The 72,089-nt window shown below is 35.4% G+C and overlaps 8 protein-coding genes across 9 annotated transcripts in view; 3 read left to right on the top strand and 5 right to left on the bottom strand.

Annotated features, from left to right (window-relative positions):
• Positions 1 to 9,113, bottom strand: part of LOC121731152 (5'-AMP-activated protein kinase subunit gamma-2-like) — a 13,488-nt gene extending 4,375 nt beyond the window's left edge. Inside the window, exon 1 of the mRNA XM_042120510.1 lies at positions 8,759 to 9,113. The gene's annotated coding sequence lies outside the window, so the exon portion shown is untranslated. The remainder of the gene's footprint in view (positions 1 to 8,758) is intronic.
• LOC121732160 (circumsporozoite protein-like) lies at positions 3,867 to 4,268 on the bottom strand. Its single transcript, XM_042121971.1, has one exon. It carries the CDS (start codon positions 4,266 to 4,268, stop codon positions 3,867 to 3,869), a length of 402 nt encoding a protein of 133 aa, XP_041977905.1.
• Positions 9,114 to 11,648: 2,535 nt separating the features above from the next.
• On the bottom strand, positions 11,649 to 12,333 carry LOC121732145. Its single transcript, XM_042121970.1, has 2 exons — positions 12,147 to 12,333; positions 11,649 to 11,863 (listed from the first exon to the last, which is right to left on the bottom strand). Exons 1-2 carry the CDS (start codon positions 12,331 to 12,333, stop codon positions 11,649 to 11,651), a joined length of 402 nt encoding a protein of 133 aa, XP_041977904.1.
• An 8,458-nt stretch (positions 12,334 to 20,791) lies between these two features.
• Positions 20,792 to 38,870, top strand: LOC121731178 (probable nuclear hormone receptor HR38). 2 transcript variants are annotated; one of them, XM_042120536.1, is made up of 4 exons: positions 20,792 to 20,985; positions 34,338 to 34,414; positions 34,686 to 36,114; positions 36,667 to 38,870. In XM_042120536.1, exons 1-4 carry the CDS (start codon positions 20,886 to 20,888, stop codon positions 36,924 to 36,926), a joined length of 1,866 nt encoding a protein of 621 aa, XP_041976470.1. In that variant the 5' UTR covers positions 20,792 to 20,885; the 3' UTR covers positions 36,927 to 38,870. The 2 variants fall into 2 exon arrangements, with proteins under 2 accessions (XP_041976470.1, XP_041976478.1); XM_042120544.1 differs by having other exon boundaries at positions 20,902 to 21,169.
• Positions 38,871 to 41,830: 2,960 nt separating this feature from the next.
• LOC121731167 (vacuolar protein sorting-associated protein 52 homolog) lies at positions 41,831 to 46,033 on the top strand. The gene is made up of 7 exons (XM_042120525.1): positions 41,831 to 42,164; positions 42,255 to 42,400; positions 42,837 to 43,404; positions 43,761 to 43,916; positions 44,073 to 44,191; positions 44,272 to 44,395; positions 44,690 to 46,033. Exons 1-7 carry the CDS (start codon positions 41,913 to 41,915, stop codon positions 45,317 to 45,319), a joined length of 1,995 nt encoding a protein of 664 aa, XP_041976459.1. The 5' UTR covers positions 41,831 to 41,912; the 3' UTR covers positions 45,320 to 46,033.
• Positions 46,034 to 46,505: 472 nt separating this feature from the next.
• On the bottom strand, positions 46,506 to 48,384 carry LOC121732141 (E3 SUMO-protein ligase ZBED1-like). The gene is made up of 2 exons (XM_042121959.1): positions 46,568 to 48,384; positions 46,506 to 46,515 (listed from the first exon to the last, which is right to left on the bottom strand). Exons 1-2 carry the CDS (start codon positions 48,382 to 48,384, stop codon positions 46,506 to 46,508), a joined length of 1,827 nt encoding a protein of 608 aa, XP_041977893.1.
• Positions 48,385 to 50,593: 2,209 nt separating this feature from the next.
• On the bottom strand, positions 50,594 to 62,841 carry LOC121731100. The gene is made up of 12 exons (XM_042120440.1): positions 62,663 to 62,841; positions 62,395 to 62,453; positions 60,827 to 60,965; positions 59,494 to 59,595; positions 58,593 to 58,806; positions 58,330 to 58,514; positions 57,671 to 57,725; positions 54,564 to 57,593; positions 53,928 to 54,455; positions 53,526 to 53,705; positions 51,706 to 51,957; positions 50,594 to 51,480 (listed from the first exon to the last, which is right to left on the bottom strand). Exons 1-12 carry the CDS (start codon positions 62,732 to 62,734, stop codon positions 51,275 to 51,277), a joined length of 5,022 nt encoding a protein of 1,673 aa, XP_041976374.1. The 5' UTR covers positions 62,735 to 62,841; the 3' UTR covers positions 50,594 to 51,274.
• A 4,261-nt stretch (positions 62,842 to 67,102) lies between these two features.
• On the top strand, positions 67,103 to 68,953 carry LOC121729674 (kelch repeat and BTB domain-containing protein 12-like). The gene is made up of 2 exons (XM_042118264.1): positions 67,103 to 67,210; positions 67,481 to 68,953. Exon 2 carries the CDS (start codon positions 67,481 to 67,483, stop codon positions 68,801 to 68,803), a length of 1,323 nt encoding a protein of 440 aa, XP_041974198.1. The 5' UTR covers positions 67,103 to 67,210; the 3' UTR covers positions 68,804 to 68,953.
• The last annotated feature ends 3,136 nt before the right edge of the window (positions 68,954 to 72,089 follow it).

Raw genomic sequence — 72,089 nt, 5'->3', positions numbered from 1 at the left:
TTAGTAATTTATTAATACAAAATAATAATGATAAAAATAAAATATGCCCTAAATAAATAAAACTTCTCATTTAAGCCATAAGGTATTTTACTTCGTAAGATGTACCTTTTTGTTAACAACAATATATATTTTAAGTTATGTATATTACACAATTTCTATTATTATATTATTACACAATTTCTATTATTTAATAATATATCAACTTATCACATGATGTCTACCGTACTAAAAATCTGTTTAATCTTTTAACTTTAAATTATCTGTTAACTTTCGCACACTCTCCGAGCTTCTAGGAATTAAAATAAAATCGGCCAAGTGCGCGTCGGACTCGCAAACGAAGGGTTTCATACGGTTATAGAGCCAAATTAGGCCAAAAATTTTGATTTTTTTTGTATGGGAACCCACCTTATATACTTAATTTATTTTGATTTTATTACCAATTATTAAAAACAAATATGATTGAGGACTTTGTTAATATTTCAAGTGCCTACCTGCCCAAGCACCTAAATGCAAAAAAGGCCAAAAAATCACGTTTGTTGTATGGGAGCCCTCCATAAATATTAATAATATTTTGTTTTTAGTGTGGCAACATAATTACATAATCTGCGAAAATTTCAGAAGTCTAGCTATAGCGGTACTTGAGACACAGCCTGGAGACAGACAGACGGACAGACATCGAAGTCTTAGTAATAGGGTTCCGTTTTTACCCTTTGGGTACGGAATCCAAAAAAAGACATCAATATCAGTAACCTACCTACTCTATTAATTTTTTTTTTCTTTTGAAGGCGACAAGATAATGCAATTATCTTTCCCTTCTATACCTTAACCATTTGATATGAATTTAACCATGATGAACTCTATTTTCTATACGATATTAACACCCACACAGTAACCTTTATCAATTTAATAATATCTCTATAAAAGTAGCACCTCGGAGACACCTTTGAAAATTTTAAGGAACATCGAATTAACTTGATTAAACAATTATCACGGACGACATCTTTCCCGCGTTACGTCACTATGTTTGATCGGCGAATATTTCTTAATATAGCTCGTTCGTCGGGGCGTATTGGGCATGCGTGAATCCGTGACGTCATGTTTCGTCACCGATTACGACGTCACGGTTTCGCGTAGGCGGCGAACGGTGACGTAGGCGGGGGGGAGAGGGCGCGATCAATACTTCCCCCGTGTTAATAATATTCGTGGAGAACGGTAACGCTTGATTAATAGCAGCACGAGAGTAGAAACGGCCTTTTTAAAGTACGGGTCGATAGCTCACGTGTTAAATCTTGCATTATGCAACATAAAAGCACAGGTCAGCCGTTCATCAATGAGTTAATAAGTTGTGACATTCTAATATTCAAGTGTAATGAGCAGCTGACCCGTGCTGCGGCAAATTCAATATTCCCTAAGATTTTAAATCACTGTTAATTAAATGTCAAAATCAATTTGTGGATTTAATTAAATTCGACGAATCTTCGTAACTGTCGAATTACTTCAAAGCACATCAGTATAAAAGGTTTAATTACATACCGTAAAGAACCGAAGCCGATAACAGTGTTTATATTATTATTAATATAACTGTATTGGAGTGAAGAAAACCTTAGATTCTTATCAAGAAAATATCCATTTAAACTTTGTAACAGAATGATACATTGCCTCTGTCAGCTTTTGTAGACGGTTACTTGGAAAATTCAGTATTTTAAGTTGGATACCGATAATAAATTTCAACGGTGTTAAATTCACAGCAGTAGTCTCCATTATGTCTGGGCTCGTGTTTGCTTACATTAACCCAATGTTTGCGATGACCTAAGCGGCTCTCGTGGGTCGGTCAGTTTCTTCTAATCTGCATTTCGGTAACTCGAACAACGAACCCATATACATAATGTGCTACCGAATGACGTAATTATTACCTTCTCGAGGTATTTTTTTTATAACGATTAGTGATGCTTAAAAAACGTTCAAGTTTAAGAAAATCTAACGCTGAATTAGATATTGAACTTTAACTGCCGCACTGAGTGGAACATTAATTACTTAAATGTAATTAATTCAAAATTTTGACATAAGCCCCATACATTGTCTGTCAAACTCTCCATTAAATTGAAAGTTAATCGTAATTAAATGTCTCTGAGTACGGCGGCTAAAATCACAGATTTTGGCCTACTCGTTCCTGTTTGGCTTACGGTTAAATCTGGATTAAATAATATCATAAATCTCTTCTTCCTTATACTTATATATTTTGTGATTGGTATGAAAATATTAATATAGCCACAGAATATATTATAGCGTTAACTTTAACTTTCTTTAGCGCCAGTGGCCCTTAGTGGCCGTTGTAATAGGTAAAAACTAGTAAGTTCTACACAACAAGGGGACCCTGAAAATGACGAGCGTTTCTCTTGATTATTATTTAAGCGTAACAGGATAGTGTCATTACGGGTAATTGATTCGGATGCCACGCGCTCGCTGACGACGACATCCGCGCACCTGCAGCGGGAATGTTCGTACCCAAATTATAATTGTACTTACACTTCGGGATTACCAACTTAAGGCCCTGTATTCCCAGAAACGGAAGATTTTCAAGACTTAAAAGTGACAGGAGACATAAAAATATAGTAATGTAATAATAAAAAATATATGTGTTAGTTAAGGATCTAACACAGTGGAATTTATATTCTATTACACGATGTCATGAACTTCACTCGATAGAAAAAAATCCCAAAGTTACCTCTTCTTTTAACGAAATTGCCTTACTATGTCCAAATCTATCGATCTTATAACTTTAAACGAGCAATCTATACTAATATTATAAATGCGGCAGTATCTCTGTCTGTCTGTCTGTCTGTCTCGCTTTCACGCCAAAACTACCGAACCGATTGTAATGAAATTTTGTATACAGATAGTCTAAAGCCTGAGAAAGGACATAGGCTACTTTTTTACTGGAAAAAAGGATTGTAAGGTGGTGAAAATACGAAAATTTGTTCAAATTAAGTTAGTTCCAAAAATTCATACTAGATGGCGCCGTGCGTCTCTTACATCGCGCTAACGCTTGCCCAACATCTTTCTATAAGAGGTGGTATCATCATATATTACAGTTTCGTTTTTTTCAATTGTTATTTCTTTTTTACGATGTTTAATAAGTCAGTACATTATATTATATACAGTGACGTAACCTTAAACCTATCAATGATAAATAGTTTATGGATAAAGTTGTGTAATTGGGGGGCTAAATAAGCTTTAAAATTTGACATAATATATAAGTAAAGTTTAATTTAAAAAAATGAAATATTATGTGCACACTGCACAGCTGTTTTGATTTAAGGGGTACCAGGGTTTTTTTTATAAAAGCTTTTGACACCAATTTTGTTGACATCGCGCGCTATAAACTGAAGTCCACGCGGACGAAGTCGCGGGCAACAGCTAGTTCTTGTATATATATAAATATATAATTGGAATCTCGGAATTGGCTCCAACGATATTCATGAAATTTAGTATATAGGTGGTTTCGGGGGCGATAAATCGATCTAGCTAGGAATCATTTTTAGAAAATGTCATTTTATTCGTGTTTTATCGAATACCGAGCATAGCTCTGTCAAATAGCTAGTATATATATAAAACTCAAAGGTGACTGACTGACATGGTGATCTATCAACCCACAGCCCAAACCACTGGACCGATCGGGCTGAAATTTGGCATGCAGGTAGATATTATGATTTAGGCATTGATCAATTCCACCTGCAAGGGGTTAAAATAGGGGATGAAAGTTTTTATATAATAATACTTCTTAACGCGAGCGAAGCCGCGGGCAAAAGCTCGTTATTTAGAATTTTCAGATAATTTTTGTACTGAATTAAAGACAAAGAATATTTCTAGGGAGTTTCTTCTTTTGACTCGAAAAAGGCGAGAGCATTGGCGTTGGCGTTGGAGTTGCAGTTGGCGTTGGTGTTGGTGGTGGCCGAGTTGGTGTTTGCGTTGGTGCTGGAGTTGGTGTTGGTGTTGGTGGTGGCGTTGGTGTTGGTGATGGCGATGGCGTTGGCGTTGGAGTTGAAGTTGTTGGTGGTGGGTTGGCGTTGGAGTTGGTGCTTGCGTTGGTGCTGCCGTTGGTGTATGTGTTGGTGCTGGAATTGGTTGGTATTCGCATTGGTGTTTGCATTGGCGTTGGCATTGGTGTTGGCATTGGCGTTGGTGCTGGCGTTGGTGTTTGTGTTGGTGCTGGAATTGGTTGGTATTGGCATTGGTGTTGGCATTGGCGTTGGCATTGGCGTTGGCATTGGCGTTGGTGCTGGTGTTTGTTTGTATTGGCATTGATGTTAGCATTGGCGTTAGAGTTGGCGTTGGCGTTGGAGTTGGTGTTAGTGTTTGCATTGGTGTTATATAGTTGGAGTTGAAGTTAGTGTATGTATTTGTGTCTGTGTTTGTGTAAGGGACATACTCATACTATGATAGTCGGGGCATTTTAATCGGTCACATTTGACAGTTCATCAAAATTTCACAACGTAACCTTGTAGCGACGTGCATAAAAAAAAAAAATATTTTCGTTTTTGTTATACCTGGACAATTGATTAACTTTTTGCAATTACGATTTTTATTGTGTGTTTATATGTAAATACGAAATATTTAACGATTTGCTTTCACTGATAAACAATAATTCTGAACGTAAAGCGCCTGATCTCTCGCCAGTCGTGTCGGTCTTCCGTTCCACTGGGTTATGAGAGTAAAGGAATAGTGCTCTTGTGTACTGCGCACACACTTGGGCACTATAAAATTACCCCTGCGTAGCTGGCCTGGTTTCAATGAAACCGGTGTGGGAGCTATTATTATTATTATTATTCTCTCACCGGTCGTGTCGGTCAGTCATCCCACCTGATGTAAGAGAGTGATGGAATAGAATTAAGTGCACCCTATGTATTGTGCACACATTTGGGCACTTTCATCTTTCCAGCGTATTTAGAAGATCTCGATGAGATCGGTAGCCGATCGTTCGACTTGGAAAATATTAATTATTATTACACAGACATGCTCACAGTAGCCGTCACCGTTGTTACCGTTGGTTGGTTTTAGTATGGTGAAGTTGTCAGTGACGTTTTAATATACGTGCCTCAGCTCCACCAACTGTGAAGAAGCACCCAACATTGAGCGCCAGATTCGAAGATAGTCAAAAAGTGTGACGTCTCTCTCGGTAAAATCGACTACGTGACAAAAATCTAAACCCCCTCACGTAGCAAGAGTATGTATCCTATGATACTCGACTCACACTTTAGTATTTGCCGTCTGCCGACAAAGTACAAATGAACAACCGCTACCTCGCAGCTACAAAAATGTAATTCACTATTTAAAGAAAATGGTGGGCTTAAACAGTTCGTTAGTAAAGAATAAGTATGATATATTATATTATGAATTGGTACAGCTTCGACACATCCGTCCTCCATTTTCTCTTCTTATTAACTGCAACATTTACAAACAAGAAAATTACATCAAACGATAAAATGTTTTTGAATGACCACTCACAGAACTAAACTGACCAACACTGTGAAGATGACTGGCACTGCAACTGAAGCTTATCACCAAAATAACTAAGCCAGTTGGTCATTCAAAAATCTCGGCTTAGTGTAGTTAGTCCCGTCTCAGTAAAGATAAGTGGCACTCTAATGCCCACTTATCTTCGAGAAGCCTCGATAAGATAAAACCTCATTGTTAAATTATATCGTTCAAATACTACTGACTGTAAACTAATAGTGAGCTCTTTAAACTTTTACTGACACAAAACTAATCATCTAGTATTTCATTATTTTCACTATTTCCTAGCAATTACCACCTACTAGGAATCATGATTTTCTCATAGAAGCGTTTTCAAAATACGCGGACCCGATATCGAATATCGGACTGATAACACACACAAGAATGCTTATTATTTGGTTTAGTGTCCAAGTATGCAATTTTATGTAATGCTAAACGGATGTGGATTGATGACGATGAAATCTAATTTATGTTAATGACTATCCCTCGTCCTTGGTTGAGGACGGAAGAGGTAAATGGAAAAAACCGAAATTGATATCATTGCCACTTTATCACCAAATGCGCGAAATATTCATATTTCATTTACATAATAGGTACACATTAAAATTAACTAAGTATTGTACATGTATCTTGAATATTTGACTCACATAGACCATAATATTATTATGTTATATGACCACTAGTTACTCAAAGTTTTTCCATTACCATCAAAACAGTTCAGCGGTTAGTCATGAAGAGGTAACAGACAGGCAGACAGACAGCCACATTTTTCATGTTTATTTGCCTGTTATTTGTAATTAATCACTAATCAGTTTGAAGCTGCAATTGTAATATGAAAAATATGTTCTTATCGGCGACATACATTTGCTATTTACTTATTGTCACTTTATTTACACCGCTCATGTATGTAATTTATATGCTGACATAGATTTTAAAACATCAAGACCATTTACTGGTCGATTCAGCGTTTAATCAGTTTTTAGTAAAACGATTATTCCCTACTATTCCACATTTATATATTGTTCCTAGATTATAAAGATAGGTTGCAAACTGAATTTAAATAATATTATCTGTTTAGACTAAATCCATATTATTATTCTTTTGTGAAGTCTCTGCATGAACACAATAATATTTACTGCGATAATATAGCTAGGTACCTAGTACAGAGTACTATATTGTAACACCAACGTCGTAGGAACTATGGACGTACCTGCTATATACAGCTAGAAGTTATAACTTAAATAATTCTAAAATCACAGATTCTAATCACTACTAAAACGTTCTTCCATATGTGCTTCAAATGGAGGAATGCTAGTTTGTTCTAATTTTAGACTGTAAACACCAGTAGGTATGTTATATTAGAAACGAAGCGCCAAAACTGTTTATTTTCAACGTCGAGTTAGAGCCCCCGCAGATCGCAGATTTTCAATCGGCTGACTCGAATTTTTTGAACGTATTTTCGTAGTCTCCTGACTAAAATATCAGCCGATACAATATGCGGTCTGCGGGGCTTTTGATTTGTATAGCTCAGGTAAGTGGCACACGGAATTTCATATTGTAGTCTCTTTCACTCAAGAAAAGATAGCTACTGCGATATTTTTGCGTGCGAGAGCAGTAAGTCAGTAAGGGAGATCGCAGACTCGATCGCATAAAAAGTCTGTCGTCTGCGATCTCCCTAACCGAAATTCTACGTGTTCGACGACCGAACTACACCTAGGCCACTTCCTACTTAAGTTTTCTTGAAACGATATTCAAAATAGTGACTACATAATAAACATAATCGCACATATCATATTATCCTCATTTGGTTATATAATATATTATGTAAAAACGTTATTATAATATATATTTCGTTTGTTGTATACCTAAATGTAAAGTAACATTATTATCATTGAGTTTTTATTTAATAGATAATATTGTATTATCTATTAAACTAAATATAAATTATATATTTAGTTAGATAAAGAATATACTTATTCTGTTTGAAACTTAAATTTTCCTGAATATAAGTTTCAAACAGAATTTAACTTACTTAACCTTATTTCCTCTATTTCTTCTATTTCTTTGAATTCTTACGACCCATATCCTAACGCTGATGAATCTAAATAAGACAGAGGTACCTAAATTAATAGTAGGTTAAATAGAATTGAAGTCACATCGCACGTACCAGCTAATGGCTATAGTAATTAATGAGACCAATCGTCATGAACACCAAGAAACTGCCAAACCACTGGATACGTCATGATTCTTACACAATATTTTCTTTTGTGCCAAATTTTATGAAAATTATTACTTAAAGTAAATTGACAGTAGGTATGCTGACTATACAATCTATACATAGACCAATATATTCTGAATGAATTTTCCTAGAGGTAGATTAAATTTAAGACAAGCAGGCAATGTTAATATAAGTAAACAAATTAAATTTACAATAAGACAGAGAGATGTCGACATGTGACTTTTGAGGTCACGGTTTGTGCTACTCGATATAATATTTTCTATTGACAAAATGTACTATATTCTTTACTAGGCGTATTCGTCATATTTATAGGCAACATCTCTATAACGAAGGCACCTATCACCTATGTAAAATATTATTATTGTTTCATATACTTAAATAATAATATTATACATAGTGCTGAATGTTTACCAACTAGTAACATTACTTGCGGTAAATGTATCTAATTTATGCTATGAATTTCCATATTCAAAACCTTTGCTTACGGTTTAAATTTTTTGCTTTGAGTTCAAGGCTGAAATGCAGAATAGGTAGGTACATAGGTAATAATATTATTGTTACCAACTTTATTGAAGAATATTATTCAAGGTAAATCTATAATTGCTGTTACAATGTTGCAGTACGAGTACACACAATTATTTAAATGGATTATAATAATACGAGAATTGAGATGGAATGAATTATCGTGTTAATCATAATCATAAAATAATTAATATACTTATTTATACTATAATAATATATTACTTATGGTCAGAATATTTCAAGTTATAGGTACACAATGCTGCAGCTAGAGGGCGTGATCGTTTATTATTATGAGTTAGTATTATTTTACCGCATTTTATTAAATATTTCAATATTCAAATATAGCTTACGTCGATTGAAAAAATCTCGTCATGCAAGATATAAACAGATAATATGGTGCGACCGTGCGCGTTACTGGCGTTCGACATAACCTCCAAGTTAACTCAAGAGTCAAGACAATAATATCAAACTGTGTCTACTCACATTAGAGATCATTGCATCCGAACTCCTTTCGCACCGACTATTTGTGAACACTACACACACATACAATACTAATATGCATAATGCAGCCGTCCTAGCGATGATCTCGCGTGTGCCAATAGTTAACTCGGGTTCTTATTTCACTGGACGAGAGCGCGTACGTAATATAACTCGCCTTCGGGGCTCGTAACAAAAGAATCAACAGTACGACGAATACTGGCCGCCATTCCCAATTATAACAATTTACAATCTCGCTCAAACACATGGGCTGACGGCATCCTATCAAACTAGTCGCGTTCACGTTATAATTCTCGTACGGGCCGGCAATGCGGCCGCGCTCGCGCACCAATATGAGCGCGCACGCACACAAGCGTGCGCGTACGTACGAGGCGGACGCACACGGACCTGAGTAAATGACGCGACTCAGGGCTGATTCGATCACGCTCGCGACTGATAAAATATTATGTCCCTTATCAACTAAGTAGTTTAAATATTTTATACAAACAGATTCTATGAAATCATTTGGGTACATTCATGAATACGACACTTTGACAGGAGTAGTGGAAATAAAATAAATGATGTAAGTACATCATCACACTAATATCTATGTCCGTGTATGGACGGTACTCTGCTGTGACCGAGCGAGCGCTCCATAAAAATGGAGCAATAAAATTCATGTATGACACAAAAGTCACGCCCGAGCTGTAGCATGTCGTCATGGAGCTCGAACAGGAGCTAGAGTCCGCAATTACAGCAGAGATAATAAGGGAGCGTCCACAAATAACGTGAGGTGCTTAGAGGGGGGAGGGGGTCGATTCAAATATCATCTAATCAGCATCAGCAAATTTCACGTAATTTTTTTCTCAACAAAATTGTACTTAATACTATAATTTTGGTCAGTTTCATCCAGATTGTACGTATGCTCAATTTAATCGTACCTAACCGTAATCGTTATACGATTAAGATCATTCACAAATTCGTTCGAAAGAAAATCTACTGACGTAAGAAACCCACATTTTGAAAAATCTCACGTGAGATTTGTGCGTGTTGATTTCAACCGATTTTTATAACTATTGTCAAAAATCAATTTTAAAATAGGTACAACAAACCCGCCACGGCCTACGCATCATTAATGTGACTATAGTAATACTGATTACTAAATAGTAAATAGTTACTACGTAAGTGATATGGATCTTTCGCTGAAATATTATACAGTTTATTTAAGTACTAATTTTTGGCATATCAACAAAATGAATACAAGCTTCCTTAAATAACTAACATTTAGGTCCATATTTAGCATTCATGTCAATTAAAGACATGCACAACATTATTTTTAAAACACAACGCAACATTAGACAAGACTTAACAACTATAAAAGATAATGCAATTAATTATTACATGAGAGAATGAAAATTACAAGAAAAATTAGATTATGTCAGACAATACTAGGTACAATATTAAAATTAAATTACACACAAAAAATGTCCAAATTAACATGCCAGTAATTTGCAATTATTAATACAATAGATAATTAAAAAAATATACATTATTACTCAATAGTTACAGTTTACATTAATTTTTTTTTTTATGAAATAAGGGGGCAAACGAGCAAACGGGTCACCCGATGGAAAGCAACTTCCGTCGCCCATGTGTCCATGGGCTCGCAGCATCAGAAGTGCTGCAAGTGCGTTGCCGGCCTTTTAAGAGGGAATAGGGTAATAGGGGAGGGTAGGGAAGGGAAGGGATTAGGGGATTGGGCCTCCGGTAAACTCACTCACTCGGCGAAACACAGCGCAAGCGCTGTTTCACGCCGGTTTTCTGTGAGAACGTGGTATTTATCCGGTCGAGCCGGCCCATTCGTGCCGAAGCATGGCTCTCCCACGTATTATAGAAAGTTATATATTTTAGAAAAAAATAAAAGTCTGCTAATGCTAAAATAGCTACTAATAGCTATAGCTGTACGCTTAAAGGCATAAATTATTCCTCCAAGAAAATATTTGCGATTTTACTAACCACTCCATTTACATTTTCATCGTTGATTTTTCAAGTCCTGATGGTCTACACAGTTTCTACCTTTTCCTTTATTTTCTAAACAGAAATTAAAAAATACAAATAATTACCTCCTCCTTTTTGGAAGTTGGTCAAAAATACCTACTCCATCTTTTATGCGAGAAAAATATTCAGGTGCGTTTTACCAGCTGTCATCACATCTTTAGATGTTTCATATCGTTTTCGTCATACCGGCAATGAGGCAAGGCCACTACAAAAACACGCTTTAATAATATTTTTTTTTAAATAAAATTAACTTAAAATTATTGTGTTGTCTTAATTACATTATTATTATGTAAAAACTCGGCCAAGTGTGAGTTGAACTTGCGCACGAAGGGTTCCGTACCATTATATAACAAAAATTGCCAAAAAATTGTGTTAAATTCTTTTAAATTCATTGTGTATAATTTTTACTGTATATTTATTTATTTATCGTCATTCTGCAGTGCTTTTATTGGAGGCAAGCAATCTAACGAAAACAGCCCAGCTCCCAACAATTTTTCCCCCTTTGTAGAAAAAAAAAGAAATATCACAATAATTATTGGCCTTAAGTAGACAAGAGCGACTTCTGAAAGAAGTTTTCATTTTTCTTTGGGAGCTGGGGTGTTTTCGTTAGATTGCTTGCCTCCAAAAAAATAAGCACTGCAGATTCGAGTGTTGTGCAGACTTTTTATCAGATGTTCTAGAAAAAAACATACAGCACAGAAACAAAAAAATTGGAGTATATTATAATATTATATTATGATATCGATCATAATTTATTTATTTATATAGCTATAATTCCACATAGCAGTGCAGACTGTTATTCATGGTCTTTTTTCTCGATAGTTTGTTTGTTTCATTGCTACGTGGCCCCATTCTGGGTAAAAGCCTCCTCCATTTCTTTCCACCTGCCTCTGTCTTTAGCAGTTTGCATCCAGCTTTTCCCTGCTATTTGTGATGCCATCTGTCCATCTTTTCTTTGGCCTTCCTTTATTTCTTTTACCTTTTGGGCCCTGCCATTTGGTTGCAAGGTAAGTCCACCTGTTATCACTGTATCGGGAGAGCCCAAGTCCATTTCTGTTTTAAGCAAAAGAGAAGAGCATCCTTTATCTTTGATTTCATGCGAATATCTGCGTTTCTAATTCTTTGTATCTGCCTCAGTTTCAGCATGCTACGTTCCATTGCATGTTGGCATGATTTAATTTTCTTTTTTACTTTCTCTATAAACACCCATGTCTGGCTAGCATAAGCAAGACTAGGAAGAATGCATGAATCCATTATAGTCTTCTTGATATTGAGGCTATAGTCTCCCTTTAAGATTTCTTTCTGTGCCCAGTATTTTTCCATGCTATACTGATACGTCTTTCTACTTCACTTTCGTTGTTATTTTCATTAAAAGATACAAGTTTTCCCAAGTATGTGTATTCGTTTACGTATTCTATCAGGCTGTTCTCTACTTTTATTGCCTTTTTGACACTCTTTGACATGATTTTCGTTTTGGACACGTTCATCTCAAGGCCAACTTTTCTACTCTCCAAGTTCAACATTTTTAGCATTGATTCTAAGTGTTCGGCTGATTCACTTATTAGAGCTATATCATCTGCAAATCTCAAGTGTGTTAATTTGTGGTTCAGTATGCCTTTATTATTCCAATTGATTTTTTTAAAGATATCTTCAAGTACAGCTATAAACAACTTTGGGGATAGCGGGTCACCTTGTCTTACCCCCCTTTCAATTACAAACTCTTCTCCTAGCTTTTCTAGTTTTACTCTGCTGACACTTTTAGAGTATATGGTTTTGATGATATTAACATATTTTTTATTTATATTGATATTAGTTAGAGCTGATATTAGTTATCGATCATAATATCATCATAATAATACTTACACTCTTCTAACAGCTTTTATCCACTCATTTCATTTTAAATTTCCCAATTAATCCGTCCCGGAAACGAATAAAACTCATGTTAATTCACGATTCCAAGATTGGGAATTTTTGCACCCCTCGACACAACAGTACCTACCTCGTTCCACCATTTTATTAACGTTTTTAACGTGTTTTCACTTTTGAACTGATTGAATAACGTAAACCGTACAGCTGCGTGTGTTGTGGCAGATTCAGGCAACATGGGGGATGTTGCCTGAATCTGCCACAACGGCGCGCCACTAGCGTTATCCAAGAGACTTATTACAGCAGAAAAAAATCCTTAGGTTGGGTTGCACCCACTGCACCAGAGGCGTGGTTATAGTTACAGTTATGGTTATAGTTAAGGCTAGCTTAAACTATGACCACAGAATTTGACAGCTGACAGCTGGTCCGACAAGGCTTTAAATGAACGTGGGCGGGGGCGCTGCTGGTAAAGGAGAAATGATGACAGCGTTAGTTCCTTTTTTCGCCACGTTCACTTAAAGCCTTGTCGAGCTCAATGTTATCGTTAAACATGGCGTCCATTATTGACTTAATAACCAAAGATTTGACATTTTGCATTGTAGTTAAAGTTATAGTTAATGTTACAGTTATGGTTAAAGTAGGTTGGTGCAACCCACCCTTAAAATCACATCATTTTTATAGGACAAAGAAATAATAAGCAGCTAAGGAACTACGAAAAAGAAATGCTATATTCATAGGTAAAGAAACAATACCGCCCGAAACCGTGATTGACGCCGGCGAATAAAAATCCATTACGCGCTATTTTTGGCTGTCATCGATGACGTAGTTATATCGAAAGCTGTAATACGTCAAAATATCGATCGAAGGACTACGAAATACTTATCTTATTACGTCTACTGAATTTGTTTCTCAGTGAACGTAATATACGTGGTGTAACAAAACGAAGTAATAATAAGTGTGAAGTGATAATAATTCCTAAGAGGTTATATTACGTGTCCCTCATAAAGTTGATGACCAACTTGTAGGAGTTCACTGAAAAATGAGTTCTATGTTTCTATGAAATGAAGTTTTATGAATTTCTACATATAAAAATTTAAAAAACAAACAGTTACTTTTCCAGAGCTGCTAATTTCACAGTGAACATTATGTAATGGATACACATTACACACCCTAAACTATTATCACTTTGTTTTGACTTTTGTCACACCCTGTATACACAAAAAAGGTTCACAAGCTACTGAAAGTTACAAAAGCTCACACTCACTGTTAAGTATGAGAATAAAATTATTTATTTAATATTTTAAGTACAATAAAAACAAACAAAGATTTTAGTCTTAGCGGAGTTGGAGTAGCTTTCTGAAAATCAAGGTCACAACACTGAAGAAAATAATAATAATGATCATCATTTATTTCGGACCCTTTGTACATCCATAAGTGTTAGTAATTTAATTACATAGTAACAATTTTCCTTATTTTTAATTCTACCCAAAAAGACGCTTACAAAGGATGAAATTCATATTATCTTATATGAATTTCATCGTTTTTAGTATTATGTACCATCGAAGAAATCGATTCATAGGAAGTTGACTGACCTACGTCATTTGGTCGGATAGTGTCAACTTAATGAGTGGTCATCTGTCGGCTGGGTTTGACGATACACGACCAAAATACGCAGGTCCGGCTTCTGCCTATGAATCAACTTCTCTGATAGTACATTATACCAGGGGTTCCCAATCTTTTTCAGCCTGCGGCGCAGTGCGTTACTGCGCCGCAATATTTCACACAATATTTTGCCACGGTGCCCTAATCTACCTAGCTATAGTTCTTGCAATCTACGAGCACGCGTAGCCTTTATTTGTAGTTGGAAATACGAATAGACATTTTCGTTAGTGTGCGTACCTAACGGAGCAGTCAGTAGCGAGCGAGCCATGTACGCGTGTACATATATGGTCACCAACACAACTAAGGGCGCCGCGCACTCATAGATTGCAAGAACTATATTACAAAAACATACATAAATTTACCCTTTAATGCTTATAGAGGTAGTTAAGCAGGTAAATAATAATAAACAAATATTTTATCATCTACCTGCTTTACATTATAATTTTATTTTATAATATTTGTGGTTTCGGATAATGATGAAGAATCGACTCACGGCGCCTTGCCTTTCCACGGCGCACCAGGGCGCCGCGGCGCACAGTTTGGGAACCTCTGCATTATACAATATACACGTGCCAATCACGTTACTGTGATCTCAGCTACGTGTTGCGCGATCATCATAATGTGATTAGTGATGTCTTTCACTTTCTTTATTGCTTTGTATATGTAGGACATAATATGACCTGGAGCAAGTTGTGAAACGAGCCCTGTATGGTATAATCCAGTCAACACTAATATCAAAATGCTTGAGTGTCAGTATTTTTGCGTGTCTTTTACCTCTTCGCACTTAAAAAACTAAGACGACTTTCGTGAAATTTGAGATACTGCTAGTTTCGAAAAGCTCAAGCCGGGGGTCACGGGTTCGAATCCCGCCGACGGAACAAAAAGTTTTCAAAGTTCCTGGGTCATGGATGTGTATTAAATAAATATCTTAAATATATGTATAATATTGAAGTATTAAATATTATATTTCCGTTGTCTGGTACCCGTAACACAAGTCCTTCAGATACTTAGCACGGGGCCAGACTGACGTGGTGTGAAGCGTCCATAGATATTATTATTATAAAGCCTCCAAAAGCTTTGTGGTAGAGGATCGAAATGAATCTAGAATAATTTTCCATGCGGATGAAAAGTAGTTCTTATTGTAATGTTCTTAGCGACAAAAATCAAGTTTTATTTATTGAGCTGCGGTAGCGTGTGTTGAGGTTTCAAGGTTAGCCGAGGAGAGGTTGTTGGCGCGATCAGGTTTTGTCACAAAATTGTGTATTATTTTACTTTTTGCTTAATTAATGTCGGTCCTACTTCCCTTCCATACTGGTTATCCACTCACGGTGCTGATTCTCAGCTCTATTTAAAGTCGTGTCAAGTTAAATTTTCTGTATGCTCAGTTAATTTAAAGCTGCAAGAAATAAGGGATTCGTAAGGCATTTTGGTACATATTTAAGAATAAATGTAGCAACCCACAGTGTACCCGGTCACCCTTACGGGGTAATATTAGTAGTTTTAATAGTAGGAATATTTTCAAGGGCAGGACAGGACATAGGCGAGTTCTACATTCCGTTGTCCTAACTGAAAATAAGCAACGCGTCTGAAAAGCATATTGTTTGGCTCTACTTGACGGCAACTGAATGGATCATTATAATAATAAGTGTTGGCATATGCAATAATTAACCATTTGGCTCGATTGTCTCAGGCCAATTTTCACCTTAGACGGGCGATCAGGTCTTTGTCGGCGAGTCGGCGTTGCGACGGCATCGATTATGTGTAAAATTAGAATAACTGGACGTGTGCCCGCCGAGCGAGCAGCAAATAGTACTAGGGCATGCGACCAATCGTAGCAGACTCGAATATATGCACTGTGCAGTGTGCTGAATGCCGACACAGCGCGGAAGAAAGAAGCACCCTATTTATGCTAAAATTACGCATTCGAGAAGATACGCATCGAAATACTATTAAGTAGGGCAAGTATAATGTGGATATAGACAATAATGATTTTTACCTACTAGTAACACAATAAGTATTTAAGAAATACTACTTACACACTTCTTAATATTTTAAAAGACATAATGCCGAAAGGATAAAACTTCGCGAAAAAAGTCGCTATCGTTTTCTTTTTCCAATCTTCCGTTTGTTAGTTTTTATCTCATACCCACTTTAACAGTTGAGCCGCTTTAGATCAGAGGTATGTAGAAACTTCGAGTCCTGGAAAAGGACAGTCATCCCGAAAATAATGCGTTTCTAATGCAATAAAAGAATCTTGGTGCTAAGAAGTTGGAGGTATCATCTAGTCTATATATATAAAACTCAAAGGTGACTGACTGATTGACATAGTGATCTATCAACGCACAGCCCAAACCACTGGACGGATCGGGCTGAAATTTGGCACGCAGGTAGATGTTATGACGTAGGCATCCGCTAAGAAAGGATTTTGATAAATTCCAACCCCAAGGGGTTCAAATAAAGGATGAAAGTTTGTATATAATAATACTTCTTAACGCGAGCGAAGCCGCGGGCAAAAGCTCGTATTTTATAATACTCTCATCATTATGACACACCTAACAGTATAAAAGATTAATCGGATAGAAGACAGTTCCTGCAAAACATAATAAAAGAGAGTGTGCTCTATAAGTGTCGTATGTACGGCGGGCGGCGCGGGGCGTGAGGCGGGCGGCGCGGGCGCAATCAATGCGGAAACGTGCCGTCTGCCCCGAATGGGAGCTGCGGGATGCACGCGCGCCTTCGTCACCGCTGCATTTGTCTCCGGTGCCACGTAATTGCTTTGAAATTAGTTCATACCTTGCCTGTCTAGCGCTCAGTTTCTGAGTTTTGACAGGAGCCAGGCTCAAGTCAACAAGTTAACCAATCAACAACGCTAGTGAAAGATGTGTTTCACAGTAAGTTTCTTTTTAGGTAACAATTTTGAACAAAATATTTTCTGACATCACGTCTACAATATGATGCCTATCACTGGTATTGGAATTAATCCGACGACAAAAAATACGCGTTAGAAACTCGCAAAGATGGAAATCTGAAATGGTCCCCTCTTTAATTTTCCATCTTTTACCAAAAAACTTGAATATTTTATAGTACTAATACAAAATTAGTAAATTATATCATTTACAAGTATAATAATTATTGTTTAATGTGTTATAAAAAAATATACTTAAGTTACTTGTATCAGTAATAAAATACAGGGTGTAATAAAAAAAGTGATGATACTTTAGGGTGTGTATGAGTTCCTTATAGAGAGTTCACTGTGAAAGTAGCAGCGCTGAAAGACCAATTTTTTTTTCACTTTTGTATGGGCAAGCGCCCGAGCGTCACGAGTTACCTCAAACAAAAGTGAAAAAAAATTTGGTCTTTCAGCGCTGCTACTTTCACAGTGAACTCTCTATAAGGAACACATACACACCCTAAAGTATTATCACTTATTTTTGTTACACCTTGTATAATAAATTAATAGTTCGTAGCTACTTAGGAAACCTACTTAATGAATCCCTAGTTACATTAAAAATCATTTTGGAGATTTCTACAACCGCTTTTCATAACGCATGTCACAAGTTTCATAAGAATGGCGAATGTACATAAACATGAGTAATAACTCGGATAACGAATTCGTAGATTATACTGCCAAAGTTCACCCGAGACCGAAACACAGGTCAGATGCAATGATTAAATAATTACAGGCTCTGTTCATTCTGTTTACGTTCATTTGCCTACGGCGCTAAGAAATTAGAGAGAGAGATTTGTTAACGTAAATCAATATAACCACCATGATCGAGAGTTGCCACATACCGCAGTCCGCAGGTGAGTCGGCAAATCGGCGGCTAAATGAGAATTCAAACAGTATCATGAGTACTATTCCTATTACGTTGTAGCAGAAATTCAAATGGAAAAAATACGATTGCGAAAATAATATTATTATTATCTTAGTAACGTTTTACGAATCTATAAGATTCGAAGATCTTTAAACGAGCAATTCTTGTATATATATAATTGGAATCTCGGAATCGGCTCCAACGATTTTCATGAAATTTAGTATACTAGAGATAACCCAATGGTCGAAATTCGACCTTACTTGCAACGACATTAGGACTACTACCTATATTTTGTAAAAAAAATTGACTTCATCATAGTTTTTTTCAATTCTTGTCTCTGGGACTCAGCTGATCTCAGACTGGCCGATTAAGCATTGTTTAATAGTATCTAAAATTAAGTAAAAAAAAAACAATAATCCATTTTCAATTTGTCAACTTGTTGTCAGCAGACTTCAACCATAAATAAAAGAGTATAATTCGTATGTATAGGCTTGTCACTCAAAAATCTGTCATTTTTCCTAGTAGTAGTGTTGAAGTGTGTGTAACGTTTTATTTGTTAAAAATATATATGATAAAAGCATAATTTTAAAATAATATTAGCTCAATGCACTCCTTCACCATATAAACTACTAGCTGTTGCCCGCGACTTCGTCCGCGTGGACTTCAGTTTATAAAGCGCGATGTCAACAAAATTGGTGTCAAAAGCTTTTATAAAAAAACCCTGGTACCCCTTAAATCAATACAGCTGTGCAGTGTGCACACAATAAGTATTTAATTTTTTTATATTAAACTTTATATTTTATGCCAAATTTTAAAGCTTATTTAGCCCCCCAATTACACAACTTTACCCATAAACTATTTATCATTGATAGGTTTAAGGTTACGTCACTGCACAGATAAAGTACTGAGTTTTTTAATACCGTAGAATAGATATAACAATCGAAAAAAATCGAAACTTAAATGTAAGATGATACCACCTCTTATAGAAAGACTTTTGAGCAAGCGTCAGCGCGATATAGAAAACGCACGGCGCCATCTATTATGAATATTTGGAACTAACTTAATTTGAACAAATTTACGCATTTTCACCCCCTGACAAGCCTTTTTTCCAGTAAAAAAGTAGCCTATGTCCTTTCTCAGGCTTTAGACTATCTGTATACAAAATTTCATTACAATCGGTCCGGTAGTTTTGGCGTTTGGCATGAAAGCGAGACTGACAGACAGACAGAGATACTTTCGCATTTATAATATTAGTATGGATAAGTGTGCGAAATTTCATGCACCTACGTTTCCCCATTTTTCGTAAAAAGGGTTACAAAGTTTTTCTCTCACGTATTAATATACAGAAATAGGGGGTTTCGGGGGCGATAAGTCGATCTAGCTAGGAATCATTTTTAAAAAATGTCATTTTATTCGTATTTTATCGAATACCGAGCGAAGCTCGGTCAAATAGCTAGTAGCTATTTATAAATATAATATTTAATAAGATTAAAAAGTAAAAATTACTAAGCTCAGTTTTTTTTCTTTACAAGGGTCAACGCCAGGAAAGGCAGGCTAAACAAATTCGACAGGCTTAATAATTTTAAGACTACACGTCTTTTTTTAATGTCTGATAATGCCATTATCAGAATATAATAAAATCATCAAAATAAAAGAAGAGTGGGCGCTATTTTCAGGTGACGAAAAAAGTTTTTCTCATTAAGATTTGCTAATTCATCGCTTTAGCTTGTAAAATTTTATTTTAAGGATAGTTAAAAAATGTTTTATTTTCATACCTATGTCATATATTATTAAATCTGAAGTTCAAATCATCAGTTGATTTGGACTTTAGATTTAATAATATAAGATTAAAAAGCTCTATTTACGCAAACTATAGGTATATCGCAATTGCCTATTCATAATAGGAACCGTAACTTTTACTTTTCCAACGTAAACATTCCTGAAAGTTCGTAAATGCCCCAGGCCCAGGAGCCGCAGTGTACGCGGTACGCCACACCACGCCGCGCCGCTACGACTGAACTTTGGCGCTTTCCGTTCATAAGATTTAAGCAAACCACACTAAAAAGTGATATGAGGTTAAAGCTCTGGACTTATGATTTTATTTTAGGTGGAAGTTGTTTAATTTTTAAACATATAAAAGTAAATTATAAAAGAGTAAGAACTTAAGTTCTACGAGTAGGCAAAAGCTCTACTTTAAGCTTTAAAGCTTATAGTTGAGCTTATGCTACTCGTTTAATAAAAATATTAACTATAAGCACTGGTATAAATTATCATAATTTCCTAATGAATAAAATAAGTTTTAACCTCTACAAATATGCAAAAGCTCACTTTGTTTCAAATTGATAAATGCATGTAATATGGCATATTACGAAGAATTGGTAAGGGTAAGCAAAAGCAAAGTAAATCATGAAATAGTGTAGCAAGTGCTCTGCGGGCGCGGGCTTACGAAAGCTCAGTGCCGTACTAGCGGTGCCGTTAGCGCAGGCTCGGGCGGGCGGTCGGGGCGGTCGGGGCGGGCGGGGCGGGCCGTGGGAGGTACCGTTAGTGACGTCGCGGGCGTGACGTCGCGGGCGTGACGTCAGGGCCCGCGATATAGCCACCGGGCTCGGCGGCGGCGGCCTCAGTATCGCACCGCCTGTCCGCCAGTGCGTACTTCCGCGCGCCCCTCCGCGAACGTCTGCCGGACCGCTGTGAGTGAGTGCGCGTGCAGTGAGTGCGATGTGCTCGGCCGCATGAGGATCCTGCTGAGCGAATTGGGACTATCTGGCGCGTGTCTCGGTCTGACCCTGGAGCCGCGCGCCACCTCTCTGGACCCCGAAAAGCAAGCGCCAGGTCAGCGCCCGTCCGCCGATAGACGACCCTCTTCTGTGTTTATTTTCGCTTTCGTTGTGTAGAACCTTTGGGCATTGTAGACTCTGTGTGGGACTGTCGTGACGATGGCCATCGGCTAGAATGCGAGGTGCGTTGCTGACGCCCTCCAGCCAACTTTGCGGCCTTACACAATTCCTAAGCACACGTATGTACTCCCTTTTTTATTTTATTTTATTTTAAGTTTGATTAGTTTTTCTGACTTATTTGTGTTTTTTGTAAAACTTGTGTTCCGTTTTGTGATCCATTTTGTATTTAAAATAAGTTACCGATAAGTAAACTTGTAAAACTTCGCAAACTTTTCGCGAAACGTCAACAAACAGGCAAATATTTTTTTTGAGTTGAGAGTGAGACGTGTTCTAGTGAAAATATAATGAAAATTTACTTTATAAACAATTTTCAACATCTAATGCCAAAAAGATTCAATAAAATTTATAGTGCAAATATTAAAATATGTTACGAAATATTCTAGTGCTAATTATTTCGATTTTAATCAATTTTTTGTATGAAGTTATCTTCAAAGATTTAGTTATAATAATTTATAAGCAGTTTAAACACAGAAAAATAGTTTTATATTTTCTTAATTATACTCAACATTATTTCAAATAATCTTAATTTTGTTACTATGACTCCCAGTAACACGTAGTAACGTCAAACACATATTCTGATTAAACAGTTTTAAACATTTACGGGCTAAGTGTTTACTTTAAAAACTATGTATAAAAACCAAGTCAAGATTAACAGGTATACAAAGTCGTACAAGATATTATAATAACTTTCGGCAATTTTATATAATAATGTTTTATGTATAAGTTTGGTGTTGTTTACCGGCAATAAGAGGATATTTCGCAATGCACACACACACTTTACAATTTAAGTACAATCAATGCGCGCAGATATTCCCACAGTGCCAAAATCAAATTTTATATGTTTTATTTTAATTGCGTAAGTATTAACATAAATATTAACTACATCTTAGACCTCATTTCAGTCAAAAAATTAAATTCTTACAACTTGTTAATCAATAGCAATATTATTCCACCTCCGAACATAAAAGCAACTTGGAGTTTTCGCGCGGTTTTCCTTAAAATATTGCCAACGTTTACAAAATTTTGGGCGATTAACAATAAATTGTTTATCGTAATATTTGCTACATAGTACGCCGAGATTTATGTTTTTCGCAAGAACACTCGGGGATCGTTAGCGAAGTGGCTTCACGAAATTAATATTGTTTTTGTAGTGCCCGCGGCGGGTTAGGTAACACTAGTAGGTGCGATGGGACGCGCGATCGCCTCCGGAGCCGATGGCCTCAGCGAAACGGCCATCCACTTGCCCAATAGTTGAGCAACCGCTGCACTTGCCGAGATGTGCCCGACGGCCCGCCAGCGCCATATCGTAACACATCCTAATAAAACGTACATCAAAACACACTTTTACATTCACTATTCGTCTCGACGGCCGAGTGTTAAACACTTATGAACATTAAAATCCGCTTTCACTTTTGTTATCGCCTAATGCTCGATAAAATATATCGACAAACGTCGGATTCGCCGTGTGCGGTGCTATTGAGATGAGCCCTTGTATGGAAGTGATTATACATAAACTTCTGTATTCAAATTACATTGCAATATCTGCCGTTAAGGATTATTGGCAGACAATAACCTAAAAAAGGATAGATCTATGCTTTTTTATTGAAAATTAATACTAATATCGTATCTATAAAATATGAATATATTTGTTTTATTTTAAGACGATAATAACAAACAAAAAAAGCTTTCGAGTTTAAAAATATATAAGTATTTTCCATTTCTTTTGTTGCGCAATTTATTATGTATGATATTAATTGAAAAAGTAATAAATTATAATATTTTCTCATGATATGTAAACAAAATACATTAACAATATAAATTATAAAAGTGTAATATATAAAACTCTGGAAATTATATAAATCTCTATATAAAACTCTCATAAGAAAGCCTGTTTCGTTCCCGGCGGTGCGGGCAGTAGCGAAGGCTCATGTTGTTCAATGCGGCCTATTTTATTGACACGTTTGATAAGGCACGCTATCATCCACCAGCTGGAGTGACGTCAGAGCGGAATGAGATTTCACCCCCGCTGACGTCACACGCGACGACGACAAACTATTTTAGGCCTGAAAACCTCGCTAGCGTCGAATACGACCTTACACGGATTTCGCGATTATTTTTATTCGTAATCGGAAAAGTCTTTAACGAGTAGAGCTTTTATGTTTCTGTAAAATACAGGTTATTTCAAAAAAGACGCCAAGGCAGTGCTTCTAGACACAAACCGAACGACCTTGAGTGGTTTGCTATGCATAAAATTATTTCCGTGTGGTGCAGCTTATACCGCTCCCACTTGTTTTTTTTCTTACGGCCCGAGCTGTTGTTTTTGTGATATCTGCGCCGATGCAGGTTTTACAAAGTGAAGCCCTATTTTAATAATGTGGTGTTTTAATAAAAATTGTAATGTAAGATACGTTTTAAAGATTTTTTCTGTACTTTATAATTTCCTATAAAAACAAAAAGTACGCAATACTTGTTTTTAGGTTTTTTTTATAAATTTATACAAAAAAAATGCTACTAAACTGTCAAGGATTTTTTTAAATGAAATAATTTGCACATGCAATGTTACTATAGGTCTACCAGAATCTGATGGCAAATTTTGACGGCAGATTTTCAAAAAATATCCTTGATTATTGGATAAATTTTTATATTTGCATTTTTCACACAGAATAAGCCGCTAAAAGGAAAAAAAAAGGTAAAAATGTTTTATTCCTATTATCCTGGCATTGCTAGAGTCAATTTAATTTCTCACTTTTTGCCATCAGATTCTGGTAGACCTATAAAAACAACATTAATAGATACCCATTTTTAAAATAAAATAAATGAATATTCTTAAAATAAATGAATTATTGATTGGTGTAAAACTTCCTGTCATAATAACGTTGTTTTTTAAGAATTTGTAAAATCGAATGTCGATTAATTTGCATCGGTATTAGTGGCACTGGTAGCAGAATTGAAAGCTGATATAAAAGTCGCTAAATATTAATTAGTATTAACCACAAAACTTGTTATTTATATCTGTAAAATAACAAATTTTAAAATTACATATTGTATAATATAGAACATTTTCTAACTTTTTTATTAGAATATAATATAAATGAAGTAAAGTAGTTCTATGTATCCTTAAAAAACTTTCATCACATCTGAAAATTCTGAATGTTTGATTTCGGTATTGTGCCTATTATGTAACCGGTCCTCAGCTGTTGAACCGACGCGGCGGATCGAGGCCGGAAATCGTAAATATACCCTCAACATCGAAACTTTGACGATCATTCTAGATCAATTGAGTCATTAGTTCTGCACTAAAATCATAATTGCCACAAATGTGCATAAAAATCTAATTAACCAATATAACCTACCGCAAACGCTAGCAAAAGCTGTAGCCCGAAATGTAGTCGCTAACGACGATAAGGAGGTATTTATTATTATAATAATTACTTATTATAATAAGGGAACTAATCTTTTAAGCAGTTATTTAAACATTCGATATGTTTTTCGGAATATTTTCTTACTGACAAATAGCGATTTGATACTGCCCACATGTAACCGCGCATTTATTAATTTTTAACGCTCATTTAATTATTTAATATTTTACTGTTCCATAATGTTTTCAATGATCCATATTTTCATTTTTTGTTTACTTTACTGCTTAGTTTTAACTGCTAAACTAGTTATTAAACGTGCCATTTATAATTTTTAACTTACCAAAACTACTATTTACAACTGCCCCTTTAAATCAGTGCCTTATAATAATAATATACATTTCCACTATCTGAAACGGAATTACGTCACGTTCTAAATATAAAAGCGGGTGGTGGCGCGGCGATAGGGGTGTCGGCGGCGCGGCGAGCGCGGCGGATCCGCAGTGCCCGTGACGTCACACCCGCGTGACGTCACGCATCGACCCGCGCCCCGCTTCAAGGTCGCGCCAGCTCGATACTGAAGTTCATGAAAAGTAATTCACCAGGCACCAGCCGCAGTGGTCTCGCCGACTTGCTCGCTAAAAAGTGAAAACTTACTTGTTTAGATGTAGAAGAACTTAAACATTAGACTTTAATGCAAGGACTTTAATGTATATTATTTATTATATTACAAATAACTGTAATGTAAATTAATTATTATATTACAAACACAGCTCGATACTGAAGTTCATGAAAAGTAATTCACCAGGCACCAGCCGCACTGGTCTTGCCGGCTTGCTCGCTAAAAAGTGAAAACTTACTTGCTTAGATGTAGAAGAACGTAAACATTAGACTTTAATGCAAAGACTTTAATGTAGTTACCTATTATTAAGAAATCACCTGACCCTAACTTAACTACATACTTAAACGTAGATCTCAAAATCTGTAAGGTCTAGAAAACTGATTTTTTTACACAAGTAACTTCAGCTCATGAAGATTAAACGCTCAAGAGGAAAACACGATTACTGAAATGAAAATCGGCCAAGTGCGAGTGATTGGACTGGCACACGAAGGGTTCCGTGCCACAATAGAGCAAAAGTAGGCTGAAAATTGTGTTTTTTGTATGGAAGCCCGCCTTAATTATTGAATTTATTAAAATCAGTTGTATTTGTAATATAAATTAATTATTATATTACAAATACACTGATGCTCAGTGAATATTTCAAGTGCCTATGTGTTGCTGTTATTGATATCGAGCAAAAAAAATAGCAAAAAAAATCACGTTTGTTGTATGGGAGCCCCTCTTAAATATTTAATTTATTTTATTTCAGTATTTGTTGTTAAAGCGGCAACAGATATACACAATATGTGAAAATTTCAGAAGTTTAGTTATAACTAGACTTCTGAAATTCGGTTCTTGAGTTACAGCCTGGAGACGCACAGACGGATAGACATCGAAGTCTATCCGTCTGTGCGTCTAGTAATAGGGTCCCGTTTTTATCCTTTGGGTACGGAACCCTAAAAATGCTCCATACTTTCTTTTTTACAAAAAACCTTGTTTTAGACACATTTTTCCTTGGATCTTCGAAGTTTGCTGTCTTTTCTTTAATATTTTTTAATATCTAAAAAGACATTATCCCAAATTTGCTCAAAATACTTTTTTCATAATCATGATAGTTCGACTTTTATTCATAACTAGCTATTTGACCGAGCTTTGCTCAGTATTCAATAAAACACGAATAAAATGATTCCTAGCTAGATCGATTTATATATACACTATATACTAAATTTCATGAAAATCGTTGGAGCCGATTCCGAGATTCCAATTATATATATACATATACTAGCGACCCGCCCCGGCTTCGCACGGGTTAAAAATATATAGGTTGTTCAGGGAAGTAGCTAACGGAGTTTTAACACAGCTGAAGCTACATGACTGATTTGATCGTCAGCTCTCCGTCGATACTACTGATAGACCTACATTACTACTCAATAGTCAATACTCTGCATAGATGTAAACTCCTCTGCCGCGAACGCAACCCCAACCCCGCCTTGGTAGCAGCGCCCACTTCGAAACGGGCGTAAATCGCAATATCTTGCTATATATTTAATCAATCGAAGACCAAATATTGTCTACATAAACTGTACTTAGAGATGAAATAATTTATTTTGATAAGGATTATTAGCATGAGTATATATGTAGTAAATAAATGCGTTTAAATGTAGTCCAGAAAAAATTAAGATTTTTAAATAAAAAAATGGTTGTTGTGCCTCACTTGACATAGATAGGTATGGTGTGTCGCGGACATTTTTGTAGATATTTATAGGATCTACATTTACTTAGAACATTGTATGTTTCTATCGTTTATAGTTTAGGCAGCGTACGCAAAATAAGTAAATTTTCTGGTTGTTTCCGAAAAACTGAAATATCTTACGGAACCCTATATTTTCCAAAATAAAAAGTAGCCTATATTACTCGTAAATAATGTAGCTTTCGAATGGTGAAAGAATTTTTAAAATCGGTCCAGTAGTTTTTGAGCCTATTCATTACAATTAAACAAACAAACAAAGTTTACCTCTTTATAATATTAGTATAGATACAAGAATTGCTCGTTTAAAGATATAAGATAAGATACGATAAAACTAACTTGGCGATGATTCCGCGTCGTCCTTTTTCCCCTGGCATGTGAAAGACGTGAGTGTGAAGAGAGAAGGACGATGTTTGATTTTTTGGGTCAGTAGCCCTCTTAAGTAAGTTACAGTTGTTGTTGTAAAAGTAATTATAGCTGCAGAAAAAATAAATAAAAATAGATGGACAGGCTTATTAGTCTGTCTCATCTATTTTTGTTACTTAATATTAACTAGTATAACCTTTCCCTCCCCTCCCATCGCTCCAACTTCTTTTCCTACTCCTTTACTGTTCATGCAGTCAGATTGTGGAATTCCCTCCCCCACGCCATCCGTGATAGTCCTACAATCACTGTCTTTAAAAGACGCTTAAAGGAGCACTACCTCAATACCGAATCCAACTATAATTATTAAATATACATATAGTATGTATTTATTTTAGTAAATATTTATAGTTTATAGTATAGTATGTATTCTAATATTATAGTTTGTTATTATTATTAGTAAGTATAGTATTAGTTATTTTGTTTTTTTGTTGAACATAATATGTATAATAATAATTTAGTATTACTTACATAGTTATAATTTATATTATTCGTTTCTGTTTTTGCACGCCCTATCTGTTGTTTGTGTTCAAATTTCTCTTCTTAGGGCTGCTGGAAGAAATTTCTTTAGAGATAAGCAGTACCTTTTGTGTCGTTTTTCTTCATCTGTATAATTTGTTAAATGTTTTTGTGTGCAATAAACTATTAAATAAAATAAAAAATAGTAGTAATAACAAATTAAATTAATGCGCCCATCGCCACATAATTACAAATGTGTGAAATAGTCACAAAATACTATGTTGTCTGTAGTAAATTTTTAGAAGCATGTTTCGATGATTCTCTAAAAGATTGTGATAGTAATGATGAACACGCAAAAATTTTAATTACAATATTTTTTTCTCATTACATGCAAAAAATAAACGCCAAAATGTTTTGATTAAAATTTAATAATGGTAAATGGTAAATGTAATATAATGTAGAAGTATTTATTCATAATTATTAAAATAATTAATGTTATCTATTTTTAAATTAAACATTTAAAAATAGATAAACTAGTTTTAATTTATAAAATATAGCGCTACAATATTACAATACTTCAAAATATGTACTTCTAATATATATATTTTAAACATATTTAACTACTAGCTGTTGCCCGCAACTTCGTCCGCGTGAATGTATGTTATTATAATCGAGATTTAGAAAATTGAACACCCCTCTACGACTATTTTATTTGGATCTATATTACACACGAAATTTTAATTTACATCAAAGACCCAGGAAACTTGAACAATGGATACTTATCGTTTTGAAAAATCCATTATTTGTAGTAAAAATTAAATGATAAAAAAATAGAAAACATATCCATAACACATATACCATCGCGAAGTTTTCTCGTAGAGTCTGCGTTTGTTGAAGAAAATGTAATTATTTGCGATATCACATTAGAAACTTCAAAAATAACAGTAATTCTTCTATTTAATTAATGTTATTATACATATAAACCTTCCTCTTTAATCTATAATAATCTATTAAACAAAACCGCATCAAAATCCGTTGCGCAGTTTTAAATATTAAAGGGAACAAAGGGACGTAGGGACAGAAAAAGCGACTTTGTTTTATACTATGTAGTCATGATAACTACATACTATGCGATGGATTAAGATAGTCACTATAAAACATCGGTTGCCAATACTTGAATCTCAAAAAGAGAAGAATCAAGTAATTTTAAAGTGTATCAGCAGTAAAATTATAAATTTAGCTTCCTGATAATTGGAATATGAATGTACCTACAGATAGTTTTAGCTTAAATTGATAGCTCATTCAAACTTGTCTCAGTGAGCTAATAAAACAAAACCAAACTTGGACACGACAGGTTTCTTTCTTTAATCATAGAATCCGGTGTATATACCTATTATATTGGGCAAATTGAAAAAAGATTTCCTTAAACTTCTGTGCTATTATAATTATGTCCCACGCGATATTACTCGAATTATTTAATGGAGTAATAAATTACTACTTAATAATGACTTTGGACTATTGACTCATGCAACTAATTGGCAGTAGCGTTAAAATTTTAATGTAATTAAATACTTAATCTACCTATCTATAAACTGATTATAAACACTTTGATTATTTTCCTATGACAATAATTTTAGTGATCTAAGTAAGTATATCGAAATACCAAAATAATTATTTAATCTGACATAGCATGTTTCGAATTTCTAAAGCCTTTGATTTATATTATTTTGATCTAACAGTATTTAGCCCACTTGCTAGCTGCTGCTATGTCATTTAAACTATAACAATAAAATTTTGGTATTAAATACGTAAAAATTCCATCTAGGTTAGCGTTAATATCCGTTAGGATTAAGATAAAAATATGTAGGACTTTTCGTCGCTTACAACTTTCATTTTATAATAATTCTTTCAAGCCTATAACAATGCGGACGTATTATTGGAGGCTCGATCGGAGGAGGAGGGATATTTTGTTACGTCAACTAAGGTTGAGCCATCGCAGCTGGCGGCTGAATGTTTGTAACTGAAATCTAAAAGTAACTTTAGTTTTACTTAATAATTATTCAACTTAATTGGTCTCTTTTTAACTTTAACAAACGGCAACTGCAAACTTACAAAGAATTCAAACTTTATTTGGTAAAAGAAGGACCTTCGCGAGTTTTCCACTAAGCAAATTTCCAAAGTATAATATAAGGTTATGAAGTTCGAGGTTAAGATTAGAATACTTTTCAAACTATCATAATCATATAAAAAAATAATTCAGTTTTTTTTATTATACTTAATTCCGTCTATTTAGAAAAACTCATAGGAACTGTGTAATATTTTGACACGATTTGAAGTCTACCTTGAACATACTTGTCTTTTATCAAAGTTCACCACTAATGCGGTAGTACCGTCGCATATTATACAATGCAAAGGAACTAAACCTGTAGCAAATATACACTAAAACAGCCCTATTGACTGCTGATAATGTACGGTCTACGTGGAACAATTACGCGGAAAACGTAGAACGTGTAAACATTTACAACCGGCTGAAACTCCGTGATGTCAGCAGTCTGGAGAGATTACCGCGGCGCGCTGACGTCCGTCGTTGACGTCACACACCCCTGCCTCGCCCCGCGCCCCCTGTCGCAACCGCCGCGCCCGCCGACGCACAGCTGATTCTAGATACACTAGTTGTGACACTAGTGTGTACGTATAAATTTGAGGATTTCTGCTGTGATCCCTGACGTAAATTGCGGCTCGTATAAGTTTGTCGCGTACATGAGTAGGTGAATAAATAATTACAGGTGAATTTTTTAAGCGGTCTAGCACAAAGAGACGAGAAACTTTAGGAATTAAAAGTCCTTATTTTCTTTGCCTACTCGAAAATCGAATTATTCTAACTAATAATAACTAAATAGTCTGGGTTTACTATAAAGTCATATACTATGTACGGGTTTACTATGTCGTTGTAAATGTTAACGAACGGGTTTTATATTATAATAATTCAAGTTATTTAAACGAAAACTTATGTAAATATTGTATAGATCGTAGTACAAATATAAGTTTTTGTCGTTTTAAGTGAAATATGCATGGAGTTCCAAAAACTCAATCAAAAAAATAAAATATAAACATAATTTTATTCGCTTGTCTATTCACGTACTAATTGCAAGCAATAAGTCACATAAATGTTAAAACATAATACCTATTATAGCGTACTAAAATTTATCCTATGTTAAAAAAACTAACTCAGATAAAATAATATTATGTAGTTGTTCACGGGTTTAAAATAGTTAAGGAAGAATATACTTATACAATAAAATTTTCCTCATAATAAGAAGAAAATAAGCTTCAATATAATAATATTTTTATTATAGTCGCGACGCCACCTGTTGACACAACCGAGAAACAGCTTAAGGCCTCAAAGTGAAAGCTTTTGGAAGGCTCCCCGCGAGTCGCGAGTTGAGTAGTAAGCTCGTCCACTGCACTAACGCTAGATGTCGCAACAAAACACAAATGTATTCAAAAATACCTCCAATTAGCCTTTTTCCTGGGGAAATTAAAAAAACCGCTAGGAGCAACACCGGTGTGGGGTACAAAGCCACTCAAGCAATATCGTCTTCCTTTTTTTATGAAATAAGGGGGAAAACGAGCAAACGGGTCACCTGATGGAAAGCAACTTCTGTCGCCCATGGACACTCGCAGCATCAGAAGAGCTGCAAGTGCGTTGCCGGCCTTTTAAGAGGGAATAGGGTAATAGGGGAGGGTAGGGAAGGGAAGGGAATAGGGGAGAGTAGGGAAGGGGATTGGGCCTCCGGTAAACTCACTCACTCAAGTGCTGTTTCACTCCGGTTTTCTGTGAGAACGTGGTATTTCTCCGATCGAGCCGGCTCATTCGTGCCGAAGCATGGCCCTCCCATGTGTAAAACTTCCTTCCTCACTTCCTCTTTGAAGTGCTTTCTTTCCACAATTCGGAAGCTGTTCGTCATCGTCAGATAAAGTGGCATATACAGTGTGTAACAAAAATAAGTGATACTTTAGGATGTGTACGTGTTCCTTATAGAGAGTTCACTGTGAAAGTAGCAGCTCTGAAAGACGATTATTTTTCACTTTTGTATGGGCAAGGGCCCGAGCGTCACGAGTTTCCCCATACAAAAGTGAAAAAAAAATTTGGTCTTTCAGCGCTGCTACTTTTACAGTGAACTCTCTAAAAGGAACGCGTACACACCCTGAACTATTATCACTTATTTTTGTTACACCCGTATATCTGAACTATCAATAGGATCGGTAGTAATATAATTATACATTATAGCAGCAAAATGAACAAGGATTAGCTAGGGATGGACAATTTGCCCAATTTGTAGTAGGAAAACTGTAGGATGTTGAACTTGGTAGGGTTGGGTTGAATAATTTCATGCGTTGCTGTTTATCAGCTAAACATTTACCACCATCAATTCCAATAAAAAATTACAACAATACAATTAAACATATAATATAGAAGAAAATTTGTAAACCAACTAACCTCTTAACTAGGACATTTTTACTACCTGACACGGTTAAGCCACGACATGCAAGCCATCGTTTCAAGTCCCGGACAGGATGATCTTGCACTTATGCAAATTTTAATATCGCTCCAGGTACATCATGAATCTTCCGTTAATTCCGTAATAATTATGTACGTTTAACGTTGTTGTCAATAGCGAATTCAAAACATAATATTATTATGTACCCCCCAACGGTGCTGCCCCCAGCGGATTTTTTTTAATCTTGCCAGGAAAAGGCTAATTACAGGAAAATATCGTCACAAAATATTTCCTTAAAAGCCTTAAAAAAGACACTATTACGTACATAATGCAAATGTATTATTTCCTTTTCGACAAACACAGAATTTATCCTAATTACTGGTGTTTAAAGTTTTTATTGATCTAAATTCTGAACTTGTGGTACATTAGCTAAATTCAATATTCATAATACAGTCAATCATAACTTTACAATATCATGGATATTATTATATTTTTGTACCCAAAGGCCTTTTTAAAATTAAGCTATAATCAAGCAGTCACTATAATGATTATGCTGCTAAAATAATTACTTTTAAAAACTTTGAAAGCTTATTGCATTTATTATGTCTACTAGAGTTAAGCCAGTGCAGCTGATGGCTGAACGTTTGTAACTGAAATCTGAAAATAACTTCAGCGCCACTTGAAATTATTCAATTTAATCGTGTTACAGAACGGCAAATACCATTCCATTATTCTAGGTGCAATATGTTACTGATAATGCATAATATAAAAAACCTAAAATATACGATGTTAAAAGAAACATACTAATAATATAATATTACATAGCACGTATTTCGTAGCACGTCTACGGGCTGCGTAGAGGCCGCTACGATTTTTATTTTCCGTCGATTTGCATTTTTCTGTTTCGATGATAAAACCTTTTTAATTTCAATTACGTTAAAGTTTAAACTAAAGTTTCAAGCAAACTATGAAGCAGTAAATTTACAGTACGGATAATATTTTCTAAACATCGTCTCAAAAGCTCCATGTATAATTTCGCAGATTTCTATTATGTCATCCTCATTAGTTAAAAACGGCAATGTGGTCATAGATGATATGTTATTAATTACTATTTTAAAGTCTCAACATATTATTAATGTGTGTAATTAAATAAGGCTTTCATAATTATATTAAGCAACATACAAGGTGAGCAAATGAGTAAAATAACATATTTATATTTTGTCAATTTTACCAAACAATACTTACAATTTGTAAAACTTGTAACTACAAAGAATAATAATTATAATCATATTGGTAGTTACAAACTTTGTTATTCGGTTTGCGTATGCTTACAAGTAACATTATTCTCTAGTAAGTACAATATTATAAAAGAGGTGGTATAAAAATAAATTTATATTTTCGCTAGGAAATTCCGCGTAATAAAAAGCTTTTTGTTTTGTCGATAACTTAATAAGACAGAAATTAATGGTTCCTAACATAATAGAAACTGCAAATGCCAGTGATTCTATAACGTCCCAAGAGACCTATCATCTTTTCGCCCTAAAACTTTGCACGCTTTCGCCGCGATCGAATATAACTTTTACATACTAACAACAAGAGCGAAAATGCCTCGTATCGCGCTATGGCGTTTTTAATAACCATAGCCGAGGTGTGTATATAGGATTCAATTTTCGGGGCGGAGCGAATCGAGCACCGTGACAGAATGTATTCAAACCGGCAATATTTGGCTGGCAAAACTGCCGTATAAATTAGGAGACCTTTATCTTTTAACGTCATTGCTAGTGTAGGAAGGGTAGAGGTTGGTCATCGGGCGAAGATATCGATTCCGTTACGTGTACCCGCGGTTCAGGAATCAAAGTATGTTCGTTGAGGGTAAATATAAATAATGCAGGGCTCGGGTAGCGTGATAGTTCAAAGTCCAGTGCCGTCGATACGCCGGACGAGCCGCCTTCAACAGACCCTCCTCATTTGCCGTCCGTTAGCTTGTCGTTACAGTCTGCAGTTGTAATAAAAATAATGAAACGTATTTGAAACAAAATAATCACAATGAATTGCCTCATTCGATAGGTAGCGAGTTAATTTGTAAGCTACGTAAGAAATATATGAGCTTTTTATTTAATATACTTTTCATCTTTACAGGGCCGAGCGCCGTCGAACCGCGCTCCCCAAGCGCTTTCACTTCAAACTCCTCCAGCATGCTACTGCTGCAAACACATGTAAGTTGTGACTGCTGATCAAATATTAATCTGAGTTACATTTTAAATTAAAAACGACCGATCCGTGACTACGCTTTTGAATTTTTAAACTTAATAACACACGATTAGTACACCTGCAACATTAACGGGCGGCGTCATCATAAATAAGTCATCGAAGCACGGTGGATTCTAAGCGCGCCATTGGTGCGCCGGCCGCCTCGACCGCCCCGCTCGAGTTCCGCCTACCGTCTTCGTGACGCCTTTTTTATATTGAATTTATTTTCTCTTTCAGAGCAACTACGGTTCGTCCTTTACTGATCTATTGTGTCCACAATATCAAGAAGATTCCTCGGAGATCTTAGAAGAAAATCTAGACCCATTTCCGGATGTGGAATTCCATGCACCGGCCCCCCCAGAAGTGAAATCTCAACGCGCCACTCCCGTCAGCGATACACCGTCGCCTACGTTGGGGCCCGCGCTCCCGAGCTTCGAAGAGACGTACTCCGTGCGCTACCCGAAACAAGAGATGGCCGAATTTGGAATTAAAATGGACGAAGACTGCTACAACGTCAGCGCATACTCCCATCAGGGACATGCCTCCACGCAGCTCCTGTATCAATATCATCAACCCTCAATACCTTACGTACCTACGCCGTACTACGCGCCCCCCCAGCCGTGTAGCCCTACCTTCGACACGGGCGGGGTACCTAACGCTCAAGACTCCTACTCGTTACCACCGTTTCCAAATTCAGTAGACTTGCATGTGTCGACAGACCAGGGGGCCCGACAGAGAAGAGCCTCCCTGCCCGTGCAGAGATCGGAATCTAGTAGTTCAAACGATAGCCCTAAGCTTCACGGAAGTAGAATTCATTGCATGCAAGCTTCGGCCCCGAGCTCCGCGTCGAGCTCGCCCGGCGGCGCCCCGCAGGACGTGGTCTCCCGAGCGGCGCCGCCGTCGCCCAGTCAGCTGTGTGCGGTCTGCGGGGACACGGCTGCGTGCCAACACTACGGCGTGAGAACCTGCGAAGGCTGCAAGGGGTTCTTCAAAAGGACTGTCCAAAAAGGATCCAAATACGTGTGCCTCGCCGAAAAATCGTGTCCCGTCGACAAGAGAAGAAGAAACAGATGTCAATTTTGCCGTTTTCAAAAGTGTCTCGCCGTGGGTATGGTGAAGGAGGTGGTCCGGACCGACTCGCTGAAAGGAAGACGAGGAAGGTTGCCGTCGAAGCCCAAGTGTCCACAGGATTCGCCGCCGAGCCCGCCGATCTCCCTGATCACCGCGCTCGTTCGGGCTCACGTCGATACGTCCCCAGATTTTTCAAATCTCGACTACTCGCAGTACAGGGAGCCCAACCCGATGGAACCTCCGATGTCGGACTTGGAAGTCATTCAGCAATTTTACTCCCTGCTGTCGACGTCCATCGATATGATAAAGATATTCGCCGAGAAAGTGCCGGGCTTCGGCGAGCTGTGTCCCGAGGACCGCGAGCAGCTGTTCGCCTCGGCGCGCCTCGAGCTGTTCGTCCTCCGGCTGGCGTACCGCACGCGCCCGGAGGATACCAAGCTCACGTTCTGCAACGGCCTCGTTCTGGACAAGAGACAGTGTCAGCGATCCTTCGGGGACTGGCTGCACGCCGTCCTCGACTTCAGCAACACCCTGCACTCCATGGACATCGACATATCGACGTTCGCCTGCCTCTGCGCGCTGACTCTCATAACAGGTTTGTGACAAATCGTTCTACTAATTGAATACAATAATTCAGATAATATTTTATGATTCGGTGAATAGATTGGACTCTAGTAATCTTAATAATCTCAGTTACGCAATAAGGAAAAGTTGAAATCCTCGTCAAACTATTTTAGAATAGAATATCAATTAGGTATCAGCCAACGTCTACATTTTAAATATTTCAAACCTGGCTTTGACGAACACTAAAGTAAAGAACTGCATATTAAATGACAATGATGATAGATACGTCTTAGTTATCGATACTATTATATAATACTATAAATGTGAAAGTGTGTCTGTCTGTCTGTCTGTTACCTCTTCACACCCAAACCGCTGAACCGATTTTGCTGAAATTTAATATGGAGATACTTGGAGACCCAGGAAAGGATATAGTACAATCTGTTCCAGAAAAATATACGGTTTCTGCGTGATAAACTAACTTTAACGCAACAGAGTTGCGGTGTCATCTAGTATTACACGATTCACGTCAGTCTTGGTACTTCGAAATTTTGGACGCACCGCTAACAAATCTCAACATTTTCAGAACGTCACGGACTGAAGGAGCCCCACCGAGTGGAGCAGCTCCAGATGAAGATAATCGGGTGCCTCCGCGCGCACATGCCGGGCGGTGGCGCGGGCGCGGGGGCGGGCGCGCCGCACTTCAGCCGCGTGCTGGGCGCGCTGCCGGAGCTGCGCTCGCTGTCGGTGCAGGGCCTGCAGCGCATCTTCTACCTGAAGCTCGAGGATCTGGTGCCGGCGCCGCCGCTCATCGAGAACATGTTCCGCGCCAGCCTGCCCTTCTAACCGCCCGCCCGCGCCCCGCACTTGCACCCCGTGGACCACTCCCGCCTTCGAACCGCATTCGTCTACTTAGAGCCGACTCTGTTATTTTTGTAAGCGTATAATTAGAGAATATTTTAGAGACTAGACCGCGGAACGATCTCCCCGGCGTCGGTTCGTGGAGCTTCGTTTTTAAAACAAAACTAGTACCCATAAGTGAATATTATAATTTAAGGCGTAGTCTCTAGAATTTTACTGTAAGCTTAATTTATTGTAATGTAAATTTTTGTGTGATTATTTTACTATAACGGATGACGTGACGATCGTCTACTATAGTATTTCGCATTTGAGTTACCGCTCGTGATTAAAGGCATCTCGTCGTACAAATATTCCTATATTATGTTACGTAACTTTACTCGTGTATTTTTTAAGAAAAATCTAGTCACATGACTTACAATTGTAAAAATTTGGCTCGTAAACACCGAATTTTATTATTAATGACTTAGGCATTTCGTATCGTTTGTAAGCATCGGTAAGGAGCCGCCCGTAAGGAGCGACGTACGAGCGACGTACGAGCGAGTGTCGAATACTCGCTACGGTCGCCGGACTACGCGCTGACGTAAAAGCGACCGGTGAAATTATTATACAATATTATATTGTTGAAGTTACCTTTTAGGTTTAAATTATTTTATATCGATATTGATGCTAGATCGTTAAAGTGAATTGTTAATATAAATTATATGATATTATATAAAACATGAGATAAGAAGTTCAGCATCTCCCGTAGTCGTCGACGACCTTATCTAACGTGTCTTAAAAAGTACCTTCCTAGTGTGTAGACGTTTTTACGAAAATTTACTATTTTTATACATTTAGACGAATACATATCAAATTACCATTTTCCAAATTTTGCAAATAAATGTTAAAAAATTATTATTTATATTTTAGATGTAAGATTTTATTTGTACGATTACATTTATTTACTCTTTACGACGTAGGTAGTCCTCGTTCGTAGACTTCTATGAACGCCTACAAATCGGCACACCTACGAAAAAAATAACGAGCACTTTAATGTTAGGCGTTGTATCTCCTTGTAGATAATCCTCGTCTGTTACATTTATTTATTCGATGCTGAATTTCTTAGTCTGTATGAGCTACGTATTAATTAATTTTATAGATTTGTATGTGAAGTTACTACAAAATAATTCTTCACCTTAAACTTTGTGCCGCATATTTTTATCACACCGAAATTGCCAAATCAGGTGCCTACCTACTTAGCTTCTCGGCTGCCCGCGCACCGCCTACTCGGAGCACTATGTGAATAATATTAGACGTAGTGCCGACATACCCTTACCTTAAAATAATATTGCCTACTGTTGTTCAAACGTTCTTTATTCCTATTTGATGCATTCCAATACTCACGAAAATTATACTAGTCACGTCTTTTACATGACAATCATCCCATTTGGGTATACCCAAAGACTCGAATATTATGCGGTGAATACCAAACTTTCCTCTTGTATAACACACTTTACTGAAAAAGTTACAAAAATATTGAAAATTACTTAATAACAACTAGTATGACAAATAAAAAGAAAACAAAAAGATGTTAATGTAAGCACTGTAACTTTTGTTAAGAGGTCCTTCTTTACTTTATGTCTATGGCACGCTACACACTGCACAGGTATTTACCGCATAGTAATCGAAAAAATTCATCTTGTGTGGAAATGTGTAACTGAAACTCGTCCATTATATCCATAAGTAGGTAAGCTCTGAATGTGATAGGTACGTTGTTCTGTAACGTAGAGATAGAGAGATTCGTTTAACGTTTATTCCTTGCGAATTTGACTTACGCTGCATTTCTTTTGTCCAGACATAGATTGATGTGCTTTTGTTATACTATGTTATTATATTTTCTTTGTAAATATTTTCTCACAATAATAAGAACGCTATTTAGCGTTAATTAATTCTACGTCTTTTCATTTGACCTATAATATAGACTACCTTGTATGACATGAGTGCAAAGAACATTTTAAGTTAGCAAATTATATTATTATTTCTTATCAAATGATGCTATGTACAAAGATTTATAACAATACAAAAATACTAAAACATCCACGATAAAGATCCCCAACCCTACAAAAAATTCCCGCCACCCCCCGCGCTACGAGCTACGAAGGTGGATGGCGTAGCGCGGCGTAGAGGCGCTACGGCTACGACGCTGCCACAACAACAAGACCTACCTACTCGTATCACCCGTAATTAAGTACTTATAGTATAAAATATACTACTACTAGCTGTCCCGGCAAACGTTGTTTTGTTCTATAAAGCATTTCGATTTTGACCCATATTATTAATTTATTGACGTGACTAAATAAGCATGCCACCATGGCAACGTCCATCGCTATCCTACGTCACACAAACAATTATGGTCGTCGCTAACGACTAATCTCGAACTGTGATAATTTACTATTATTTATTCAACAAATGCACTTATCAATATAAAAAGTAGATGTGGTCCGATTCTCAACCCTAGCCGATATGCTCGCTAAGATTAACGAAAATCAGTCGAGCCGTTTCAGAGGAGTTCAACCACGCACCCTGTGACACGAGTTATTTTTTTTATGAAATAAGGGGGGCAAACGAGCAAACGGGTCACCTGATGGAAAGCAAATTCCGTCGCCCATGGACACTCGCAGCATCAGAAGAGCTGCAAGTGCGTTGCCGGCCTTTTTAAAAAGGGAACAGGGTAATAGGGGAGGGTAAGAATGGGAAGGGAAGGGAATAGGGGAGAATAGGGAAGGGAATAGGGTAGGTGATTGGGCCTCCGGTAAACTCACTCACTCGGCGAAACACAGCGCAAGCGCTGTTTCTCGCCGGTTTTCTGTGAGAACGTGGTATTTCTCCGGTCGAGCCGGCCCATTCGTGCCGAAGCATGGCTCTCCCACGTATGCGAAACATGGCTGCTCCTCATGGTCCAAATCATGAGATAGTTACATAGATAGATAGATAGATTTTGGTATGAAGATACTTAGAGCTCCGGGGAAGGACATAGAATACTTTTTATCCTGCAAAAACCTACGGTTCCTGCGCGGTAAATTATCTAGTAATTTTATTGTAAAGGTCTGGTAATTTTATAAAAATTAAGAAGAGTTCCCAGTGTACCTACTCAATTACCGTCACGTAGTTTCGCTGCCGTACAGTGGGGCTTACCAAATTGATTTCATGGCTGCGAGGTATCGCTACAGTATTGCCTAGTGCGGTCTCCACAGTAGTCTAGTACACACGAAGGGACTAAGCTATAGTAATATAGGAGTGTACTAAAACGGAACTACGGAACCATTACTTTCTTTGTTCGCTTCGCTGCCATTTTGTTGCGCCTATGCGTCTTGAATAATCCAGCTGCATTTGTAAATCAACTGCATCTTGTTTTTGTTTATTCTTATGATTGTGAACCTTCACGTTGAAAAGTATAAAAGCAGCTAAGTGTAAGTCAGACTAGCTCACAAAAGGTTTCATTAAAAATACGTTCAGCTGCTGCAGTGATGCACCGGAACTTCATTATATCCCATAAACAAAATTTTAATAAAATAAATATTTTATTTTGTGGTTGCTATAAAGGTTACAGAAACTTAAACCTTTCTTAACAATTCATTAAATTAGATATAAAGGGAGCGTACAACTGTTCAAGGTCTATAAGGCCCTGTATTCACTTTGATTAGCGCGAGTGCAGGACGCGATTCGTGATAAGGAGAAAATAAAGGACTTACACTAATCAGTCGCTGTCCACACTTACTTAATCACCTGCACTTATCACTAATCAAAGTGAATACAGGCCCTCTGTTAGAGTCTAAACACATTTTTTTCAGTTTTATATTTTTTATATTATAATTATTATAATACAGTAAAATACTACTGTATTATAATTATTTTGAATTTAGGTCAGAATCTTTGAATTTATAAATGTTATATACCTACATCCCAAAAGAGGGTGACAGACACGCGAGTAAGTACGCGGACTTATGGCTCAACGACCTTACGCGCCTATGTGTCACCTATTGCCGCGTAAGTTCGCCGTCTTGGAATTTTGCTCGTAGCTCGTACGTCTGGCAGCACTGCGAGTCGTGAGCCGCGAGCCGTCAGGCAATGTTGCCAACACGACTGATACAAAATTTGCTAAAATACTGTTAAAATTTACTGTAATTAATGCTAAAAATTATGCTAACATTTTTCAGTCAAATAAAACGGTTTTTAATTTTAAATCTTTAATAATCAACAAAATCTCCATTTATTTTATGTTGTCAAACAAAATATTAATTTATTGGTTTTCATCGAAAGCTGATGCTACTGATGTACCTACATGTAGACGTAGAAAATTCATTGTCCAAACTATAAAAAATCTCCTTGGTACCACGAAGTTAATATACCTAGCGAGCTGTCAAACGAAACCGAAATTGGTTTTCATCTGTGTGAAAAATATGTACGTACGTATACACTTAAACTTTTCGATTTAGTTTCTTCTTATTCGTTTTTAAAACGTAATATGATAATATTATTCCTAAATAACACAAAGCTTCTTCCGACGAAGACATGGTAACCCAGTGTACTGTGTCACCGACGCAAGCCGAGTAAGTTCGCGGACTTAAAACCCGCGTACTTAAAGTTTGTACGTCTATCACCGACGCGAGCTGAGTAAGTTCGCGAACTTAAAACCCGCGCACTTTAAGTTCGTACGTCTGTCAGGCACTAAAAACTTCTATTTGCTACATTTTTAAATTAATAGAATATTGTTGCCCGCAATAATATTATATTATATTATACTCGACACTTATGGCCATGGTTAAATAGCCGAAGTGCCATAATAAGAAAAAAAATGTCAAACGTGCCCAATGATTGTATATTTTGATAAATGTCAAAACGAGAATTAAATAAAAATTGTGTTTTCCGAGATAAGACATATATAGCCATAAATTGTTTGGTAAAATAATAAATATATGACTAAGATTAATCATGACTGACACTCCCGATATGTCGGAGATCCTTGACAAAAATCTTGAAGACATTGAAATTCAAGAGGTCTTGAAAAATGGTACTGATCTTAGGGAATACGCATTACAAGTAGACAAAAATATTAAAGAAGCTGAAAAAAAGTCTGTAGCCGATTACCTAAAAGAAAGTGAAAACATTGGAATACTCCACAACAAAATAGAAGATTGTGATTCTATCTTAGCAAAAATGGAAAGTATGTTACTGGTTTTTGAGGTCAGTTTTATTGTAGAGTTTTATCTTTTTATCTTTGCAATATTAAAACTTAAAACTGCTTTTATTGACCAATATACCTTGTACTTTCAGAATGACTTGGGAAGTATAAGCAATGAGATAATCAGCTTACAAAAACGATCTGTCAATATGTCTGTTCAGTTGACCAACAGACAAGCTCTTAAAGGACCTTTATCTTCGTTTATTGAAGACATGGCCGTGTCTGAAACTCTAATATTGTAAGTAGATTAGAAAAGTAAATGTATATACAAGTAATACCCCGACCGAATTTGGAGATATGCGGTTTTTCATTTCCATGATACACACACCAAAATAACTTTGGTTTAGGTTACTTTATTCATAACAATGTAAATTGTTTTACTTTTCAACATTTTTCTTCTGAATGATTGTTTTCTGTAGACCCTGGACCCTATTAATGCTTTAATTCCCAAGCGGTCGAATTTGACTATGAAAACAATAGATTTCCAGGAACCCAAGATCGTGGGATTAAACATATATTATATGTATTTATATGGAAATTTCAACCCCAACTTACGCAAATTCAACTAACGCGCAATCGCTCGGTCCCACCTATCGCGTAAATCCGGGGTATTACTGTATTTGGTGCTTAAAGGTATAATACTGAATAACTAACTTTAAATTATTTAATTACAGTGGCATAAATAATGTTCCTGTTATTGATAAAGAGTTTATGGTACAATTGGCCATACTTAACCAAAAACTAAACTTTGTTAAGGAACAAGATTTCAAAGAAACTAAAGCTTGTCATGACGTAAAAGATGTTTTAGAGAAACTCAAAATTAAGGCTGTTTCGAAGATACGGACATATCTCTTGGAACAAATATACAAATTTAGAAAACCAATGGCAAACTATCAAATCCCACAAAACGCAATGCTTAAATACAAATTCTTCTTTGAATTTATATTGGCCAATGAAAGAAATGTGGCACAGGAAATTTGCAATGAGTACATCGATACACTGAGTAAGGTGTACTACTCTTATTTTAAGTCATATGCATCCAGATTGGACAAGTTAAAATATGAGGAAGTACCAAGCAAGGATGACTTAATGGGCATAGAGGATGGCTCAAAGGGAGGTTTCTTTCAGAAGTCTAATCTGCGTAATAAAAGCACTATTTTTACAATTGGCAACAGGGGAGATGTTCTGGCACAGCAGTTGGAGGCACCAATTATTGTACCACATGTTCAGCAAAAAACTAGGGTATGTTTGTTTATCATAATCTAGTATCCAAGCAATAATTACTGAAACAAACAAAATATATGATTAGAAATATGATATGAGTGACCGGAATTATTATTTGTTGCAAAATATATTTTTAAATGTTTTACTGATTAAATTGTCATTTTTAAATGTTTTACCTAAAACAAAGATTTATTATGTATGTATATTGTATGTATATTCATTCATTATAGTAAAAATAAAACTATGTACATGTGTACACCATGTATAGTTTTATTTTAGTGTATTTAAGTGACATGTGTGTATATTATATGTGTACACAATTTGGTTATTTTTAATAGTAATTTGTGTAAATGTTTTTATTTTTTCTTTTACAGTACTCCTATGAAGCCCTATTCAGAAGCTTGCAATATGCACTAGTTGACAACAGCTGTAGAGAATACTTATTTACAACAGAATTCTTCCATGTCAAGGGTAGCCATGCTCAAGAACTTTTTGATAGGATACTGGGCAAAACACTGTCATTGCTTGTGGTATGTATCTCATGAAATTATAACATATTGTATTTTATAATAAAACCTAATACATTTTTTCTGGCATTCACAAATTGTTGTAATTCTTGTAAAAATTTAATTTAAATATCAATATTTTAATCCCTTTTCTAGTTTGAACAATATACTTTTTTTCAGAAAAATGTGGAAAACTATGTCTTGGAATGCTATGATTGTCTGGCATTATTTTTGTGTATTCAGCTTATAAATAGATACAGATGGATGTGCCACAAGAGAGCTGTAGCTGCCTTAGATAGGTAAATGAAATTTTGTTTTAATATTAAAATAATAATTGCTGAAAAATATATAAATAATGATATTTTTTATCTTGTTTTAGTTACTGGGAGTCGTTGCTCTCTGCTTTAGGTCCTAGACTTGAATATGTGCTGAAGTTGAATATCCAGAGCGTAAGGGACTGTGATCCAGCTAAGCTGTCTAACAAAGAGTTGGGGCCACACTATGTAAGTTGATTAAATTATAAATGAATCCATACTAATATTAGAAATGCGAAAATGTGTGTCTGTCTGTCTGTTACCTCTTCACGCAAAAACCGCTGAACCCAATGGGATGAAATTTGATGTGCGATACATTAAATCTCGTAAAAGGACACAGGATACATTTATTCCGGGAAAATTTACGGTTCTCTTGCGATAGATGCAATTTGGCGCAACGGAGTTGCTTGTGTCATCTAGCAAGTTATATCTTATTCATTTATAATTTCTTAAATTATAAACTTCATACAAACTTGATTTTAGATCACACGTCGTTATGCAGAATTCTCAGCGGCTATGCTCAGTCTTAGTGAACAGTTTCCATCAGAAGAATTGAGTAAACTTCTGTCTATTCTTCAAGACGAAGTTCATTGTTTCCTTTTAAAAATGGCCGCAGAGTTTCCACAAAGAATTCAGCAGCTTATATTTTTAATAAATAATTACGACATGGTCCTAAGCATATTGATGGAAAGAACCAGAGACAACACAAAGGAGGCCGAAAGCTTTAGAGATCAGTTGCAGGCGAGGAGCTCCGAGTATGTGGAGGAAATACTGAGCCCCCATTTTGGAGGACTCATGCAATTTGTCAAGGAAGGAGAACAGCTACTGGAGAGCGACAAGAAAGCGGAGCTAGCTAATCTAGAAAAAAAATCACTGACTCTAGTGGCTTCGTTCTCTTCGAGGTGGAAACAAAGTCTGGAAGAAATCCATAGAGAAGTTTTAGTGTCCTTCCCGAACCTCGTAACGGGATCAGGACTGCTGCAAATGGCTCTCACAAACTTTGTTCAGTATTATCATAAATTCGTCAAACTGTTGACTCCAAATGCGAGAACGCAACTAGTGAATATTCACGTAATAATGGTTGAGATAAAAAAATATAAAACTAATTATTAGACCATAATAAGAAATATTGTTCATTGAGCGTTTAAATAAAATTTATTGCTCATTGATTCTGATATCTGGTACTAAACCAAAATGTGATTAAAATGGAGTTCATATAATAATGTTTACTGATGATGGGTGTTATAAGACCGAAATTATCTTCGAAGACCGTTAAAATAGATGATTTTGTTTTTTATAATTTAGAATGGTACTTTTGGAGATAATAGTGTGTATGTCCAATATTAAAAGCTACAAACTCACTCTCGGAGATAATTAATCTTTGTTTAACTTTAATGAAGATTGTAAATCTATACTTCCATAGTAATACATAAAACATACTATCTGTTACCTCTTCACGCTCAAACCGCTGAACCGATTTTGCTGAATTTTGGCATGGAGATATTTTTAGTAGTCTAGTATTATTTGAATGAAAGTTATGTATAATGTAATCGTTAAATCTCTAAGTGCAGCGGTACAGCTACTTTTGGTATTGTGTTCTCAATTTTCAACTTATGTTTAGTTTGTACATATTTTTGTTAGGTTGTAAATTTAAACTTAAGTATTTTTTTTAATATCAGTCAAAAATTACCGTATCTTATAGTATAGCCAATTTAAGGGTTTTATTTTAATTTTTAGTCTACACCTTGTAAATATATTGTGATCTGAGCTCAATTTTTGGGTAACGTGATTACAAAGAAACATTCCATTAAGTTATTGAGTATTTTAAATGAAATCGTATTACATATGTAAATGAAGTGCCTGTTACTTCATTTCGTTTGAATTTACCACATAATAAATTTTGTGTAATATTATCTGTGAATCTATGGAGTTAAGTGACATTGACATTTGACAGGACTACAGCACATGTATTAGGGATGGACATTTAAAATATACATCGATGTTTTTTTCGATGTAATGCATCGACCGGTCACATCGATGGTAATACGATGTATTGAGAAATACATCGATGTTTCTTAAACATCGATTGTTTTCGCCATGACGTATTTTAGGTTAGGTTAGGCCTTAATTAAAACAAAAATATGTATTAATAAAAGCAGGAAATATATTTATTCAAATTCAAAATCACACAGCCAACACATTTTTTTTTACATATTCCAATATTTTTTGTCAATGCTATGTAAAAATAAAAGTTTACTTAATCTTTTCCCCTTCAATCGGTTCCTCCGTTCAGTCAAAACTAGCCCTGCCTGTGAAAAAAGTCTTTCTGAAGGTACTGACGTGCCAACTATTGTCAAATACTTGAAAGCTATTTTGTACAGCTTCGGGAATTGTATTTTATAATCCCTCCAGATTTCTAACGGATTTTCGTTCAGTCTTCCAACAGGACTTCTGAGATAAACTGAAAGTTCGTCAGACAAAACATCTTCAGATTTGTTAATTTTCCAGTTACGATGCACTAACTTATGGTGATCAGTCCATAATGAAAAGACCTCTTCATTTTTATCAGATTTATCAGAATCTGACTCAGGTTCTTCATTGCTTTGCAAATTCTTCTTCATTATATCCTTAATTTTCGAAACAGCATTCGAACAAGCTATTGCATCATTGAAATGTATTCTTTTGAACCGTGGATCTAGAATACTTGCGATAGCAAGAGCACTCACATGTTCTATAGAACCCATTCTTTTATTTATTTCATTAATAGCAAGTTTTTGCACCTCCTTCGCTACGGGATCTTCTATAACAGCTGAAGTTATTTTAGAGAGCATGCAACGAACTAAGGGAATAATTTTACTACTTGTGCAGTATTTATCACCCGAAATTTCTTTTGTAGCCGCTTCCAAGGGTCGCAACACCACGATGACAGACGATACAGTAGATATATCCGATGCACTGAGCATTGCAGGTGCTCTGGGGTGGCGGAAGAGAATATCATTTATGACACTGCGGAGTTCTAGAAATCTTTGTAACATATAGTATGTACTGTTCCAACGAGTATCCACGCTTTGTATTAATTTTACCCCAGCAGGAGACTCCATAGCCGCAGCAGTGGCTTTACGTAACTCGTCACTAGCTACGCAACTCTGTTTAAACCAAGTCACTATTGTTTTTACTTTAGAAACAATGTTTCTCCACTCAGTACACATCATTGTGCCTTCAGCTACCAAATTCAAAGTATGGGCAAAACATGGGATATGTTTCCTTCTACCGAACGCTAATTCGATCGCCTTTACTATATTGGCTGCGTTGTCAGTAACAACAGCCGTTACATTCTCTTGGTCTATTTTCCAGTCTTGGCATACCTTTAAGAGAATTTCAGAAAGATAATCTGATGTATGTCTTTCATCCAATTCGTACACGCCTAAAGTGATTGAGTATAGTTCAATGTCTATTCCGAAATGCGCTGTGATGCCCAAAAAACTTTTCATATTTAAGGTATCCGACCAAATATCCGTTGTTAGGGTTATATCTTCTATAGAGGATAGCATTTTTTTAATTGTCTCTGAAATTACTTCATATTTATCGTCCAGCCAGCGTCTTAGAGTTGTTCTACTCGGGAGTTTATATTGAGGAGCAACTGTTTTCATTAGAGTTCTGAAGCCTTCGTTTTCAACAATTGAGAAAGGCTGATGGTCTTTGCAAATCATGAATAATAAACAGTTGTTCAGTTTCCTTGTCTTCTGTCCAGATTCTGAGTAAGAAGAAATATCTTTAAAGGCGGCCTGTATTGTTTTCTGGCGTTTTAAAGGGGTAACGTTTTCTTCTAAGTCTAAATCAATAGTTTCATTTACGGTTTTCGGTAACGGCTCACAGGATCTTTTATTGCCACTGCCACTTGTACTAGGAATCGGTTCAGATTGAAGTAAACCATCATCAATGTTATCGTTAGGCGTTACCTTGGTATTTAGAGGATTCGATATTTCTTCTGCATTTAATGTATTTTGTTTTGGCTGAATTTCAAGATAAGCAGCCTTATGAACATTACGAACGTGCCCAATTAAGTTCGTAGTATTTCCAGCAGACTTAATTTCCTTTTGACATAGTTTGCATTTCGTTTTCTTATCATCAATTTTGTTAAAGAACTGCCAAACTGAACTTTTTTTCTTGGGTCCCATTATAACTGAAAGTTAAAAAAATAATACTTTATAGCACGGTTTACGGGGTATTTATAATAATACCTATTTACTGCCTAGTAAAATACAAATATGTTTATGCCGCATCATAATCGATAATATAGTATCGATAACTTGGAATCACTACGGTAGGTAGTATTTCAGGGTAAAAATATAACCTTCCAATCAAATCGTATTACATTGCGAAATTAATGCAAACTTCGTAACGTAATCTTCTCTTTTATATGTTAATTAGTTATATGCACGCGCAGTAAAACGTAAAATATTTTCAACATAAGTAATTACTTTCTACTTTTTGACAACAAAACAATGTGATATTACCAGTAAAATTTCGAACCCATTATCACTAAATACATTATTCTGTTTATTAATACACATACCTGTTGATAAATCAAAGTTTCTTTTTAGTTTCAAACAAAGCAAACACTTGTATCGTATTAAAACACAACACACGTTTCCACAGCAGAGACTCGGTCGGCCATATTGTTTTTTTTTTTTTTTTTCATATAATGGCACTTCGGCTATAACCATGGCCAGTGTCGAGTATAATATTATGGCGGGAAAACAATATTCTTTATACAATTTTTTCTATATTATCGTCAGGTCAGTCAGGTCTAAAGTCTAGTCAAAGTCTAAGTATAAAGTCAATACAGTCAAGAAGTCAAGTCGGTCGATTCAGTAAAGTGGTAGGACGCTTTACTGAAACTTTTGATGGAGTTTTGGAGGGAACACAAAAAAGCACGTTTCTGGTTATTACATCACTTTCCCACACTTGTGCACGATAATGAATATTTAATGGTTAATGTCCTACCAATATTACACATTAAAAACCCAGATAACACAATTTTAGGAAAATAATATAAAAACACAACATCACTCTTTCACGTTCTTCCAAAAACTCGGCCATATTGTTGTTTTGTTTTGTTGGTTTAATTTAAATACTTTTAATTTTGCTATACCGGCTCCGCGGCAATGGAAACATAGCCAATTCAGCCTATAATAACTGATAGGCGCGTTTGTTATATTGGCAGCACTGATTATAACGTTTCGTTTCACTCATAGTATACTCATTCCTAATTTGCTTGGTCGATGTATCGAATGAAAAACATCGATATATATTCGATGTTGAAGTATTAACAATACATCGGTTTATACGATGCATCGTTACTATACATCGAGTGTTTTAAATAAATCGATGTATATCGTCCATCTCTAACATGTATTCTCTTTGGCACATGTAAAATAGAAAGAAAGGTTAGGATCTAATTTAGTGAGAATTATATTTTAATACTTAGAAATTAATACAAACGGGTAAAGCAATAGCTTTAAATGTTGTTTTCTCTTTTCAGGTAAATTTTCTTTGTATTCAGTTATAATTGATTAATCTAAGTTTTGTAAAGTGTAAACCTGTATTAACTTAATAAATTAAATATTATTAACACGAATGAAGTGTTTTATTTTAAAAATACGTGTGTATACATATAATTACATAGTGGATTAATGTGGCCTTAAAGGTAGGTAATATTATTATTTTAAATTAATAGATTAAACAATTACTAACGCAGATTTGACACAATCCTTTAATTAAAGTTGATTAATTATTAAGTTTCTGAGTGTTAAGCTGGGAACAAATTATCGGACGTTTTCATAGGTCGCGGCAGCTGACGGATGCGGCTTAATCTTTCTATCTGATACAAAATACACTAAGGGCGTTCGCTGCGCCCGGTGCGGCAACCCGCGAGGCGTGCTCGTTTCATCCTATAGAAAAGCGCCGCGTTGAGGCGGGTCAGTCTGTATGGCGCGGCCGGGCACTCTCAACGCAGCGAACGCCCTAAACTGTGCACCTTGTCTGACATAAGTCGCGGACGCGACCTTGAGCATTCGGACGTCCGAACAGAATCTGGCTGGCTGGATGTTTTTTCATCCGCGGACGTCCACGGATGAACCGTGCACATTATTAAGCCGCATCCATCAGCTGCGACTTATGGATGCGTCCAATAATTTGTAGACAAGGTAGGTTTTTTTTAATTTTTTTTATTATAAAATTGGGGCCGTCTATGGACTGTTCGTCCATATCCTTTTTTTGTTATTTATTAGACAAGGTAGGTTAAGACTTATGATAAGATTATAAAATTTATAAATAAAACAAAAAGTAACGAAAAATATCTCACTTTTTATTTTTATACTTCCAAAATGAAGTAGCTTTACAAAAATCACAGAACTATAATATTAAACACAGACACAAGTTTATATAGGTACTTACATATTATAACATAGTCATAAATAGTCCAAACATTATATAAGTTACTTACTAAAACATGCTTAAACAGTCACAGACCAAATACTAGACTATGTACATAAGGAACCAAAATGTAGCACGATAATATTGTAATGACATAGAGGTGCCTTCGACTAGGCGGCTTATCATAGTAAATACACTTAAGTATTAAACAGCTATGTTTAGTAAAATTAATTAAAGGTGCTTATGGATACTTAGCATAATATATTACAGTTTTTTTTTTGTAATTTAGAAAGTAGTATTCCACTTTCTATCTTAGATTCTAATATATTTATTATTTACAATCTTAAGTGTCACATTTTAAAATCGATATATTATTTTATAAAATAATATAAACACCCTAAAAATGGTAGAGATCAGGTGTAGGACCGCGCATGATCTCTCACTCGATGTGTCGATCATATTATGTCACTGGATTATATTATTATAAACTCAATTTTAATAAAAACGAAACTATCGCCGGAACCAGAAACAAAAACAATAATTATTATTTATTTATTTAAGGTCTTTAGAACAATATAGCTTTGATCTTTTAATCGGGTACTTAGAATATTTCTATGTAAACTTAATTAACTAGCCTTGCTGAAATAACATTTTTGGTAAAATTTTAGTCCATGTCTTTATAGGCTTCTCAGTCACAAAGTCTTTTATAACTTTCTCAAACTCCTGAGAAACTTTCTCCGGTTCCCAGTTCAGAAGTGCTTGAGTTACTCTGAAATGATTCTGTCTGCTCATGAAGATCAGGCTTGTGAAAATGGCTTCCTTCATACTGTCAGTGGCTGAAATATTAGCAAAATTTAGCATTTTTTAGTTGCAGTATTTTTATTGTGCTTATTTAAGCATTTTTATCATCTGATGATATATGAAAAAATAAATATTTTTATCATTAAGTAGACAATAAAAATATATATTTTGGTAAGTATTATTAAAGACTATCCTATACATATACACTCATTCTGTAACAATAATATTATATGCTATAGTAAAAAATTAACATAACTTACGATTTTGATCAAGCATATCCATTAACTGATTTACAATTATCTCACTATGCACTTTCATATCCATGGGGTAAGGCTTTACTAGCGGTCCCAGCATGCTAACAGCAAACTGCTTTGAAACATCTGAGCATTTTTCTTTCTCTATGATTGGTAGTAGCATATTTTTTACAATGTTCTTCTGGCACCAAACTGCACCCCGTCTTTTCGCTAATATTATTAAAGCTGTCCTTAGAATTTTTTTCTCAATCAACACATCTGGAACAATAGTAATTTGTAACAAGTTGCAACATGGCTTACAACAAATAGTTCTTTTTTTAAATAAATTAAGCATAAATGTACTATCATTATCAGAGAGATTGATTCATAGGCAGATAGCGGACCTACGTATTTTCATATTTTGGTCACGTTTATGCCATGTCGCGTATATATTTACCCAGCCGACAGATGATGACTTACGGCCGTTCCCAATATTTAATCTATCTCTGGTTTTGCCCTACTAAAGATAGGAATAGCTCACATTAGACATATATTTTATGTCAATTCAATGGTAACTGCGATCGGTTGTATGTCAAACCAGAGATAGATTGAATATTGGGAACGGCCGTTACAGTACTCCCAAATTAATAAAGGCTCCATTCCACCGCGGCGCACGCTGTGCACAGCGACGCGCACGCGTGGACGTGCACGGATTTATTTCTTTGACTACGTGGGTCAACGTTTCCACTGCAGCACAAACACGTTACTTACGACTATGTACACGCTTCCGTGTATCCCGTGCATACAGGTCAGTTAACAAGAGCTGGCACGATCAACACATTTAGGCTGCGTTTAAACTGAAGCGGAGCGGAGCTTAGCGGTGCCCGAATTGACCAATCGTGCTATTCCAGCAGAATGACAGCGAAGCGGAGCGAAGATTTCGAACATGGTGATTGGTCAATTCGGCACCGCTAAGCTCCACTCCGCTCCGCTTCAGTGGAAACGCAGCCTTAAACATTGCGCTTGTGTAGTGTCTGTGAATAAGCGCGTTGCGTGACGTCGTACAGCATACGCATCATAAAAAGTCTGCCCGTCTTTCTCGCGCGCAGTCTATCTTATGAGTGTGAAGGGGACAGTTATTGTTTTCCTTATGCTACTGTTTATAAATACAGTGTGATGTTACAAGTCGGTAACGTATGATCGGCGCGCGGCCAGGGTTCGGAACCGTACGATAATTATCGTACACATAATAATTTTGTGCATACGCACGATGTACGATAGCATATTATTAACGTACGAAGATTATACGATAATTTTTATCATAATGCAAACATATTATATTTTTAAACATACTGTATAGTGAAATTGCATAAGTGTGAGCACTGTGAACGTGCCAGCTTTAGTTAACTGATCTATAGCATGCGTAGCGTGGCCAGCGTTGAGCTACGTATTCACCATATTCAAGCAAGCTACGTGAGTCAATTCGTGCGTAGCGTGTCCGTGGGTTGCAGACTGCAGTGGACACAGTCACATATATTTTCTTACAAAGCGAAGCTTGACGCACGTGCGTAGTCTCTCCGTGCGCCGCGGTGGAATGGAGCCCTAATGCGCATGGAAATCTTCGCTAATTGTCGTAATCACGAAAACATCCGAATCTATGAAACTTGCATTTTGCACCTTGTTCAAAGGAAATAGAAGTAAATATCATATAGTCGGTGGCTTTCCGCTGTCGCCGGTCACCGGGAAGCCATCGCGGCGTTACCATGGTAACTTCCAAGCAACATCAGACGCCTCTACGTCGCTGCAAAGCGCTGTTTTTCTTAAAGTTAAGTTTATGTAAAATTTACCTTTAATTTCTTTAACTGCATTCATAAACATTTCTAAAATTTTTGCCTCAGTCATTTCTGTGATCTTGTAGAAATACTTATGCTGTAGTATATTTCTAATGACATCTATTTTCTTAAATTTGTCCTCGCACTTGTAAAAATGTAATAAATAAACTAAACAAGTTACAAGGGGTGATTTTGCTGAAACACAAAATAAGTATTTTTAATACACCGTTTTAAAAGTAATTAAAATAACTACATAATAAATCATAAAATACATAAATACATTCTTTGTTATATAGAAAAGTAACTTTTGGCATCGTTTGTGATGTCGTCGGGCCACAGCCCACAGACAAACAAATGTATAATTTGGGTGAATGCCAAAGTTTTGGTTGAACACTAAACTATAAATTTTATACGTACCCATGCCCATATGCGCCAAAGGCAAAACGTGCATCCAAACTTCTAAACAATTTTTAACGACTGTCACTGCCTTGAAGGACATACAATACATAGCGTCCAAGAGAAACAGCCTCAGCCTATACTTGAGACCGAAATATCTGCACACTATAGCATAGAAGTGGGACATACTCTCAATGATTTCAAACTCGGGTGTTCTGTTTAATTGGAAAAGACAAAACTCTATGTTTTCCAATATACTTTCAACTATATTGGAATGGTCCTGTTTAAGCTGCCTAATCACGAACAAAAGAATCTGCTCAGACTTTGTCATAGGAGGTGCTGGGGGCGTGTTCATTAGTTTGAACATCTCTTGTTTTCTCATAGGTTGTTTTAAATATTTCATAAAACCTGTGATGAACATTTTAATAGGATATTTTTGCAAATCTTCCACGAGCTTCTTCATTCCTTGATTGATTTTATCTGCAGACATCTGTAAAATTTGAGCTATATCTTCTTCCAATTTAGTGCATATGGTATTTGACACTTGCTCTGAAAATACAAAACAATAACATTCATGAAATATTTCTTTTCACTTTAACATTCTCACTTAGTTTAAAAAATAACTAAGAAGAAAAAAAAATATGAAATGACTCTTACCTGAAACTTTATAGGTGCCAAACCGAATAGATTGTTTACCATATTTATCTATTGATTTACAAAGAATACTGTTTTTGGGGTAAGTGAATGTAGTTTTGATACCACTCTTTTCGGTACAATTATTACTTTTGGCTGTCGTAGATATGTTTAAGTCACTATAATCAATAACATTGTTACTCTTATTCTGAAGTGTTTCTTCTTTACTGATTTTATCAAATTCAGTTTTATTCATTTCATTACTGTCGATATTTCTGCTAATGTTGAGATTGTTTTCACCACATGCGTTATTTATATTATCAATAACAGGCTCCTTTGCTTTAGAACTACGTAAAACTCTTTTCGGAATGGGTTCAACAAATTCATCACATAAATCCCGAGATCGTTTTCGCGATTGTGATGGTCTCTGTTTGGAATGGCAAGTATAATCTTTGTTGTATGCTTCTTTTATGCAACTTAAATCCACACTTGGCCCCTTGCTTTGACTTTGTGTGTTTGATTTACCCTGTAATTCTTCCTCGCTATAAAAAGTCTGAACTTCTGTTAGTTTCTCACAAGATTTGTCACGTTGGGCAATAACTAGTTGTTGTTTTTGTCTCAATGATGTGTCAGCTTCTGATTCAGAAAGCTTACTTTGACTTCTGGTAGTTCTTCTGTTATTTCTCATAGAATGACGCGGACTGTCACTTTTAGCTTCAATATTCTCTGCCTTTACTATTTTAGATTTAGTTTCATTAATTAGTTCTCTTGTGTTATTAATTGGTATATTATCATTATTTTCTATATTTTTAGTATTATTGACATTATCTGTTAATTGTTTCTCATTATTTATTTCTCCAACATTCTGACATTGACTTCGAGTTGTTCGCCTTACGGATGAATCCATTTCTTCTGAACCAGAATCTGGCTTTTGAACAGGTTCAAATTGAAGCGCATCATTTCCTTTCATTAATTTATCCATGTTATTTCCATGTAAGCTTGAAGTGTTATCATGTTTTTCACCACTGAATTGATTTATTTTCTTATTATTTTTACTTACCTTACTTTTTAATTTCATTTCTGCCATAATCTTAACAGCTTTTTCATATGCTAATTTATTTTTAAGTAACTTATCTGTTTCAGATCTTTTTACTGTGGAGACGACAGATTTCTTCTTACGTAATGATTTATTTTTTTCGTTTTCGGAAATTTTGTACTTTGGTAACATTTTGTGTCTTAATTTCTCTAACTTTGACAACTTTTTCTGTTTGATTGATTTAATTTTGTGATGTTGATCTTGAGTGTTGTTTCTTTTGTTATCGACGTTCACAGGGCTTACAATTCTTTCGGGGCTGACATCTCTAACTTCGCTTATATTATGATCAGAGTTAGTACTTCCATCATGACTTAGTATTGGGTCAAGCCGTTTGTTGATTATACTTCGGCAAGCTTTAGGTTTAGTAATGTTTGCATTCTGACGCATAATCTCTGACAACGATAGGTTTTCATCATTTATGTCCATTCTATCTTCTATAATATCTTGACTCAGTGATTCTGTTACTTGATCTGTGCAATTTTGACCCGATGATTTCATAGTTTCGTAATAGTTATTACATTCAATATTATTTTGTGTATGCATGTCGAATTCTTCTTCATCCCTATCAGCCTCGTTTTCACTATACGCATTTACGGATCCTTCATTTGCCCACTTATCGTCTATGGTTGTTAAAGGTAAAACTGTTAGTGCTTGTATAGAAGATTTCATGGTCTTTATTACTCTCTCCATAACTGCGTAATTGTTTCGTAACATTAAATGTTTTTTCTGTAACCTAATTATATTTTTACAGCATTTATGATCAGTGCATTTTTCTTGCGCAATCATATGTTGCTTTCTACATATTGAGTTTCTTGATTTTAATGGTGTTTGGGGTATAGGAGTTAACAGTCTATGTTCTAAGCGCATTGAACTAAAAATCATTTCTATTTCTTTATCATCATTAAACTTGCTACTTAAATTGTCACTATTGTTTTCTTCCAAACATTTTGTTTCTAGAGTATTATTTTCACAAATTTCTACAACAGCATTTGTTGATAAGTCCACAGATGAAACTTGTGGTAAGTTAATATTTTCAACGGCCAGTCTGGCATAGTTATTTTCTTCCGACATGATAAGTCCTCTCGAGAGTGATCGATTTTCCATATCATGTAATGCAGTATTTAAACCACTGAATGTGTCAGTGTTGTTTTTACCATTAACCTTTAGATCTTGATTACCAAATTTAATTGGGCTTAAAGATACATGCACTCTATCAATTCTTTGAATAGGACTAGTAGCAGAGTCCACCGTTTTGAGTTTATCTTCTGCTATTCCTGCTTCAGTGTTTAAAGAGAGTGACACATCCATCATTAAATCTTCAATAGTTATTTTGCAACTTGACTTACTTAGATCTAAAGAAGCATCCATGAGTTCAGGAATGGGGCTAGAAGCACAATCCACCATCTTTATTTTTTCTCTTATTGTTACTACTTCAGTGCTGAGAGGAATGTCTGTTATAAAATATTCAGGACTGCCTATTCTAGGTCTCGAATGTGTGTTTGCTTGCAGGCCAATGTCGTCACTGAGAAGGGCTATGTCGTCGAACATAAGAGGGCTTGTACCTCTATGTTCTAAAATACATGAAGTATTTGTTGAAGCATCTAAATATCTTTCAGTATTTATTTTACAACGAATATTTTCCAAACGCTCTGTTTTATGAGAATAATGATCAGGCATGTTAAAGAAGTTTCCTTGCAGACCAATGTCATCACTGAGAAGGGCTATGTCGTCGAACATAAGGGGGCTTGTTGCTTTATGTTCTAAATTACATAGAGTATTCGTTGAAGCATCTAAATATCTTTCAGTATTCATTTTACTATTGATGACTTCCAAATGCGTTGGATCATTGGAGCAATGATCAGGGCTGTTAAAGAACTTTCCTGAGTCTGAAAACGCAAGAGAAGAACCTCTACCTGTGTCTTCACTATCAAGTTCTGATTCATGTATTCCATTAGAAACTAGAAAAAATGTGCATAATCAATATTTTGTTAATAAATAAATAACCAACCAAAAAATCTTATTGAAATATTCTTACCGTTCGAAGCACAGTGCTCATGAATGTTTTCCTTAAACACCTTTAATGGTGCAGGCTGAAAATAGAAAAATAATTTTTGGCAAGAAAATAATATTAAAATCCTCTTATCATGCATCATCATCATAATACATGTTGTATCATGCAAGGAATTGATTCAGTCATACCTCGCATCCTTCAACAGCCTACCTAGCATACGCCAACGAGATATCTCACTCTACATGTTTTCTCGATGTTTGATGGTCTCTTCATCTCTATTGACCCTAGCATGACAAATATTTTTTCTCGCATACATCTATCATCGAAATAACACATTATTATAGAGTTTTGTCGAGATATGTCGAGATTTTGACATTATGAGATGAGTAGTTTTTAATTATCTCGAAAGTGAGATATCTCGTTGGCGTATGCTAGGCAGGCTGGGCTTGACATAACAAGACATAAATTCTCTGATGGAAAGTAATTCACAAAAAAAGATGGAAAGTAATTTTGTAATAGTGGTGGAAACAAGATTTGCTTTGTGGTCTCATAAAGCAAGCTTTTAGCTAACTTTTTACCACTAGGGACCATATAATATTATGTAAATGGATCCCCTACCATAATGACACTTAAATTTTAAATTCCAGATACCCAGAAGTAAGTAAATTATATGAGTGCTTTACCTTCTCCTCGTTGTTTTGATAAGGAGATAGTAATGTTTCATTTGATGGTGGAGGTGTAACTTCATCAAAAAAGTCAGCTTCGTCACTACTGTAATTATCACCAAGAATTTCATCATTCAATTCCTTCTCTTGTTTAGGCTTCTTGTACTTATTTAAAATAAGCCTATGCTCTTTCTGTAACTTTGCTGAAATACACAAAATAATTTAAAATATGTTTTGATTAAACTACATTACTTAATTAAAATTGGTAACAAAATACTTACTTTTACCCATAATAATATCCTTAAATAAAAGAATGTGTTTAAAAAATGTTTCATTTTTTTTCTTAAGTAAGGAGTAACCTTTTTCTTGATAGCCCTTCTTAAATCCGTGTTCCTTTATTTCCTTGCCCTTACTTTCCTTCTCCTTTTTCTTATCAAACAATTTATTTTCTAACAAAAGAGATTCAATTTTAAGTTCATTTTCTTTAACAAGCGACTGAAAAAAAAGGTTACATACTTAGTTAAAGCTTGTCTAATTTGAAATGACGCGCCCCACCACTAATTCTCTAATTGATATTTAAATGAAAATCGTTGTACTTTGTGAATCAGTCCCCTACGCATGAGCACAATACAGTAGAGTGTAAACCCTCACTAATCTGGCCTCTGGCTAATCCGGCGCCCCTTGTAATCTAACATGCCTATCACTGGTTAATTTAGGTTCATAAACATTACTTTGACCAATCTTTATTTAGGTACTAGGTAATTTTTTTGTTATAAATTATAATGCATGCAACGGTTAGGCTGGTTTTATTGTTAAGCGTTTCACAGCGCCGTTGGAGGGCGCTAAATCGCGCGACTTAGAAACGCAACTACTGTCTACTACCCCCATACATATTCGAACGCGCGGCGCTCCAATGGCGCTGCCGAAACGTTTAACGATAAAACCAGCCTTATAGTTACAGCTTGCTGATAAGTACCTAGGTTTAGAAAAAATGTTTGTAGTTAAGATAAAACCTTATCATTATGATTTTAAGGTATTGTAATGTGTAAAAATATAGACTCTATAATCTGACGAATTCGCTAATCCGACACGGCCATGCAAAAATTTTGGTTGGATTAATGGGGGTCTCCACTCTCCTGTATATTCCCTGTATGTTGTATAAATAAACTTGTTTGACAATACCTGTAATTGGTTTGCATGGCACTTCATAGCTTCACATTGATTCTGTGACAGTACATAATTAGATTCCAGTGCTTTGAATTTCTGATCCAATGTCTGAAGTTCCTGTAAAACAATAAAATATGTTACACTTTGAAAACATAATAATATTATTATATTTTTAATGTATGTCTATCAAGAGCAGTCAATGACAATATAGTGAACCTGTGTAATTTAGTTAGTTTATGTAAGGTGCAGCAGCCTGCAATTCATCTCTAAGCCTACCTTTGACTTGACATAAGTTGACCAAAAACCAAAAGTATTTCCTAGTCGGCGAATAGTCGGCAAAAAGCGCCGACTATCCGACTTTTTTTTTTTTACTATTATTCATTATTACATTTAAGAAAAACCATTCATGATTATTTTGAAATTAAGTAATAACTGATAAGAAATATCTATTGCTTTTCTAAAGAGATTTATTAAATAAAATTTGTATCTTAACGAGCTTTTGCCCGCGGCTTCGCTCGCGTTAAGAAGTATTATTATATACAAACTTTCATCCCCTATTTAAACCCCTTGAGGTTGGAATTTATCAAAATCCTTTCTTAGCGAATGCCTACGTTATAACAGCTACCTGCATGCCAAATTTCAGCCCGATCCATCCAGTGGTTTGGGCTGTGCATTGATAGATCACTATGTCAATCAGTCAGTCACCTTTGAGTTTTATATACAGGGTGTAACAAAAATAAGTGATAATACTTTTTTTATGCAATTATAATTTGCATACATCTAGTCGCATGTACACAAACACCATGCCAAAGTCTGCCGTACTGAAACGACATAAGATGCACGGTAATGCGGATGGTGTTAGGTTTATTTTTGTTACGGAATTTATATTCGTTCGCAGCACTCAAAGCCCGCGATAAAAGCTATGCAATAGCTTAAATTTTAAAATTTATTCTTATTTAAATAAAATACTCAGATTTTGTATTAACAAATTAGGTAATTATGTTACACATGATGTACAGTAAAAAATATATTCTGAAAACCATCAACTGTATCATGACGTTAACATAACCAAAGCACAATGCAACACATTCGCAGGCAGTATGAGACTTAGTCTGCAAATCAGCATGGCAGTAAACAAAGCTTTACGAAAAGATGAACCATGATGAACCAGAACCATGATCGGCTTGGCCTTAGTCGCCGATTAGTCGGTTTCTTTGCAACCGACTAATCGGCTAGTCGGCCAAAACAGACTTGATAGTTAATAAAGAATTCAATATTTTGACAAAAGAGTTTATAGAATAATAATTAGTTATCATTAAGAACTAGGAGAATGATAAACTAAGATTACCTTTTCTAAGATTGTACATTTCTCCAATGTATTCTTATAATCTATACAAACTCTTTTACATTCTTCTTTAGCCGAATTAAGCATGAGCTCAGATTGTTGTACAATTTCCTTCTTTGCTAGATACTTTTTGATAAGTGAACTGCAAAAAGATAAAATGCTCGCATTGAATACACACAATTTGGTGTAAATAAAAAAATATACAAATCAGAAAAACTTTTACTCTATCAGAAATTCTAATTAACTCAAGTAAAAAAGGTCAAAGGTAATCTATTTTTATAAAAAACTGAAACTTAATAATAGATACGGGTGAGGCCGCCAATTTTTGCTGATTTGGTACTAAATTATTGTGTTGGTAGCGTAGATACTTCTACTACAAGAAAAAGTGCTACTGTACATACTATAAAATAGTAGCAAATTTTTATTTCAACGCTACCATAATGTTGACAAAATCAAACTTATCTCTGTAAATAATACACAATGTGGTTTGTATTATAGTCCCAAACATGGCGCTTTTGAGGTAATAGCCGTTTAGATAAGTATTCATAACATATCCAATTTATCTTCAAATATGTCATACTTACCGCTACAGCGACAGTTGAAGTGCACCTCTTCCACAGAGGATGGCACATTTTAAGCTATTTTCTTACCTTTTTTTGTGTTTAATCTATACATCTATATACATATAAATAAAATTGGAGTCTGTTTGTACCGTTTTTTAGTACATGCATATGAATGTACATACGGTACATATACCAAAATAGCACTTTTTACAATTTTTGTCTGTCTGTATGTCTGTCTGTTTGTTCCGGCTAATCTCTGAAACAGATTTTAACGGGACTTTTTTTGGCAGATAGCGGATATAATAAGGAGTAACTTAGGCTACCTTTTAACCGAATTTCAATAAAGGAGGAGGATAAATTTTAAATTTTTATATTCGTTCATACATATTTTGTAATTTCAACTTTTAGCTAGCGCGATGCTTGAGATAATATATCAGCCTGCAGACATACTACTATAATATAAAAAGGCGCAGGTAGACAGCCCGGCAGTTCAGTTCGTTTCGAGCTATCATCAAGGCGACTTCGGAGTGAACACAAGTGATCAATAGTGAGTGAACCAGTGAAACCTGCGACTTGGCTACGACCTAGGACAGTGATAGTGCTTAGTGTTTTGGACTTAGTGCTAAGTGTTGTGACCTAGTGTGTGCTTGTGTGACCTGGACTTAGTGAATAAAGTCTTCAAGAGAGTCAGCAGGTCTTTCTCTCCAATTCCTTCGAACCCTAGCACGTAACAATAATATTATTGCCGCGGACGCAGTCGCGGGCAAGAGCTAGTTGTAAATAAATTTTTAGAATATTATGATTTTAACCTAAATAATTCTAATGCATTTTTGAGTGCTTTATTCTCTTCGTTAGAATCAGTTTTCGAATATAAGATAAACACAATAATTTTTAAAATACCGAGGGCGGAGAAAAAATATTACCAAATCAGCAAAAATTGGCGGCCTCACTCATAAATTATTAGTGTCCATACGCATAAATATAATAATGGCATTATTTAATACTTACTCTGTAGCAATAGTTTTCCTCTTAGCCATTAAAATCGCTTTACGTAATTTATTATTTGGCTGAAAGAACAGAATATTACAACACCAAAAACATACATAGCAGAAATAATAATATTATTGTGAAAACATTATTTTAAGTGTATTCTTCTATGTCACACTGATGAGTGATCACAATTTAATACAAATTATTTCTTTTAATAACGTGTCTATATGCAACAAAGCTGAAAAAATATTATGTTTTATTTGAGGTATAATAACCTAAAACTTACCATGACATTTTGAACTGGTTGCTGAATAAAATTAAGATCAAAGTCAAATGCTTCTTCAAAACTAGGTTCCATTTTTAAGGATAGTTAAAAAGCTTAAAATAAAATATAATTAATCGGCACACATTGCATAAAAACTGCAATTATACTCCAAAACTAACAAAACACACCCGGCGCGCCATTATAACATTTGGACATTTTCTACCAAAGATAAAAAATCATAAATAGTAGAGTTAACCAAAGAGAATATATAACCATAGAGAAAGGTTAAAAGTCTACAAAAATATAAATGCTATTGAACATTGAGGTACTATAATAGATAAAGTATTATAGTATAGATGTAGTCTTAGCCCGTCATCGCGTGGCCATTTGTGCTTATTTTCATACAAGTAGTGTGCGTTTATTTTCTTGAATATTTCTATTTGTCGATTATTTCGAAGCACATACCTATACTACGTAACCTACTTTTTAAGATTTTTTGACTACTCCCCCCTCCCCTGGTGACCACGCGTAGTATATGCCAACCCCCCCCCCCCCCCCGTTGACGTTTCTCTCGGCGAAATTGACTACGTGACAAAAGTCTAGCCCCCCCCCCCCTCTTTGACCGAGCGTAGTATTTTGAAGACCCCCCCCCCCCCTAAATGGGTCACGTAGTATGGGTATATTCCCTTATGATACAGGAAAGAAAGTCAATTAGTTCATAATATCGATTAACTAATAGTTCAAGTGATGAGAATCTATGAATATATACACACGAAAAAAGCTATGCAATTTTTTGATTTGACATTATAAGCATTAATGCCTTACATAGCACGAATAAGGGATTAATAAACTTATAAATTATCTTTTTAGCTTACAAAAATACCGATTGAAAAGCCCAAAAAACGTTGTTCAAAACTTACGTATTTAATGTTAAATCCACGTGTTTGAGGCATTTTTATTCTTATGGTTTGTTACTAAGCGGAACCACAAAACTCAACAATATCTAGCATTAAATGTTCACTAAAAACCTTTATTAACACTTTTATTACATGAAATCTGCAGACCGACTCCTTTATTATGTCCTAGTAAGTAGGACATAATATTACACGCTTTTGTCGCTTATACACCTATATAAGGCTGTCTCCAGTCTATAGTACCTCAATGGGTACTATAGGGACCGTGCAGAAACTATAGAGGGCGTCGTAATTCGACAGCAGCGACACGATGCGAGTAAAAGAAGTAACTTGTGAGTGACTTTGGCTTCGCATTTTCTTTGACCCCGGCTAGTTCATAAGTGATTTTTTTATGTTTTAGACTATAAAATGATTTAAAGTAAAAGACTAGATGACGCCCGCAACTCCGTTGCGCCAAAAACATTTATCGCGCGAGAACCGTACATTTTCCCAGGATAAAAGGTATCATATGTCCTTTCTCGGGGCTCAAAGTAAATCCATACCAAATCTCAGCAAAATTGGTTCAGCGGCTTGGGCGTGAAGTGCTAACAGACAGACACACTTTCGCATTTATAATATTGAGTATGGATGAGTTTCTAACCGTAAACAAAGAACGAAAGCGTGAATAAAAATGTATAAAGTCTAGTAACTAGTTAACTAAGAAAATATCTGAAAAGCAATGATATTGTATGAAAAAGTAAAATATCATTGAGAAAAAGTAATTAGTAGCATCCATCAGCATAGAAAGTAAAAACTTGATAAATATTGCAATAAAATAATGAATAAGCAAAAATACTTATAATAATTACTGAAAATGCTTGTGGATTAATAAAATAAAACAAGTTCACTAAAATAAATGCTTTTATTTCATCAACCTTCTGCGATTCGCTCGATACCATCTTCACAACTTTTGTTTGTCACTATTTTTAACTAATTTCAGTCTGGACCTCATCAGTGCAAACACCATATATAAGTACAACACAACCCATATGTATCCAGCGATGCCAACCTGCAGATGGGAACCGGCAGTATATAATTTATAAGTCTATGATGGGAACCAACAGAAAATCTAGAAGTTTCTATATCGTCGCGCTGTCTGGTGGAGATTAAGACTGGGTTGCACCAGAGGCATGGGTAAAGTTAAATTTATGGTTATAGCTAAGGTAAATTTAACTTTAATTTTATCTCTAACTTTGACCGGAGAATTGACAGATGACAGCTGATCCAACAAGGTTATAAATGCGCGTGGGCGGGAGCGCTGCTGGTAAAGGAGAACTGTCAAAAATGGCGTTTTTGTATGATGACAGCGTTAGTTCCTTTTTTCGCCACGTGCATTTAAAACCTTGTCGAGCTCTATGGTTATGGTTAAATATGGCGTCTTAATGGCGTCCATTTTTAACTTTACCAAAAGATTTGACAATTTGCACTGTAGTCAAAGTTAAAGTTAAAGTTACAGTCAAAGTTAAAGTTAGTTGGTGCAACTCAGTCTAAGAATAAGAAAACAACCCATTAGGGCGCTTTCCCACGAGACACGACACGACACGATTTAAGAACTGCACGTCAGACGACACACAGGCTGTCGTTTGGACGTTTTCACACGAGCGACGATTTCTGCAACGACACCGCATTCACTTATGGCTGGTTTACACGTATTAAGTAGATAAGTAGTCAAATAAATTTTAACTTATGACTTTATACTTACTTAACTAAATTGAACTTGCTACTTGCTACTAAATTTTGTGTTAACATGCAATTAATAACTTAAAATTAAATTAAAATTTAGTTATAGGTTCTACCAACTTAATACGTGTAAACCAGCCATTAGTTCTTAAAAATATGACATCTATTGTTGGGCTTTGTACCTAAGATAGTAGTGTTAGCGACATTTCCGGATATGTAGAAATGTCTCTGGCAGTATAGTAATCATTATTTTAATTCGATTTTAAATTAACTATATTTATAATTATTTTTAATCAAAGTATAAATTAATTAATTTGGCAAATATTTATAATGTTTGCTAAATTTCCGGATGTTTATATCTGACGGAAATGTCTCTGGCAGTAAAGGTAGATATGGTAATAATTATTTTGAGTTGACTTTAATTATATTTATAATTATTTATACTTACTTAAATTATGAATTAATTAATTTTGCGAATATTTATAATAAATACAATGTATTTGTTTAATTTCCGGTTACTGATTGTTATTAAGATTTATCATTGCAAATATATAAAAATGTAATAGATTTTCATTAAATTACTTGGTTATTATTTTAATAATATAGATTAGATTATTAAGTAGATGTACTGATTTTATGAAATTGTTATTTTTATACAATGTCCGGTGCCGCCCACTCTACTCTTCCGGTACATTGTAAGAGTAGAGGTGGCAGTTGCTTTATAAGAAGATGGCTGCTTATTGTGTGCCAATTTGCCGACTGAGCACGGAAGTGTAAAGAACTAGAGTGTACTGGTGAACAAATAAAGTGTTTAAACAAATTATCAGTGTGTTTGATATTTGGCTGTCGCCAAATATGTATAGTATAGTATAATAAAATGGTCATATAATATATTAATTATTACCATAAAATAAGTACTAAACTTATGATGTAAATGTAATATGGCGGCGTAATGCTCGTCGGCAAACCGCTATGCAGTTTGACAGGCTGTTAGATTATGATTTATTATTTATTGAACAATTTTTCAATAAAGAATTTATTTATATAATATCTCTAGACAAAAATCGTGACGACATAGCGGATTGTCGTCTAAAAATCGTGTGTCGTGCTATGCGGTGTCGTTCCGTGTGAAAACGGTACATAGAAATTTATGGCGCCCGGAGTCGTCACCGCATTTTGTCGTGTCGTGTCGTGTCTCGTGTGAAAACGCTCTTATAATCAACTGGGGAGTTTTGCCGGGAATGTGAAAGAGTGATGTTGTGTTTTTGGATTATTTTCCTAAAATTTTGTTATCTGGGTTTTTAATGTGTAATATTGGTAGGATATTAAGGCTGCGTTTCCACTGAAGCGAAGCGGAGCTTAGCGGTGTCCGAATTGACCAATCGTGCTATTCCAGCGGAATGACAGCGAAGATTTCGAGGATGGTGATTGGTATATTCGGCACCGCTAAGCTCCGCTCCCCTTCAGTGGAAACGCAGCCTAACCATTAGATATTCGTTATCGTGCACAAGTGTGGGAAAGTGATGTAATAACCAGAAACGTGCTCCTTTGTGTTCCCTCCAAAACTCCATCGAAAGTTTCAGTAAAGCGTCTACCACTTTACTGAATCGACCGACTTGACTTCTTGACTGTATTGACTTTATACTGAGACTTTGACTAGACTTTAGACCTGAATATTATGTCTATGGACCTGACTGACCTGACAATACTCGACACGGGCCATGGTTATAGCTTGGTTATAGCCGAAGTGCCATTATAAGAAGAAAAAAAATGTTAAAGTCAATGTCACCTATTTTTTTAAGCTTTTCTTTGACATTTCAACTTGTATGTATTGTTTGCAAACAACAATATTTTTAAATATTATTACTCAGCATAGTCTGCGAGCAGCTCATTCAAATTGAAAGAGTCAAATACAGAAGTGTTAATTATATTCAAGGTTTGTGGTCTTTTTATATTTTAAGTGTATTTTTACTTGTAAAAATATGACTGATCGGTTGTGCGGTTTTCGTATGGTAGTTGGTACCCTCTTCTCTAGGTCAATAACAAGTTCAAGGTTTTATTAGTTCGCAAAACTGGTTAAAACCGTTAGTCGCATTTGTATGCTGATTAAAAACTTATAACTTATTCTATAATAGTGGTACAAACTTAGACAAGCCTTCGAATTTTACAGTAAGTTTTTATTAGCCGAAAATTATTTTTCTTACAGATGGGCTTTACAATGTACGACCAAAGATGTAATAACTTGTATGATCGCATCAAACAACTCTTGGTATCCTATGAATGGAGTGATTGTTGCTTCAAAGTATGTGACAAAAAGTTTAGAGCACACAAACTTATTTTAGGAATCAGTAGTCCAGTATTTGAAGCAATGTTTTACGGCCCTTTGTCTACTGATGATGACATCACTATAGTTGATATTGAACCTAATATCTTTCAACTCCTATTGAATTATATTTATACTGACAATGTTGATATTACCTCAATAGAAGAAGCCTATGATCTGTTGTATGTTTCAAGAAAATACATGCTAGAAAACCTATCAGATGCATGCAAAATGTATATACAGTCTAATTTGAACATAGATAATGTGGTTACTGTTTTAAATTATCCTGATTATATCCAAGATAATGAGCTTGTAGCTTCAGCACTCAAAGTAGCATGTCAGCATGCAGAATTTTTGCTCAAAGAAAAGAAAAATAACATTTCAGTCTCGTGCATGCAAAAAATTCTACAAAATGATGAGATTAACATTAGTGAAAAAGATCTGATATTGTGCGTGTTTCAATGGACCGTGTCATACTGTGAACAAAATAATTTTCCAAAAGATGTTGATTCAAGAAGAGATATTTTAGTTGAAAATAGTTTACTAGAATTGTTGAGATTTACAACTCTATCATTGACAGATTTTAATGAAATACTGTCTGATAATTGCAATCTGCTGTTACAATCCGACATTGATGACATCAAACAAAATTTATTTAAGAAGGAGGACTGTATCTCAGAACAATTAGAAACTATAAATAGAAATCCTATTAAAATACAGTGGTGTCTTTGCCACCGTACACCTATAAGGTCAGAGTCGCCTTTAATAATTGAAGTGCAAAATAATATTGTCAAGTGCAGAGTGAGATCCAGCAAAACTGTATTTGTCAACTCATTTAGTGTCCAGTCTAGAATGGCCCCAGGAGTTAATTATTATAATAATAGTGCTACCTACCCTGAAGAATTCACCATAACAATTTTGTGTGAAGCAGACAACAGTATTATAAAGAAGATATATTACAAGAAAGATGTAGAATATGATTCGACTATTGATATCCATTTCCCTGAACGAGTTTTATTGAAAAAACTTGTATGGTATGAAATCAGTTTCTTGTGGCCCAAAGTTAGCAGGTTCTATACATATTCTTATGCAGTGCAAAGCCGAGATAGATGCTATAGCAATGGAAAGATTCAATTTGACTTTGAAGACTTCTCATCCATTGTAGATACTGGAAGTTTTTTGAGGTCATTGCGGTATTGTATGTAATGTTAATAATTTATAATAGATAGTAGTTACGGGATAAGAATTCAGAATGAAACTTAGGCCAAGCATGAAGAAATACCACATTAGTGTTGCATTGCATGGCAACCAAGAAATACTTAACGGGCTTTTTTTTAAGCCTTCTCATAACTTATAGAAATAATGGCTAGACTCTAAGTCTGGGAATTTCTTCAGACCTGGTTGAAGCTCCGTTTTATCAAGTTAGTAGAGTACAATAACACTGTATATCTTTTGACATCACAAAACATTTATAGCCTAGTAAACGAATGATTCTGCTTGGAAAAGTCGAAAGCAGAAATTTTGACTTTGGTACTTTGTTTAGACTAGTTAGGAGATAAACATACTCAAGTTTTCTTGAGTAACAGCCTGAACACAGACAGACAGACAGACAGACATACAGAAGGACAGACAGATGGACAAACAGACGGACAGACAGATGGTCAGGAAGAAGGACAGACTTCAAAGTCTCAGTAATAGGGTCCCGTTTTTACCCTTTGGGTACGAAACCCTAAAAAACACACTTTTGAAAATTGGCCAATTTTAGAAGCTCATAGCGAGGCAATGATTGTAGATAGATACAAAGTGTAAAGGACGAAGTTGTAGAGAATTTTTATGTAAGCTTTTATTATGTAGTAGAAGAGAATTTCGTAATTTTCGTTTCGTTTGTGTTGAATTTTTACCTTTTTTGTACTTAATAAATTTTTAAAATGTATCGAATTTCTTCATTAGAATCACTCATTTTAACAATAGGAAAAACAAATGAAAATCTCACATTTACCTAAGTAATTTAAATTTGGAATTGTCTTCTGTTAAATTAAAACTTTATAATGATACCAAAATCAGCCAGATACAATAATTGGTATAGCCCAAGATATTTTATGACAAGTTCATACATATTACATACTATAATGCGAAAAGACTTTTTCCCCAACCTATTATGTAGTTTAACCCATTTACCGCCGCTGTATCCAATTGGGTACACATACAAAATTAAGGATAGTTCAAAATTTTGTTGTATCACATCTCAGTTTTTAGGGTTCCGTACTCAAAGGGTAAAAACGGGACCCAATTACTGACTTCGATGTCTGTCTGTCCGTCTGTCTGTCTCCAGGCTGTAACTCGAGAACGGTAATAGCTAGAGAGATGTCATTTTCACAGATTATTTATTTCTGTTGCCGCTATAACAAAAAATGCTAAAAACAAAATAAATATTTCAAGGGGGCTCTCAAACAACAATCGTGATTAATTGCCATGCTTAGCTCTATGTACTTAAATGATGGCAATAGATAGGTTCCTGAAATATTCACAAAATACTCAATTGTATTTGTACTTTAATAATTAATAATAAAATTTAAATAAAATAAATAATTAATTTCCATACAAAAACACTTTTTTCATATTTTTGTTCTATAATGATACGAAACCCTTCGTGCGCGAGTCCAACTCGCACTTGACCGATTATTTATTTTATATATTTAATTAAAGATAAAGGTTCAACATTTTTAGCAAATTTATTCCGGCAACCAATATTTTTAGTCATAAGGTAGGTTTGAAACTTAGTTTTGCGACCTGCAGGAGTAAGCTCATAAATTCTCTCTTAATTTTTATCGCATAATAAGTATTCTTTTTTTATTCAGTACATTGTTATAAGTATCTATAGGTATAATAAATACCAAGTTAGTGGTAGATTATTGAAATAGACGGAAAATTTGTGATTCAAACACTAGTATACCTAGTTGGGTACAATGGCCGAATCCACTATAGTTTGTGCGTTTTATGATGATATGCGCGACACATTATAATTGAAATAGTAGGGAAGTTACGTAACAAAAATTAATCGATAATCTATACTAATATTATAAATGCGAAACTATGTCTGTCTGTCTGTCTGTCTGTCTGTCTCGCTTTCACGCCAAGACTACCGAACCGATTGTAATGAAATTTTGTATACAGATAGTCTAAAGCCTGAGAAAGGACATAGGCTACTTTTTTTTACTAGAAAAAAGGGTTGTAAGGGAGTGAAAATACGAAAATTTGTTCAAATTAAGTAAGATCCAAACATTCATACTAGATGGCGCCGTGCGTCTCTTACATCGCGCTAACGCTTGCCCAACATCTTTCTATAAGAGGTGGTATCATCATATATTCATTTTTTTTCGATTGTTATTTCTTTTTTGCGTTATTTAATAAGTCAGTACTTTATATTATATAATATATACAGTGACGTAACCTTAAACCTATCAATGATAAATAGTTTATGGGTAAAGTTGTGTAATTGGGGGGCTAAATAAGCTTTAAAATTTGGCATAAAATATAAAGTTTAATTTAAAAAAATGAAATATTATGTGCACACTGCACAGCTGTTTTGATTTAAGGGGTACCAGGGTTTTTTTTATAAAAGCTTTTGACACCAATTTTGTTGACATCGCGCGCTATAAACTGAAGTCCACGCGGACGAAGTCGCGGGCAACAGCTAGTTTAAAAATATCGAATCACTTCAATCAATCAATCAATTGCAATCGAAATTATCGATTTCGTACTGACATTTCAGTGGTGCCGGCGATTTAAGGTGGCCGGCCTTTTTTATCGATTTGAATTCGATTCAATAGAGTCAATCTCTATTGACATAAGTTCCGTTTCATGCACCTGATATTTTTCAAATGTTTTCGTAACAATAATTTTTCACAGTTAATATTTATAATTATATATTAATAAGTTAGCATTTAGCAACTTTTCGTTTTTATTAATTTACAATTAAGTATAGGAAACATTTGTTTTTGTAGATGGAATATAATTTATTACATTTAGATTTTTTTTTGTTTTCTTGTAAAAAAACCCGTAGCAAGGAATATGAAAACTGTCACCCATATCATCTTAAAACGCACAAACTATAGCAAAATATTCCTTTTTTCAGAAAATAATTAAATATTGAGTTTGATTAATTTTAACATCTTATATCGTTATGAATACTAAGGGAAAGCTATTTTGTGCCCCTTTTGTAAATAAAAATGATCATATTATACATCCAGAAAACTTATAACATAGCGTAAATGTCCGCTCTCACATTTCTTTGTCCTGAAATTACAGACGTTGTAGACAGTAAAACGCAGGTAAAATAGCAGCTAATTTTACACGTGGGAGAGCCATGCTACGGCTCGAATGGGCCGGCTCGACCGGAGAAATACCACGTTCTCACAGAAAACCGGCGTGAAACAGCGCTTGCGCTGTGTTTCGCCGAGTGAGTGAGTTTACCGGAGGCCCAATCCCCTAC

Source organism: Aricia agestis, chromosome 1 (assembly GCF_905147365.1).
Source record: "Aricia agestis chromosome 1, ilAriAges1.1, whole genome shotgun sequence".
Taxonomy (NCBI): domain Eukaryota; kingdom Metazoa; phylum Arthropoda; class Insecta; order Lepidoptera; family Lycaenidae; genus Aricia; species Aricia agestis.
The sequence above is the reverse complement of the archived record's forward strand: the minus strand, read 5'-3'. Positions and strand labels throughout refer to the sequence as shown.

Bases quoted from the DNA above. Each gene is read 5' to 3' on its own strand.
- LOC121732141 (XM_042121959.1), bottom strand. From the start codon at position 48,384: ATGGGACCCAAGAAAAAAAGTTCAGTTTGGCAGTTCTTTAACAAAATT.
- LOC121729674 (XM_042118264.1), top strand. From the start codon at position 67,481: ATGGGCTTTACAATGTACGACCAAAGATGTAATAACTTGTATGATCGC.
- LOC121732145 (XM_042121970.1), bottom strand. From the start codon at position 12,333: ATGTTGAACTTGGAGAGTAGAAAAGTTGGCCTTGAGATGAACGTGTCC. The intron at 11,864-12,146 runs GTATCAGTATAG...TGCTTAAAACAG, and splicing joins CGAAAGTGAAGTAGAAAGAC to AAATGGACTTGGGCTCTCCC.
- LOC121731178 (XM_042120536.1), top strand. From the start codon at position 20,886: ATGAGGATCCTGCTGAGCGAATTGGGACTATCTGGCGCGTGTCTCGGT. The intron at 20,986-34,337 runs GTCAGCGCCCGT...TCATCTTTACAG, and splicing joins CCCCGAAAAGCAAGCGCCAG to GGCCGAGCGCCGTCGAACCG. The intron at 34,415-34,685 runs GTAAGTTGTGAC...TTTCTCTTTCAG, and splicing joins TGCTACTGCTGCAAACACAT to AGCAACTACGGTTCGTCCTT.
- LOC121731167 (XM_042120525.1), top strand. From the start codon at position 41,913: ATGACTGACACTCCCGATATGTCGGAGATCCTTGACAAAAATCTTGAA. The intron at 42,401-42,836 runs GTAAGTAGATTA...ATTTAATTACAG, and splicing joins GTGTCTGAAACTCTAATATT to TGGCATAAATAATGTTCCTG. The intron at 43,405-43,760 runs GTATGTTTGTTT...TTTCTTTTACAG, and splicing joins ATGTTCAGCAAAAAACTAGG to TACTCCTATGAAGCCCTATT.
- LOC121731100 (XM_042120440.1), bottom strand. From the start codon at position 62,734: ATGGAACCTAGTTTTGAAGAAGCATTTGACTTTGATCTTAATTTTATT. The intron at 59,596-60,826 runs GTAATCTTAGTT...ATTGTTTTACAG, and splicing joins AATGTACAATCTTAGAAAAG to GAACTTCAGACATTGGATCA. The intron at 53,706-53,927 runs GTACGTATAAAA...TTTGTGTTTCAG, and splicing joins TTTGGCGCATATGGGCATGG to CAAAATCACCCCTTGTAACT.
- LOC121732160 (XM_042121971.1), bottom strand. From the start codon at position 4,268: ATGCCAACGCCAATGCCAACGCCAATGCCAACACCAATGCCAATACCA.